The following is a 57,941-nucleotide window of genomic DNA, read 5'->3' on the forward strand; positions in this document are numbered from 1 at the left end:
GTTTCCCATTTACACCAGATCTGTTCTACCAATTTGAAAGGTTATTTACAAATATAACTTTAATATAGTGGGTCCGTACCTTATTCAGTTTTGAGATGTGGTTTCAGTGGTGTATAAAATATGAGATTATGAGCTATTATGATATGAAGGGAGATGTATTTGTTACTGCTTTATGTGGCTTTAAATTGAGTAATAAAAGTAATCTTTGATTACAAAAGTTTATACTCTGGAACTATATTGTGTTTTTTTCATGCATCATCCAGCAAAAGAAGGATCTAACAACAGAATAACCTTGAATCATGGAAATAAAACAGATTAAGAATATATTAATAGTTTCCTTTGGATTTCTTCTACTCTTTACAGCATATGGTGGACTTCAGAATTTGCAGGTATTGTAATATGAATATTTTGATATTATATAATGTTTAAATAGTATATAGGCTAAAGTATAGTATAGTATAAACCTACATTATTCTTAAATATGATTGTTCAGCTATGAATTCATAGATTGTATTGTGACATACAAAATAACATTGTCTTATACCGTAATTTGGAATTTGAAAGTTAGCATCCCAAACTTTCTCTATATTACTATTTTATTATTAATCTTATTGACCATATATGAGTTTTGCATGCCAAAAACCACTGCATGCTTAGCTTTTGCATACAGCTTTTAGTATAATTATTAATTTACCCTATTTCTACATACATAAGGGCAAGGTTAGCTTCAGTTGGACTTTAAAGATTTGGAAAGTATGCGAGGAGTTTCTCCCTAAAAGCACTTTTACATCAGCTTTAACACCCATGGGGTGTCTAGTTTAAAAAAAACATACAGTATGATGGAGTAAATTGAATTGGCCGGGTTAAAAAATGTAGCAAATAGAACATGGGTGCAGATTGACCGGATGTCAAAATGAACGGAAAAAAAAAATGTACATGTCACAAATGTGGCTCTCGAGCCTTAAACAACCAGAGAAACCTATGCAAGGGTAGTATCACTACTCAGGAGATATTGCTGAACACACATTGCGGTGATATTTGGCTATGGCATATACCAGGAGCTGTAAGTTTATACCTAAAGTACAGCTTGTGTGAAAGAAAAACACAAAATAAATTACTACCACAAACTCGCAAATAGGACATGGTAGGAGGATGACCAGATCTGACAAAAATGTTTTTCCAATAGCAAAATAGTATTTACCCTATAACTTGCAAAACATAAACACATTGGGTAGTTCTAAACTCAGGACAAATATTAGAATCTCTTTAGCAGGTTTTTTGATTAGCTTACTAATAGATTTTTAAAAAACAAGCACTGCAAAAATGTCACAAAGGGTACAAAAAGAGAAAAACAGACCGGCCCTTAAGGAATTAAAGTGAATAGATGAAAAAGTGAAGAGACAGATGAATTTTAATCTCAAGGCTGCTTTGGGTCAAACTTAATCCTTAGTGACTAAAGCCATTTGCCTACTCTTCTGAACACATTAGAATGTGCTAGTCAGCACAATGTCTTTGAATAATGCCAGTTTATCCAATTTAATGACAGCTTTTTATTACATTAGACATTTAAGTTTGATTATTATTAATAGCACATATTTCAGTTATTTACATATGATTTATTTATTATTAACTTTAAATGACCTTAATCAGTCTATGTAACAACTCCCTCATCCCTACAGGGAGTCACACCCTTCTGACAACTCTACATTCTTTATAAAGTTGTTTTTCATATTAACATACAATCATTGTGTATTACATTTTGAACAATACCTATATGTGTTGCAAAATCTAATTGCAGGGTTGAAAGTCAATGTTCTGTATTAAGTTACAAATAACACAGATTATATTGTGGGAGCAGACTACAAGGTTCAAGCCAAATATTAGAGAAGATAGACCTCTTTTTAAAGTTGTTAGCTATGTGTTTACAAAATATATATATATATATATATATATTTATTTATATATATATATATATATATATATATATATATATATATATATATAAAACCCAAGTAAAGTTCTCTATTTTTGTTGTTGTTGTGTTTACAGAGTAGCCTGAATCCTGAGAAAGGACTGGGTGTAGCTTCATTAAGCATTGTCTATGGATGTCTTATTGGGTCTTCATTATTTCTCCCACCAATTATTATTAAGAAAATCGGATGCAAGTGGACAATTGTGGCATCAATGTGCTGCTATGTTACATATTCCATAGGGAATTTTAACCCCAACTGGTAATATATTCTTTTTTTTGATTCATTCTCACTTTTCCCCATTCTTCCACCTGAGTTCTATATGAGTGTTATCAGATTTTGCACCCTGTTTAGTTAGAAATATAGGCGAGATACCTAATAAAACATGGCTTCTTGTAGTTCCTACAACCAACCTTTGAATCAAAATGTGTATTATCCCCTCACTAATTCTGCTGTCATTTTGCTGATATTAAATATGAATGTTATTTTATATGTTAATTAAGGAACCCTACTACTCAAATTGTCACAAGTTTTGATGAGATGTGAAACAAGAACAGCATGAACAATTAAGTCACAAATGGGAAAATTGTTGATGTATTCAATTGTTGATGTATTCAATGCAAGGAACACGAATGCCTAGGTAGTAGACATTTTCATATCCTTGGATAGCTAGTATAAGAAGATAATATAATGTTCGGTTTCTGTTGTATTTCTCCTTTGATTCTTCTTTTCTTTATTCATGATAAGGCCTTCAACGAGAATTCTTTAAATTGACATATTTTGCCAAAGACATAAGTGCATATACATGTATATTCAAAACATTATTTAATTCTGTATTAGTTGAAGTAGAATATTGAAAGATCTGCATTTCTCAATAAAATATATATATATTAAAATGACCACTTAATGCAGCATCCCTTCTCTCTGCCTGATGGGCAGAGAAAGTTTCTGATAGCACAGGCACCAGTGGTGTCTGTAGCTTGCTATTGTATGCTCATTGTCAGAAGTAGTGTAGTACATGGGGACATTGTAGCCATTGTCACGGCAGGCTTTGCCCACTGGAGCTAAGAGAAGGCATATTACAGGAAGTGAATACGCTAAGGTAAATTCTCTTGTAGGTATAGCTTAATTTGTAACCCCTGCAATTCTTTTTTCATAGGTATAGTTTGATTATAACCTCTGCAATTCTAGGAATAGGAGGTGGACCACTTTGGGCTGCAAAATGTACCTATCTCACCGCAAGCGGTATCAAATATGCAGTGAAGACAGGGAAGGAAAAAATAGATGTTGTTAATCATTATTTTGGTATATTCTTCCTGATATATCAATCATCTGGAGTTTGGGGAAATCTCATCTCATCTCTGGTTTTGGAAAATCCAGTTAAAGGTAAGTTGGAAAAGGCCAATTAGGGTTGTATCTGCTGGTCTATTTTTAAGACAAAATCTGTTTTTTATTTTTAAAATAACTATTTGCTCCCAGATACTAATGTAGAGGAAGTCTAATTTCTCTAATGTCTCTTTCATGCCGAGTGATGCTTTGGGCCAACTTTCCCACCTGTCAAAGTAGTGATTTTATTTTCCAAAACTTGTAAAAATGCTGACTGACAGTTGAGATTTAAATAAGCAAATGTTTATATAATTGTAATAGGTGACTGAGGGGTTTACTATTTTCAAGGTGACCTGGTAGCGTTTGTCAGGGGTAGGCCAAAAGCTAACAAAGGGTCATCCAACCAGACAAAAAGGTGATAAAATAAATTTATTAGAGAAGTCATGGCATACAAATGCAGGACAACAGGTACAGGCAAACAAGGATAACAGAAATATCCTAGCAGTAATTCCATGTACTCGCTCTGTTCTAGTTGCTTTGGAACAATCTCACCTACCAAGTGGCATGAACTGGGCACATACTTTCACTTGCAAAATTTTCACAGAAACATCATTTCAAGGTCCAAGGTCCCTTTTCCTCATTCAGCCCTGCATTCAGAGGTTAGGTTGACTCAACTGGTTCCTGGGAAGGGTTCCGTATACCCATGCTTCTGGCCCTAGCTACATATGGGTAGCCTCCTCAATTTATCCAGAAATGCTTCACCAGTTCAGCTTTCTGATGACTATAGAGCACTCTGCTGGCAGAATGTCCACTGAACACAGGCTCTGTTTCAAGTCTGGGGCCATCCACAAGCTTGCCCGCACAGCACCAACTCACAAATCCCAGTCCTTGAAATAAATATGCTCCTCTAGGAGAACGCTTGATTCTGTCAAGCACGACACAACACACCAGTCTTGCCTTCTCATGTTACTGGAATTCTCACTCATTACATGTCGGATGGGACACTGGGTGCCCTACGTGCGTGTCCTGCTCCTTACATCATGAACTCTCTCCCACACACACACTACACCCCCTAGCTCAAGCATGCACTACATTTTGCAACAACAACCTCCTCCCCCAGGATGTTGTCACAGCCCCATGTAAAAGAACCTCACATATTGAAAAGGAGGGGAGAACCACAGGGATATTAAACATGGATTAAGGAATTCTGTAAGTAACTGCAAATGGTGTTATCAGTTATAAAGTTTTTCCTCTCCCGGACATGTCGGCATAATTATATTAACTTGTTCTCTGCTAGTCTTTATCCCTACCTTTCCAAATAAATGAAGGTAAACAAAATGGTCAAAGAATTATCATGTTCAGAGTACAGTTCAGATGTGAATAACTTTACCTAGTTTAGTGTCATCTGCAAACACAGAAACCTGACCTTCAATGCCTACTGCCAGGTCATTTATAAATATGTTGAATAAAATTGGTCCCAGAACAGAACCCTGAGGGACACCACTTACCACTTTTGACCAGCTTGAAAATTTACCATTTATAACAACTCTCTGTTCTCTATCTCTAAGCCAATGTTCTACCCAAGAACAAGAATTTGCATCTAGACCAATTTCCTTCAGTTTGAATACTAACCTATTGTGTGGAACCATGTCAAATGCCTTGGCAAAATCCAAGTAGATTACATCCACTGCAACACCCTGATCTACACTTCTATTTACTTCTCCATAGAATGCAATTAAATTAGTTTGACAGGACCTATGTTTCATAAAACCATGCTGATTTTTGCCAATAATACTGTAATATTATCGCTAAACAGCCCTTCAAATACTTTCCCAGCCACGGAAGTTAAGCTCACAGGTCTATAATTTCCGGGCACAGAGTTTGAACCCTTTTTGAATATAGGAACCACATCTGCCTTCCTCCAAACCTCTGGTACAATTCCTGAAAGAAAAGAATCTCGAAAGATTAGAAACAGAGGTTCACTTATTTCCTGACTCAGCTCCTTAAGTACTCGTGGGTGAATACAGTCAGGTCCCGGAGCTTTGTTAACATTAATTTTCTTTAGTTGCTGCAGCACCTTGTCCTGAGCCATCCACTCACAGTTTGACTGAAAATTTTTCTCAGTGGTCCTATGTATATCCATTGCCATAAGTTCCTCCTTAATATATACTGAGGAAAAATAGTCATTTAAAGTTTCTGCTTTTTCCTGGTCCTCCTTAACCAACACTCCTCTCTCTGTTTTTAATGAACCTACGTTTTCATTTTTTGTTTTTTTAGAATTTATGTACTTTTTGGGGGTTAGTTTTGCTCTCTTTGGCAATCACCCTCTCATTTTCCAGTTTAGCCCATCTAATCACCTTTTTGCATGCTTTATTGGCTTCCTTATATCTTATATAGGATGCCTCTGATTCATCTGATTTAAATGCTATAAAAGCCATTTTCTTATTTTTATCATAAAAGATCAAAACAAAAATAACAATGATAGTGTAGAAGTTAACTATTGCACTCACAATATGTATGTTGTTATCAAGTCCTCAAACAAATCTCCTTGGGGTCTGTATGTGGCTCACATATGGAGAAAACACAAAGACAAAGAACGGAAAAAAACATGGGATAGTATCTTCTTCCAAATGACGATTAAATGGGGTAAATGCACCATTAGATGGGCATATTGAGCATGTATGCAACTCAGGTGTATATCCAGGGATGGTCACTGTCTGGTGTATACCTGCAGCTCCACGATCTGGTTTCCTCGGGTCCTGAGGTGACTTCACTGGTGTCTTCCAGAGATTCCATCTTTTTATTAATACCTTTTTATCAAAAAAGTCTGCAAAGAGTCCCAATCTCAACCAGCAGAATCTTAGGGCTTAGAAAAAGATCCATGCTAGAATTTGCATTGCATGACCACCACCAGCAACGGATCCAGAAGTACGCTTATGGGATTAAACTTCAACAAAAATGAGACCAATTATTAAAAATGGTCCTTCAGAGGAAGGAAAGTGATGAAGCGGCAGCAATAGCAGCAGCAGTAAAGCAAAAGAGCAAGTACTGGCAGAAAGACACATCCAGCCATATGGTATGAGATCACATTTCCCAAATTTAGCTGAAAGAGAGCCAAAACTTGTTGTGATGGCACCAAATTGGACAAACGAATGAACGAATGGATAACAAATATTCAGGTATCTCGCTCATTTTCGTTTAGGGTCCCTCCTTGTTTTGCATGAATACCCAAATGAGGCGATATTTGTAAGAAATATGAATCCGAATGCACACGTCTATTGTACATAGTTTATTAGTATGTGTAAATTTACATTAGTCACATGACAACAAATATTAAAAACCAGGTGACTTTCTAGCTGAAATTAGTATGTTTATTGTGGTTTTTTTTCATAGAAGCAGATGTAAATAGGAGCTTATTTCTTTGTGGTGCAAAGAGTTGTCCGTTATCTTCTAAAAGTTTAGATAATTCTACTGGCACAACCCAAAGTGTATCTGACAACCTACGCTACACTCTAATGGGTATTTATACAGGTAGGAATATTTTTTATATAGAAAAGCAATATTACTGTGTTCTTGTGCATTTAACTATATGTTTCATAGGGGGTATAAGGCATATCAGGGGTGCAGAGTGGCAAGCCGTGGGGCAGATATGCGTAACTGGGGGTCAGGTTGGCAAATAAAAGGAAATAAAAACAAAAAATTCTCTATCATAGTTTTCATTAAATAAGAAAAAGTGTTTGAATAGTGTGAATTAATATTTACTAATAAAACTTTTTTCTTATAGGGTAGTCTTATGTTCAGGCTTTTTTTCTAAATTAATATTCAAATTTAAGTGGTTCATCTTATAATCAGGGTTGTTTTGTAATTGAGCAAATAAGGTAATTATTAGTGTACATTGAACACTATAAAAAGTGTTGTACTACTGTATATCTATTCTACAAACTCAAGTTTGACCATTCGCTTTTTACAGGTTGTGGGGTGCTAGCAGTGATTCTTGTTGCAGTATTGCTGGATCAGATTGATTTAAGTGAGGAGGAGAAAAATGAAGAAGAAGAAGTAGAAATATCTATTTGGAAATCGTTGCTGGCTACAATACGTCAGCTCAAGGATGTACGACAGTGCATGCTTATACCATTAACAACATTCAGTGGCTTCCAGCAAGGATTTATTTCCAGTGAATACACAAAGGTATAAACAAATTATATTTAGAGCTTTTATATTAGTGGGTGTAAAAGTTCCTATGCAAGTTTTACAATGCAAAAGAAAATGTCAAGTGATGCCAGTTAACTCTTGACTGACATCTTAACATATTAGTGAATTTACCCTTTTTGGCTCCTGACAGCCTACATTATCCTTCACCAATTGAGGAAAAGTTTGATTTTATATTTAAACACTCTCAGGTAATGTTATCGGGGCTTTGATTTTTCCCAAGAGATGTCATGATAGCATTGTAATACATCCACAGGTTCTAACTAATGTGTGTATATCAAAATACATTGTATATGCTCGTATCATATGCTCATATGTCAGTACATTTAGTTTTGAAGGTAATTTGTACTGGTGGCTTTAAAACCAAAGCTCCTTTAAGCACCAGAAGATTTGTTCTATATCTTCTGAAAAACATGACAAATAATACAGGTTGGGCTTTGAGATGTGTAAATTCGTCGATTTGTACAAAGCTGCAAAAATGTTTCCCTACCTCCTCTGCTGACCACTTCTGCCAACCACTTTACTCACCTATCTTCAATCTTCTAACCTTGGCCATATCTCCATTGACATAACTACCGCCAAAATTAACCGAAAATGCTGCTGTATTGCCCAGAGCTCAAGTTTGAGCAAAATAACTGCTTTAGGTAACGTCCTCTTTCCCGATTGGAGGAACAGGGAGAGGATGTCACAGGATGCACCGCCATATTGCCCTGAGTTCGAGTTAGGGCAAAATGACAGCAGTTTCAGCGACGTCCAAGGATGTCACCGTAACTGAAACCATTTTGTCTGTCCCGCTGGGTTATGTCTGTTGAGATATGGACAAAGATAGAAGATAGAATGGAGAACAGAAAAAAAGATAGAAGATGATGATGAAGAAGAGAGCAAGTGAGTGGGAGTGAATGTGGGCACCGTGCAACAAAAACAAATGGGCCAAAATGAACTGAAGAATTCATTCAAATAGTTTCTGACCCATTTACACATGTGTAATATATATATATATTTATACACCGATCAGCCATAACATGGATGCATCCTGGTGCCATGTGTTCTCCAGGTAAGCGATACACACGCACCCAGCCATCCACGTGATGCAAAAGCAAACGTGGTTCATCAGATCAGACCACCTTCCATTGTTCTGTGGTCCAGTTCTTATTCTCACATGGCCATTGTGAGCATGTTTCAGCAGTGGACAGGGGTCAGCATGGGCATCCTGACTGGTCTATGGCTACGCAGCCTCATACGCAACTGTGATGCACTGTGTGTTCTGACACTTTTCTATCAAGACCAGCATTGGATTTGACCACATGGGCCCCCCACTTGCATCAATGAGCCTTGGCCGCCCATGACCCTTTCGCCGATTCAATGCTTTTCCTTGCTTGGACCACTTTTGATAGGTACCGACCACTGCAGACATGTTCACTTGCTGCCTAATACAGCCCACAGACAGGTGCCATGATAACAAGATTATCAGTGTTATTCACTTCACCTGTCAGTGGTCATAATGTTGTATCTATCTATCTATCTATCTATCTATACACACATATAACCAAAGCATAACCTTCCTTGCCTGTAAAAATAATTGTCTTAAAGGAGGTAAGTTAGACTCTTTTTGTAAATCAAACAATGATTTTCATTAAAATTGGTATTAAGTGTATTTTCTCTTTTTGCAGGCGTATGTTACGTGCACTTTAGGGATACATTTTGTTGGATATGTGATGATTTGCTTTGGAGCTACAAACTCAATATGTTCTTTGCTCTTTGGAAAACTCTCACAATACACTGGACGAATAACTCTTTTTATGCTAGGTAAGAATTGTGGGTTTATGAGTACTTTTATAATCCTTTTTATTTTGGTATCATACATTCATTAGTTACATGTAATTATTCTTATGCAATAGTGTATTCTAATGTATCTTTTTGGGATGTAAATAAAGGTAATGATTGCAATAATGTGTTGTATAAAAAGTGCATGTGCCTCAGCATCATCAGGACAAATGTTAAACTTGTTGCTCTTTTTAAGATTGTGATTACCTTTATTTACATCCCAAAAAGATGAGACCTTGTTAGTTCTTAGTAAGTAGATTCTTATCCACATACTTCATATTCAATCACTCTAGGGTCCTGGGGGATAGTCATTACAGTGTGTGTAAGTTCACACTGTACATTTGGGGGGAGATGCCAGGTGGTACCAGTGTGACCGGAATAGGCATGTCTTCCAGGACACATGTTTGGAACTCTTCTGCTGTGTGAGAGATATACCGGTATAACTTATTATAGTAATTAGTTCCTTTTCAGAAGTATGTACACTCATACCGCATGGCAGCACTTTAGATGTGCAATATGCTGAAATGATATGTGTCCTAGAAAATGGGTGATATCATTCTACAGTCTTGTTTAATAGTAAGTAGGAAAATTAATGTGTAGCCATCAGCACAAACCTCCATATCCGGGCTCCATCTGTGCAGTCAAATAATAGAGAATATGAGATCATCTCCCTGCGCTTTATGCCACAACAACTAAAGACCACAGTGGAATGATCATATGGTGCCCTTTACTGGCTAAGAATGTTCCCCATTGTATTGACAGGCTTCAGTTTTCCTCTTGTGTTGATAAAGCTTGGAATTTAAGAGTGGCAGGCAAAAAATTTACAGATAGGAGAGATGGATGAAGAGATACTAAGAAAAGGAAAGGGGGTCTACAGAGAAAGAAAAGGAAGTCTCAAACTCGGAGAAAGAAGTCTGTGAGGGAGAAATAATACTAGGTGAAGGGAGGGAAAAATGATGATTAGTTGGTGCAAGTGTTGTAAGTGTGGAAAATGGAAAAAAGAGATTTGAGAGAAACATACGTCACCTTGTTTATGTAAGTAAGACCTTCAGATAGAATAGTTTTTTCATGATTACATTTCCAAACAAAACTTCTTTTCAGTATTTACAAAAAAATATTTGGACACAAATTCAGGTGTTTCAATCAGACCCATTGTCATAAATGTATAAAATCAGGCACTTAGTTATACAGTCTTGATTTACAAACATTTGTGAAAAAATGGGTCATTCTGAAGAGCTTGGTGAATTCAAGTGTGATACTGTAATAGGCTGCCACCTTTGCAATAAGTCAGTTTGTGAAATGTCATCCCTGCTAGATATTCCATGGTCAACTGTAAGTGGTATTATTGGAAAGTGGAGGCAGCAAGTCAGCCATGAAGCGGAAGACCAGTCAAAATCAGAGTGGGGTTACCAAGTATGCATGGCGGTGTAAAAGTCGCCAACGCTCTGCTGATGCCATAGCAGATGAGTTCCAAACTTCCACTCGCATTAATATCAGAACAGAAATTGTGTGGCGGCAGCTTCACGTAATTGGTTTCCATGGCCGAGCAGCTATATGGAAGCCTCACATCACCAAGTACAATGCCAAGAGTCAGATCTAGTGGTGTAAGAAACTTCGCCACTGGAATTCTGGAGCAACGGAAACTTGTTTTGTGGAGTTAAAAATGCTTTTCTGTTTGGCAGTCTGGTGGACGAGTCTGGGTTTAGCGGATGCCAGGAAAACATTACCTGTCTGACTGCAATGTGCCAAAGTTTGGTGGAGGCGGGATAAGGGCCCTCAGGGGTTGGGCTAATCCCCTTTAGTCCAGTGAAGGGAAATTTTAATGCTTTAGCATACCAAGACATTTTGGACAGGAACGACTGCACCAGTGCACAAAGCAAGGTCCATAAAGACATGGTTGGATTAGTTTGGTGTGGAAGAACTTGACTGGCCCGCACAGAGCCCTGTACTGAAACCCATCAAACACCTTTGGGATGAATTAGAACATAGATTGCGAGCTTGACCTTCTCATTCAACATCAATGCCTGTCCTCACAAATGATCTACTGCATGAATGGGCAAAAATTACCAAAGAAACACTCCAAATATCTTGTGGATAACCTTCCCAGAAGAGTTGAAGCTGCAAAGTGAGGACAAACTACATATTAATGTTTATGTATTAGCAATTCAATATCATAAAATTCACTGTTGGGGTAATGGTCAGGTGTTCCAATACTTTTGTCCATAGTGTGAAATCTTTTGTAAAAAAAGCAGATCCCTTGAGTTAAAACGTCTTCAGAAAATACCAGTTATTCACTAATACATGATTTTGCTTTTCTAACAACAGCTGCAGTTACAAGTGCATCCTGTATAATAGCACTTTTGCTCTGGAATCCTCACCCAAACCAACTTGCTGTATTTTTCATATTCCCTGCACTGTGGAGTATGTCAGATGCTATTTGTCAAACGCTACTTAATGGTAAGCTCCCTATTTCTAAAAAGCAATAGTAATTTAAGATATGCAGCTACATTATTTCATCACATGCGCTTGACCGCACATTGCAAAAGTACTGGATTGGTTGAGCAGTAAAAAAGGTAAATAGGAGGCACAAGGGGGACTAGAGTGTTGTGCTTCTAAGTGGTGACCTGTGCCTTTCTGTCCCTCTGTTTGTCTATAACAAATGGCCATACTGCGACTCTGGACCAACATTTTTTCATGCCAGCTCACTCAGACCTTAGATATACCTCCTGTGAGTGTGACTGTGCACTCTCACGCTCTAACTCAATGTCTCCCTACTTCTCCGCATGGGTGTCTGGATCGGGGGAAAGAAGGGGCACTCTTTCACTTTGTGATCATAAATCTCCCTATAACCAGCCCCATATAGAGGGAGCATGATGTCTGCTCCCTCCTACTAATGCAGAGCGACGGGGTATGACATCATATTCCGTGAGTGATTTTGAGTGATGGTTTTAAAATAAGAGTGGGTTAACTCTTTAAGTTCCAATGGTTATCTAGTCTTATAACCACATTCAATGGAATATTCTTGTTAAGGTCCAGATTGCTGAGATGGGATATACTGCCATAAGTCCTTAAGTGGCTAAAAAAGAGATGGTGATTTTAGTTACTGGAGTGAATACAATGTTAAACAGATGGATAAGCATATAAGACTGAAGTACTGGTAGAATTTATATTCAGTGCATAAATAAAACTTGAGACTTGTCCTACAATTATGCTGCTCAACTATTATATTACCTTGTACTTGGGGTCATTCTTACTTCTTTTGTTTTATTGTTGTTGGATTAGTCAAAGGTATTATTGTAGGTGTTTGTTATTGATTATGCAAGAATCAACGTTCAACAATAAGACTTTTCTGTTGCATAATAGTTTAAAAGGGCAACTATTATACTGAAGGTATGATACAAAATATTGTTAGATTATGGTTATGTACAATAGGATTCCACCGTCACTGAGGACTTTACTACAACAACTAAAACCACAATGGCAAAGTGATGTATTTTAAAATTGTCACATTCAGAAATACAGTTTTCTGTTTTATAATATTTGATATAAATCTAAAATAGCAAACAAAATACAAGAGTAAGCCATTCATAATAGGACAATCAGATATAATCAATTGTTTTTTCTTTTTTTTTTTCTTTTTTTACAGCTTTTTACGGTGTGTTATTTGCTGACCATAAAGAAGCAGCCTTCGCCAATTACCGCTTATGGGAGTCTCTTGGATATGTCATCACTTTTGCTTATAGTAATTTTTTGTGTGTTAATGTCAAGCTTTACATAGTACTGTCCGTAATGATACTTGGAATGACTCTTTATTTGGTAGTTGAATATACAGAATACAAAAAATCATCCACAATTTACTCAAGAAGATCTACAAAGGAATAATGCCTTCTCAATATCACGAGTATTAAATCTCAAGATACAGAGAATGCCAAAAAAGATGAATTTGTTACAAGTTATAGCCAAATAATTTTATATATATATATATATATATATATATATGCATGTGTGCGTATATGTGTGAGCATGGAAATGTACTTGTGTGTGTGTGCATGATTATGGATGTGGAAAGCAAGGATATATAGACATGCATAGTAATACTCCACCAGTATTTATGGTAAGAAGAACATGTACCTTGAGAGTGGTGCAGGGAAGTGCCGAAACTGGTCGGTTTGTTTCTGAAAAGCCATGTGAACCAGATTCCCCACGATATGGGCAGCGGATTTGGTTTTGTATTATTCTTTTTCTCTTTTTTTTGACCACTTATATGTTTGATATATAATTGTATTGGAGCATATGGGAGCATTTAATTCGCATCGCAGCCACTTTGCACCCTGCTCCATGGAGGATTTGTAGGTGTGTTTAGAGCCAGTTTTTTAGTTTTCGTATACATGCTTAGTGTGTTATGATTCTTCATATTTCTCATTGTGAGATTACCAGCACATGGGCATTATATATATATATATATATATATATATAATATATATTAATATGATTTAAAGCACTGTTTTTTTGCATATAAAACTACACCTTTATACGTCAGGCAGATATATCACACTGGTCATATTTTGTGCAGTACATCCTTTTACTGGCTATATATATATATATATATATATATATATATATATATATATACACATTTTCTTTATATTTATTACTAACTTGTATGAATTGCCTTTAGCAATCCTTAATTAAATGACCCCCAGTACTCATACACTTAAGTATATATATTCAGTGTTTGGTTTTTTTCTATATGAGCATGGATGTGTAATTGTATATGTCTATGTGTAAAGAATTTAAATTATATGCCTCCGGGGCCCGGTCACGACAGGGTTAATTAGTTAAGGATAGTTATATAACTTGTGACTTAGGCATCAACACATACAGATCACTGTGCTGAATAGATAAGGAAACGCCCAAACACATAAAAACAACATGGTGAAGGACCTCTGTTTAAAGTGCCCGGCCAGCACCATAAGATAGAGGTGCCAGCCTGCGTCACAGAACAGAAGCCACCTAGAGATACCACCATGACGTAAAGACACTCGCCCCTGGAAGATTCTGGAAAGTCCCCACAACGGCTTTAAAAACCCACGGCTGCGACCACAAACTTTGAAGCCTCACCTGCAGTGTTTGCGAGACGAGCACGGACAGCCCAGGACAGACCCAGGGATCCTTGCATCCGAAAAAAGTGACTGTTCTGAAGGATTTCCCAGTCCCTGCTGAGTTGCGAGTTAAGCAGCTAGAGGTTTGATAACTACTTGGCTTGGTGATGTATTACTGTATTGACATTTGAGACTACAGCATTGATTGCTTAACCCGTTTTACACACACACATATATACATACATACACATAAGTTTACATACATAGCTATTTTCTATCTGCTGTAGTAAGAGTTCTGTATTAAAGTTTTGCTTGATCAAATTGCTGTGTGTTGTGCTGTCATTCTGTATCCTCAACACATACAAATTCATAGCATACAGAAGGAATACAGTTTTTAAAATGATCATACTAATACTATCATTTGGTTGTTAATCCCAGAATACATATGGTGTGGACATTTTACATTACCCTTCCTTAATGCCTTTTAGGCCCTTATCGATAAGGTTCCTTAAAAAAAAAAAGACAACCTAAAGCAGGGGCGTCCAACATGCGGCCCGCGGGCCAAATGCGGCCCGCGGAACCTCGAGGTGCGGCCCGCGTGAGATCGGCAGCCAGGCTCATAAGAGCCCTGCTGCTTACTTGTGGGAGGGTCTATTCTCTGCTCCAGTCCTGCCTCCTCTGTGGGGAGAACGAGGGAGGCCGCGCCCCCTGCTGAAGTCTGTGAGCGGCATCGAGAGCTGTAGAGCAGGTAAGGGGGTGGGGTAGGTTTTGTGAATGAGTATGCCTGATTGAGGGAATGAATCTGTGATGAATGAATTTGTGTGTGTGATAGCATGGATGTGTAAGTGCTGGAACCTAGGCATGATGGGACTATGATTGCTGTTAGCAATCACACTCCTATCATGCCAAGTCAGCCAGTACATGCTGAAACCTGGCTAGCTGCCCCCCTTGTGTATTGAGGCTGCCAGCAGTATGGGGTCTGCACTCACAGCCACCCTGTACCAGCATGTATTGGCTGACTTGGGATGATAGGAGTGTGATTGCTAACAGCTAACAGCAATCTGCTAACAGCAATCACAGTCTCATCATGCCTAGGTTCCAGCATTCACTGGTTGCCTGGGTATAAAAAGAGTGTGTTTGCTGTTAGCAATCACACTCCTATCATGCCAAGTCATATTGTTGATTTTTTTTGTCCAATTTTGGTGTGTTACTTTTAATAAAAGTGTGGTTACACACTAAAATTGGACAAAAAATACAATGCCCAGCCAACCAGTACATGCCGGAATCTGGGTGTGCCTGAGATTGCTGTTAACAATCATAATATATAATTTTTTTGTACAATTTTGGTGTGTAACTTACTTTTATTAAAAGTATGTGGGGGGGTCATTTTCAGTTTCGGCTAAGTGAACCCTGAATTTTTGGTTTTGGTCCAGAATTTTCATTTTAGTGCATCCCTAAAATAAATAGAACTATTTTATTTTTACTTATCCAGAATCCTGAATTTGTAGGCCCAGAAATCCCAGAAATCAGTGAGAGAAAAGTAAAGGTTTTGTGTCATTTACTTTATTTTAATCTGCATATCTTATTAAAGGCCATATTTTCTCTCAGTGAAAAATGAGTGCGGCCCTCGCACGTATACAATTCTGATGAAGTGGCCCACTGCAGAAAAAACTTGGACACCCCTGACCTAAAGTCTATGAAGTATTCTATAGACAAAGTATATTGCTTATGCAGCTGATACTATGTATATCTAATTATAGATACTGTACATCAATGTCTAGTTGCAGATATTACCTTTATAAGCTGTATTCCTAATAATTACCTCAACTGCCCTGTTACTCTGAATGATAGCAACACTATGTTTTATGTTCTAGGTTCTTGCTTAATTTATTGCAAACCAGTGAATCTAAAGAATCATAAAATGCTATAGTACCCTGAACTTTGTCAACATTTGGACTTTAGGTTTGATTAAAAAATAAGGAACTATATGGTAGAAGTGGAACAATATATAGCGGAAAATGTAGTATTGTTTTCAACATATAATTTTACATGTTTCATTTGCATAATAGAGTGTGTTGCTGTCATTGGAGTTAGGAGATACAGAAACTCTAAAGATTTTCAATTCAACTGTTTTTTCTATTTTTGGTCCAAAGTCAAGCTAGTCCATGCAGTTAGGAAATATAAATAGGTTACACCCTAACAGAAAAGGATAATACTGCATATTGGGACATTCTATATACAAAGCTGTTTTGTCAACAAAATCACCTAATTAGCAGCTGAAATTAAAGGGACTCTTTTTCCATCATATGCACTTTAAATTTCTGTGATGTTCCATTAACAAAGCCATAGGGGATTCTTCAGAATACCCCCATATACATTTGCCCCTTTGCTTGCCCTGAGCTATTTTCCATGCAGGAGATGTGTTTGGACGAATACACTATATGACAAGTATGTGGAAACCTGACATCACAGCTTTGTGAGTTTATTGGACATCCCATTCTAAAACCATGGGCATTAAAATGTAGCGAACACTAGACTTGTGCATTTGTCTTTGGGCGAACGCGAAAACGAAGAGTGTGTTTTCGTGTTCGTTCCGAAGACATGAAGAAGAGAAGATAGTGGCGGTAAAACATAGACGAAGACTAAGACACACAACACTAAGAATCTTTGTGATCGTCTTTGTCTACTATTCTCCCTGGTCCTTTCCCCATCTAGCCTACCTTATCTTAGAGGCATCGCAGGAGTTCATGGAAGCGGAAATCCGTAGGTTCGCCGTCAGGGGTTAAAGGGCAGTGCGAGTGAGCCTATTGGTCGCCTGCAGGGACCTCCTCTGGCATAAACCAATTGGTTGATGCCAGAGGAAGACCCTGCAGGTGACCAATAGGCTCACTCGCACGGCCTTTTTAACTCCTGACAGCGAACCTATGGATTTCCGCTGACTCGCACGGCCCCTTAACTCCCTAAGGTGCAACCTGACCACTGGTCTCCCTGCTGCAACAGTTAAAAGTATGTACGAATGACCAATAAAGTCGCTTGTACGGACATTTAACTGATAGAGCCAGGAGACCAGTGGCCTCTGCCGGTCAAGTTACGGCACCAGGATTTTAAAAGTCTGTACGAGCGACCAATAGAGTCGCTCGTACAGACTTTTAAAATCCTAATGCAGCAACTTGTCCGGCAGAGACCACTGGTCTCCCTGCTCCATTGGTTGATGGCAGACGAGCCCCCTGCTGGCGACCAATAGAGTTGCTCATATGGACATTTAAAGTCCTAGCGCCAGAGCTGCTGCGTAGTCCATACCGCGTTAACCCCGTATTAACCTCTTATACTAAACCGAAAAAAAAGAACATGAAGAATGTCCATGAATATTCGCCCGAAGAGAAGACAGGAACGGGCGAATATTCGAAGATTTTTTTCCTGAAGACGAATACGAAGACCTCCCTGGTGCCCAAGTCTAATGAACACCCCTCCCTTTGCAGTTTAAACAGCTTCAAATCTTCTGGGAATGCATTCCACACGATTTTGGAGTGTGTCTGTGGGAATGTGTGCCTATTAAACTTAAAGAATACTTGTGAGGTCAAACACTGATGTTGGACAAGACCTTGCTTTGTACACAGGGACACAGTCATGCTGGAACAGGAAAGAGCCTTCCCCAAACTGGTGCCACACAGCTGGAATGTCTTTGTATGCTGTAGCATTAACATTACCCTTTACTGGAACAAAAAGGCCTAGCACAAACCCTGAAGAAGAGCCCCAAACCATTATGCCTCCTTTACCCAACATTACGGTAGACACTATGCCAGGGCCGGCCCTACAATGGAGCCGAGTGGGGCAATTGCCCCAGGCGGCACTTTTGAAGGGGCGGCACTTTGCCGCCCCAATCGCTTTTTTTTTTTTAAGCGGAGGAGAGAGAGGGGCGCCGAGTGATTTTCGGTTACCTGCTCGGCGCCTCTCTCTCTCCTCTGCGAGCCCTCTAGCTCGGTCTCGGTGCCGGCTTGTAATGCTGAGCGCCGGAAGTGACGTCAATTTCCGGCGCTCACCATTACAAGCCGGCACCGTGGCAGAGCAGGGAGACTCGCCACAGGACTGTTTAAGGTAAGTACAAAGGGGGAGGGTAGATAATGGCGTCGGCGAAGTTTAAAATGCCGCCCCCCCGCGTCGGTGGGGGGGCGGCATTTTAAACTTCGCCCCAGGCGGCATTAAGTCTTGGACCGGCCCTGCACTATGCATTCTGGTAGGTAGTGTTCTCCTGGGTTCTGTCAAACTCTGATTGGTCCATCAGACTTCCATTTTACAAATTTTAAAATAGCACATTTCAACCACAAGCTAATCAGTTTATGTGTAATAACCACAGCTATACTAAATGTCTACTAAAACCTTTTTTTTTTAAATTTAAACAGTACACACATTATTGGAAAATGCAAATAAAGTTTCGTGGGTGAAGCAATCTTGTTTTTTTGACATAACCAGTATGTTATTATCCAAAATGTTGATTGTTATTTTTATTGTAATCCTAATAAAGAGCATCACTGATATCCATTACAGATGCTGCATAGGCATAGAGATGCCACTTTTAGAATACAAAAGATTCATAAAAAAAATATTCATACAATTACCTATATGTATACGGTATATTTCATGCTTTCAATCAAATACAAAGTAGCAGTGAACGATTTTCAAACTACATTTAAAAGAACTTATGATGGACAAAGAACTATTGGCTGGGCCTAGGATGTGCGATTGTAGGGTAGAAACAGAAGCCATCTCTCTCGTATTATACACTTTGCCTGCAAGGCACACTGCAGCTACACCTACCCAGATCTGTTCACTCCCCAAAACACTCAACCTTTTTAAAAAACGAATTTAACAAGAAATGTATAAAATAGGAATTTAGTTTGTCAATATAAGCTAATAAAGTATGTGTTGTTGACAAGTCAGATTTTAATTATGAGTTACATATTGTTAAGGTGAGAGAAGCATTTTGAGATGAATTGTGCATGGTGGATCATGAGCTCATTTTTTGCCACATGTTTCTCAAAAGTAAGAATGTGTCCCTCTCAAAGCCCTCACTGCATTCCTTACAGCATACACAGACTGTAAAGAATTTGTTTTCTGCATATATGTTTAAACACTCGCTGACTGGCTCTTTTGAAATCTGTGGGTGGAAGCAACAAATATTCAAGTACTTAAAAAACTCCAAGCCAAGTTTCGGAATTGCTTAACCTTAACTGACACTACAATTTTCCCTGGAATCAGTTTTTGTCAAAACTTCCTGGTCTAGCATTTGAACATGTCCAGTCTTGTAAGTGTTTATATTTATTTGATTATATTCTATCTATACCTGGAACTGTTGTTTAAAGGGGTATTTAAAGGGGTTTAAAAAAGAGGGGCGTTTTTTTTTTTTTAAAATAGAGAAATGTTATGATGAGGCAGGGAAGATTTCCCGGAAGGCCGCCTCCACTGGGGCCAATGAAGCTCCAGGAGCAGCTGATGGCTGCGGTCGTGGGCACACATATAAAAGCAAGCAGCCTCGCTTTTACCCTGTAGTCACGTCTACCAGACAGCGCTATATGATATCATATCAGGTGCACACGGTTACCCCACGGAAAAAGCGAGGCTGCTCACACAGTGTGGGCGCTCCAGAAAGAAAGCTGCGGATGAGGTAAGGGAGTGGGTGAGCTACTCAGTGGGAGGGTAATGGAGGGTGTATGTATGTATGTATATAGACATGAGTGTATGTGAGCATGAATGTGTAAATGTGTAGGCGTTTGCATGTATGGGCATGGATTTTGGGTGCCAAGGTGGCACAGGCAGGCTGTTTGGGGGCAAGGGTGGCACAGGCAAGCTGTTAAGCAAAGATGGGACAGGCAGGCTGTTTCGGGGCACTGACACAATATTTGGTGGCAAAGATAGAATAGACAATTTGGGGGCACTGACAAGCTGTTTGGGGCAAAGATGGCACATGCAGGTGGTTTGCAGGCACTAACAAGCTGCTTGGAGCAAAGATGACAGACATATTTGAGGCTATGAGGGCAAAGATGGAACTGACAAACAGTTTGGGGGCAATGATGGCACAGAAAAGCTGTTTGGGGCTAAGCTAGCGCAGACATGCTGTTTGGGGGCTAAGGTCATAGAGACAAGCTGTTTTGGGGCAAAGGTGACACTCAAAACCGTTTGGGGACAAAGGACACTAAATTGTTAATGTCTGGTTTTGTATGTACTGTGAATATTTTTTATTTCATAGTAGATCATTCATTTATTAAGTTCCTGCTTTTGTCTGGTATAAGAACCACATTTTCCTTGAAGAGGAAGTGTGCATTCGTGACAGCATTCTTAATATACTTTAAAATTCAGGGTTTGTCACTATTCTAAACAAAAAATATTGGGGCCAGAACGCAACATATGTAGTGTGCCCAAAAATTTTCAGGGCTAGTTTTAATTTTCAGTCTCCCCTTTACTATAGGGCAGTGTCAGAAACAAAATTGTAAGGAATCTGACATGGTAAAGACTAATACAGTGAAGGAGTAAAATGGCCAGACTAGATGCGTCCAACGATACTCATCTGCCACCAGATAATATGTTTTAATGTTTGGAGTTTTCAGACGGAATTCACTGTGCTGAAATATATTTTCAAGATCTTTTCATGTTAATCAGGACTATTTTACTAAGCTATTTTATTATTTGTTATAATGTTATTATTATTATTATAATGTACAATGGTTGGTAATTTGAATTTTTGGAAGCAAACCCCTATTTGTGAAGCTCCAAACCACAATTGGACAATGAACTGGAGGCAAAAACCCAGGGGGTCAGTGCAGAATGGCATTGGTCAAGGCTGATCATCTGATCTGCCTAACCAGCACATGATCCCCACTGCATGGACAGTGTCATGATTAACTCATATAATGTAGTGGATGCATGGAATGGTAACCCAGCAGAGGTGGTTCGTTTCTTTGTTTAAGCATTCAATGAGTTAATCTGAGGTTAATTTAAATGTGTTTCTTTGTGCATGCCCTCTGTATCTGTTCTGGCTAGAGGTGTCATCTTCCCAAAGGACCCCTGTGCTGATTCATGGCCAAACTGATAAGGACCCTGAGTTATAGGAATTCCATTCCTATCTTAAGTGGAGGGGTTTCCACCACCTTTAGCCCACCATAACTTATTGGCACATCAAAGATGGGAACCAATCATATGGTCAGAGGGGTGTTTTCTTGCAAAAGAGCCTGATTTAGGGACAATGCAGCGACCTCAAAGTAGAACTCCATGATATACTCTGATCGGAACAACATCATAAGAAACCGTCTGGATTTAAGGAGTTGCCACAGGCCTACTTATTGGAGAAACTCGTGAGTGAGGGTCCTGTGTTTAAGTCCCATTGTTTTTAATAACTGATTGCCGTTTTATTTTTCTTTTGTATGTCTTGTTTTTTGTAATTGTGGCACTGTGTAGTCTTTTTGTTATTAAAATATTCATAATCCAAGTCAGTCTTTGGGCTCTAGTATTGATATCCACAAACCCTAAGAGAGGATAACACGTTACCCTATTGTTATTAAGTTCTACAGGATATATATATATATATGTTGTTTGCCCGGGGTGGGTTGATATATATATTGAGATACATGTTCTAATTCGGATTTCTCCCGAATCCTGTATCAAAATCATGAGTGGTGGCAGACTACCTGGGGGGATACAGGCAGGATTTGGGGGTTAATTTGGTATAATTTATGCCTTTTTAAGAAGTTAGTAAATCCAGAGGCCTGGTGCTATTAACCCCTTCATGCCCACGCCCTACACACAGTCACGGGTTGGCAAGTAGTCCTGACCGTGACAGACAGTACCTGAAGGCCAAGATAGATTTTGTTTATGAATATTTGTGTAAATGTTGGGATTGAAATGTGTCCGGGTTAATCGGATTTGTTCAACAAAACTTGATTTTAACAGACGCAGGGGTAAATTAAAGCTAATTTAAGACTATGTACATTAAGTTCACTGGAACCCAATCATATTCATGTTTGGAGGTAATATAAGGAGGGTGCTAGAAAAGAGGACAAGGTTCAAATAACTACACTTTCTGACACATCGTTTCACATTTAGTTTTGCACAGCATTGCCAAAAATTGTATCAGCAATATATGAGTAATGCAATTCACTATCTTACTAAATTAGTGCCAATAAAAGTATAATGATGACTGCACAAAACACATTTATGTTTAAAGGAAATTACAAACAAATATTATTTGAAATCGTATAGATTAAAATCTAGCGCTTAAATTAAAGACCTGGAAATAATTGTGTGCCACTTAGTACACAGAGAAAATCCTGACACCGATAGGGTGGATAGGATGGACTTAACCCCCATGCCAAGGAGGATGAGTACACATGCTGTAAAATACATCTAATGGGGCATAGGTATTCCAGATCACTTTGCCATTTTACCATATCTCTTAGGTTTAGGGTTGCCATTTATGACTATGCATTTGTTCAGCTGTGATTTTCCCCATTTTTCTCATTTTGTGTTCCCTTGCAATCCATGGATTGTTTTTTTTGTCCTAACAAGCAGGACTTCCTTTTCTTTTCATTTTTGATTTATATTTAGTATGAAAACCAAAAAGTGGGGAAAAAAACACATTTGTTTACAGTTTTACTGAAACGGACAAATGTTACTAACTACAACTAAGTAAACCAAACTTAGTTATTACCTAATGTACGCTATTCATATTAACAAATGGAAATTAAATTAATTAAAGTTAAAATTCTCCACTAACTAAACTTACCTGCACAGCTTACTTACTAGCTAAAGTAACCCTACCCCTAGCATTCCCTATTAAGTAACCCTAATACTAACGCAACTTACTAATGTAAAAACAAAATGACCCACTAACTCCAATTAATCTGATTATTTAAATATAATAAAATTATATTAAATGAATAATAACAATCATTAATTCAAATTGTAAATACAAGGTCAATGAAGACATTGAAAAGTTGAATAAGACAACTAAATATCTAGGAAGTCTAAATGCCATTGGAGGCATAGGCCCTGAAAGAACTAATAAATCTATTGGGATCAAACCCATGGAAAAGGAGGAAGCATAGTCATACTCTCATCTTCATCCTCTGTAACAAATGTTTCTGCCAAATAGCAATGGGTATTGAGGTTACTGCAATATATGTATGTGTATTTTTTTTTATCACTTAAGAACTTTGAATCATTCTTTCACATTTTTCTTTAGTGTAGGGCCACCTGCTTCAGTGAAATAGTGTAGGTAGCAACCACTTGTATGTGGTAGTGCCAGCCTGGTACATCTGAGTCAGCACTTACCATAGAAATTCTTACATTTAGTACAATAGCGGGGGACAGAGGAGCTCTGATGCAATTGAGACAGCTCTTGTGTTGTGTTTTCAAACTGGACCTGTGCACCATCATGTTACCCAGCAATCACCTTACAGTGCAACCACAGACCTCAAAATAACCTGGAGCCCCATGGCTGACTTATTTATTTGCTGACTTTCCAAATCAATGCATGTTTAGGCTTCACACCTGTTTAGGCTGGGTTAATGTAAAAGCCAGACACTCAAGTTTAGTTATGTATTTCAATTCAAGTTATACAAATATAGTATAAGCTGATAAAATTCCTAATCATTGAACTTTTGTCCATTATTGCTGTGCAGCAAGTGAATGATTGACAGTTTTGAATATCCCTGATCTGTCCAAGTTTATTAAAGTCCAGTGTAATCTACACCTGGCTAACAAAACACCTTTTTTTTATTACAGAGAGTACGAAGAGCCTAGAGAAGTTTTTATGAAAACATTTAGGATTTAACACAGAGCAACTTAAACACTCCTCCAAAAATGGACCATTATCTAAAAAACATTATTGTTGTGTCATTTGGATTCTTGCTTTTGTTCACAGCTTTTGGAGGACTTCAGAGTTTGCAGGTAAGTGCACATACCTTTTTAACAACTTTAACATGCAAATAAAAATGTATTTCTAATCAGGGTGGCTATAGGTGGGGCTTTACCAAAACATTTTAATTGATGTATATATATATATATATATATATATATATATATATATATATATATATATATACAATGTAGTAATTTATTTTTAAAAAGAGTATTTCATTTAGCCAAGCTAAGTATAATGCATGCAGTTTAAAAACAAAAGATAACGATTTACACGTTATACAAATAACACAAGGAAGATTGCCAGCATCTTAAGGTCATATCTGTATGTAGTAGTCTGGCCATCTTACAGTTGGTTTTAAAAACTCTGGAGCAGTTTAGTCTTCCCATCCTAGAGCTATTCTACCTCTGAGAGTGGCCACTGTTTATCCCTTAATAACCTCTTTTAACCATCTGTGTATTCCCCAATCACATAGAAATTATGTTTGCTCCTGGTTTGCAGTTCCATGTTACCTGGATCTCTCTGCCAAAGCTATAGCTCTATCTCCCAGTACTCATACACTGAAGTATATATATACTAGTGCTTGTTTTCTTCTATATGTTCTTCTTACCATAAATATTGGTGGAATATTATCACACCATACATGTCTAGATATCCTTTTTTCTAAATTCTAGGTTTGCATAACCTGGTGGTCATTTTTTTCCAATTAATGGGGAGACTTCTACCAATTATTGGTGGAAGAACAGATAGATCTCTTTTGGAGCATAGATTGCCTTGCTCCCAGTGGTGCTCAAACTTACAGAAAGTTAAAATGATTAATGTACATTTGTTATAGACGTTTAATTGTTACACACATATACACTCAAACCTAGTACGCTAATAACTTTTCTACTTTAGTTTGGAATTTTCTACCACTCTTCTTTCTACGGCCCCAATTTTTGAGGGACATCTTATTATTTTTTAGGTTAACAGGTGTAGGTTTTTGGGAGGACTTAACTCATGTATGAGAGACAAGCTCCAACCTATACATTAGTGTAAATTACACTGAATATGGCGAGGTGATGCTGTTAAAGCAATTCTGTACATATTCTTACCAAAACAGTTCAGGATGGTAATAATTCAAAGGATACCCGTCCAATCCCTGACAGTGTGTTAAATGGCTCTCCAAGGCAATATCAGGTGGTAGGGTAGTTAAGTACATTGGGCAAGTACTGTATATTATAAGGAATAAAGCTACGTTTGCCACATCTTGTATTAACAAGCATTAGAGATTAATATAGTATGTATATTTGGAATCAGCATAAACAAGATAGTTAAAAACATACCAGATGATTCTATAGATACTATAAGCGATTATAAAACAAAAACAAAATCCAGAGAGCAGAGAATGACGCCCTACTTTTACCTAAGTCCAAACTAAGCCAAAGACCAAGAACTATTCCAGCCCCACCTTCCTTTATTTTGTTTCTGATTATTGCCATCACTGATACTTAATACAATGAGTAGCAGTTCTAGTACACTAATCCTAAATATTTATTCATATATGACATATATAGCAGGAACATCTTCTGTATTTATCATAAATCAATTGTGATTATCAATCTTTTCACAGAGTAGCCTCAATGCTGATGAAGGCTTGGGTGTTGCTTCACTGAGTATAATTTACGGAGCTCTCATTATATCGTCAGTATTCATCCCTTCAATTGTGATCAAGAAAATTGGATGCAAATGGACGATTGTTGCTTCAATGTGCTGCTATATAACTTATTCCATTGGAAACTTCTATGCAAGCTGGTAATACTTGTGCTTCTTATCATTTATATTAAGGAAGTATTTTTATTACCTACCAAAAGCTGTTTTGGTATCCTATTAAATACACACACAAAACACATGCTAACAAATGTTATCCTCATAATTATATACTACTACTAATAATAATAATGATATAGTAACTATATCCAATAGCTACGCTGGAGAAAAAAGGGGCAACTTATTTTACATATATTATATTATATTTTACATATGTACTAAAGTGCCTCTCTTTAGTGCATAATGTTCATAGCATTTCATGGCCAAGATCTCCTATATATAACTACTGCATACTCCTTATACATTTATCCATCAAAAGTTAGTTATACAAATTTACAGCTAAAAACGGCAGACATTAGTAAACTGTGGATTATATTTTTAGGTTTGTCCTGTGTTTTGAATTAGTTGCAACATCACTCAACATAGATTTAAATATGCTATCGGTAGACCTATAATTTTTAACCACATGGTGTCACTATGTTACTGCATTGCAAATGATTGCAAACGGACTGCAAGAGACACAAATGGTACTGTATATATGATAAATGTAAGACTTGTGACAAGGGAAGGTAATATAACTTCTATTTACAAATAAATACAAATCTAGAAAAAAAATAGACTTCCTTCAAATTCATACATATTTTAATTTTAACAAAATTTGCCAATTTTAGTTAATTTGTATTAATGTCTGAAAATGAGCTTTCAAATTTTCAATTGCATTTTGTTTGTTTTTTCCCACTCTCTCACTAACACTCTCTCACGCTGTCTCACTCTTTCAGGCTCACTCACAGGGTCTCCCTGCCTTCTCCACCAACCACTTATGTATTCCCGTCTCCTTTTTTTTACACATTGCTTCTTGTCTTGCCTCTTCTTGGTCTTCTGTATTCTTTATTCTGCCTTCTTGCACGGTCTACTTCTCCCTTCTATCCTATACTGGCAAAGTGGGGCTACTACCCCTGTATCATGTATTTTAGCAAAATGAACCTGTTTAGGGAAAAAAAACAGCAGTGACCATACTTCAAAAAGTTAGCATCTATAAGCATCATTTTCCAATTTTTACCCAAAGGTACTGTCACATTTTTGCAAATAAATCAAAATTGATGGATAGAATGGTCACTGAAAATAGCCACTCACTCAGAGGATATCATATGAAAGTTTAGTAAAACATGATTATTGTTATGACTAAATTATGTTTTTAGAGGGAAGGAATGAACCCAGTTAAATTAAATCCATGTATTTTGAAGCTGACTTTTCATTTTTCAGGTACACACTCATTCCAACATCTATGATTCTGGGATTTGGTGGAGCCCCTTTGTGGGCTGCAAAATGCACATATCTTACAGTTAGTGGAAATCGATATGCAGAGAAGGCAGGCAAGGTTGGAAAAGATATTGTCAATCAATATTTTGGGCTTTTCTTTCTTATATTTCAATCATCTGGTGTATGGGGGAATCTGATATCTTCCTTAATATTTGGACAGACACCAACTTCAGGTAAGAGATACGTCAAGGATTCTGCAAATAATTAAAATATCAGCATAGAAGTTTTCCCCTTTGTTATAATCTAGACAAGACCATCCTATGAGTAGTTTGTAACTCTTTGAGAATACAGTAATAATTGAATATTACTGTATATATATATATATATATATATATATATATATAACTACACTATATGGACCAAACTCACCTAACCATGGCTTTATAGACCTTGCTTTGTGCAATGGGGGACATATCCCTAAATACATGACCTCAACCCCATCGAACACCTTTGGGATGAACTGGAACGGAGATTGAGAGACAGGTTTTCTCATCCAACATCAGTGCCTGACCTCACAAATGCTCGACTGGATGAATGGGCAAAAGTTCCCACAAAAACACTCCAAAATCTTGTGGAAAGCCTTCCCCAAAAGCTGCAAGGGGGGGGACTACATTTTAATATCTGTGTATTTAGAAGGCAATGTCATAAAAGTCCCTGTTGGTGTTATGGTCAAGTGTCCCAATACTTTTGTCCATATAGTGTATTTTCACTTGGTTCTACTTCATACCCATACCTGGGGACTCTCTGGGTGAGTTTCTTTTATCTCTGGGCACACCTTAAGACATTAATACAGAAGAAGAAGGAGAAGAGGGCACTGCAAGTTTATTTTTTATTATTTAATCTATTAGGGATTAAAAGTCTATTTAGGTGAGGATAAATTCACTGTAGCTAGGGTCATATGCAGGAGTCAGTGGCGTGGAGGTCTTAAAGGTTATGAGAACAGTTTTTCTCAGAATGCAGGTTGTGAGTTTTAGGAGGATAGATTGTATATACTTTTCTGAACAGGTGGGTTTGGTTTTTATTGAGTGATTATAGATTAGTAGGAGGGTATGACAAAATGGGGTAGGGAATTCCAGAGAACAGTTACAGCATGGATAAACTCCTAGCCATTGGCACTGGCCACTTCCTGCCTACTATCCACCCACTTCTCCATCCACTCCTCTATATCTGTCTAGCCCTGCCCCTCCAGAAGAGGAAGTTCTATGTGTAGTCCATGCTGGGAAGTTCCGGGGTAGACAATTGTGGAATTATACTAGAAATCTGTATTTCCAACAAGGGTATCATTTCCAAATTTCCCTTTTTTATGCCATCACTCAATCGTTCCCTATATTCCACCCTAAACACACTAGAAATGTTGGTCTATAAAATGAAATAAATGTTAATAATTTAATCATCTAATACATACTTCCTCATAGTGAATGTGAATTTCTGTATTGTTAAATTAATTATTGTTACTTCTATAAATAGGATACAATGCAAGTACTTCAAGCTATGATCACTGTGGGGCAAATGATTGTCCATATTTAAATATCACTAATGAAACCACCACCACAACACAGCCAGCAAAGAGCTTAATATATACCCTTTTGGGAGTATATACAGGTAAGGCATTACTACTAAATTCCCATTAAATGTACCTACTTATTGGAGCCTTTCATTGGTTGTTACAATTATATATTATTATTTATTGTGTTATGTAGTGACATCATATTCTGCAACACTGTACGATGGGTAAACAGGACAAAACATTTAAACTAGCATGGTTCTGAAGTTAAGTCTCTATTGTTTTGCTTACCCAGATTAGCTTTTGAAAGAAAGATGCATTAATGTAATACTCTAAATTATTTCATTACTTGTATAATGATAGTTAATGGCATACAGTGAGAAATAGAGGAACATTGTTACTGTATAAGGGTGTATCTACTACTACTTATATGGCATTACTTCATAAAATCTGCACTACCCTATCTTGTAGAAATAAGGATGAAACCAAAACAAGAATCACATACCTAATGATCATAAGATTTCTTCAATGTAATTGAATTTTATCTTACTGTCTGATACTCCAAATACTTCTGATTAAAATGAATGAACCTTTTACATGATTGACAAAAACCTAGTTACCATCAAGTAAACTAGGCACATGCTTCTTCTGTACATAATTACTTATCCTTCAGTAACTGTGAGATCCAAGCAAGTTATTGCTAACTAATCTCTGTCTTCCCATTGGCAGGCAGTGGACTACTAGCTGTAGCGCTTATCTCTGTTTTTCTGGATAACATTGATTTAAAAAGGGAAAATGAGAAGGATGGCTCTGAGGAAGAGCCTTTTTGGAAAAAAATCTTGGCAACTATAAGGCATCTCCGGGACAAGCGTCAATGTCTTCTCATCCCGCTAACCATGTTCAGTGGATTTGAACAGGGATTTCTTGCTGGAGACTACACAAAGGTTTTAACGATTATAAACAATCAATCAATTTCAATATTGCATATGCTTGTATTATGATATATAACTTTAAGGGGAGCAAAAACTACAATAAAAAATTACCTTATTTAATGGTTTTTGCAAATTGCTTGTGGCTAGTTATCGTTTGGTAAAAAAAATCCTTTTAATGCGACTACCATAGAACGATAAGATGCATCAGTCACATGTATGACATATACTTCTTGGTTCTTCAAGAGAGATATGGCAAGCAGTTTCATTATTGAGCTGGCCATACCTGAGAACAAGTTTTCATAGTCTGAGACTCACCTTTCATTATTCTACTGTAATTTAATTTCCAAATCCAAATTATCCTTACCGCCAAAACATTTTATACCTATGGACAATTTGGTTGCTACTATTAATTAGTCATTGCAATTATTTGTGTGTGATAGGGTGTTAAAGGGTCTTTTTTATAAATTTCCCAGGTGTGTATATTAGTTTATATAAAATAAACAGGTATAATTCTGCCTTGGTGAAGGTATAAAATGATTGCCATTTGTGCATATTAAGATTAAAGATGAAATGTTTCTGCATCTAAATATACAATACGCAAAGCCAGAAGTAAGGTGAGGCCTACTATCAAGCAACTATGTATATACATGAATCCCCAAGTGTGCTGTCTCCAAATCCAAAGTCATGCTCCAATGCTTTTCCTTTAATTTTGGCTAGAAAAGAAAGGCTGCATGACAGATCTAAAGCAATTAAGGGAGACATGTTACCTAGTTTCCCAATGTTTAATCTTTTTTTGAAATTTTTACAAATTTTTATATTAAGATGTGAATAAACATTGAATTATTGTATGTTTCACTGCACTCATCTATCCTTGAAACAGGCCATTATTGATTGATTTATATGGAGCCATGCTTTTTAACATCTGGAAATTATGTGATGTGATTTACACCCATTTATTATGTTTCTATTACTCTACATTAACTTTAATTATTCTCCCTCTGTTTCTTTTGTTATTATATAAAAGAATTTGCCAAACAATTTTACATGTGTTTGTAATATGTGTTATTCTCCATACTTGACTGAGCAGTGTTTTTCCTACTATATCTAGAAGTTTTTTATTTTATAATATTTCTTCTATTTCCCAGTCCTATGTTACCTGCACCCTAGGGATACATTTTGTCGGCTATGTGATGATTTGTTTTGCTGCCACCGATGCCGTTTGTTCGCTGCTGTTTGGAAAACTTTCTCAATACACGGGAAGAGTATTTCTTTTTTATTTTGGTAAGGATATATATGTCATGCTTGCTGGATCTCTGTCACTTCACTATAACATTTAAAACACAACAACATTTAAAACGCAATAATACTGCTTTCCCACACATGCTTCTGTTCCATATCACTCACCAATCACCCCTTCCTTCTAAAAGTGATCTATAGCCATCTCTCTTTTTTGCTACTGCAACTGTTCTGTAGAAATATCTTCCTTGAAGCAAAAGGTAATTTGCAAGCTTCCAGAGGCCCATCTAATATTAACAATCTAAATTCACTAAACTTAACAACTATATTACTAACGCTAAATGTTATCTTACCACCTGACCATCATCTTAAGTCGATTAGTTTCAATTTTGTTTGAACCAGAAGCCATCTTACACTTCCCTTACCTCTCATTTCATCTCTTCTAGACTGTATATTCACACAAATTGACGACTCTACTCATAATTATTATTGTTATATTAAAGTGGGGCTCTGTCTGACTCAGGGCATCTTATATTTAAATGGGGCCCTAGGCCTTACATAGGGCAGCACCTGGAGTCCCACCTGATTTAATCTTTTTCATGCTCATACCTGGGAACTTTTGGGCTCTGGCTACCCAGTCCCACTGACGTCGGTGGGTGGTTCTGCTGACATTGGTGGGTGGTCCCACTGACACCCCCCCATTAAAAGGAAAAATGGGTGGGGAGTGTCAGGACCCAGACGAAACCCAGAGAGTTCCCAAGTATGCCCATACTTTCTCAGTGCTGAGTACCTGTCAATGACATCATATCCCAGCACTCCTCAAAGACACAAGGCTCATGGGAAGAGATACGAGACAGCTTCTAGCAAGGCAGCTCTCTTATCTCCTTGACCCAGTGAGCAGCAGTACATCAGGGAACCAGATCAATTCAATAGAGTGATTTGCCCCTATAATGTTATCCCCTAACTCTGTATAAGTGTTTTCTTATTTGAAAATATATATTGAATTTGTACTAACTGTAGTTTGTCTCATTATGTCTGTAGCTGCTGTTACAAATGTGGCATGCATTATTGCAATGCTTTTGTGGAGACCTCACCCAAATCAACTTGCTGTATTCTTTGTATTACCTGCATTGTGGGGCATGGCAGATGCTGTCTGGCAGACACAAACTAATGGTAAGCATTATGGTATATTTAACTTGGTACTCATAATCAAATTAAGGCACCCAAATCAGAGCCAATACTTTTTTTGGCTTTTTCATACCCACATACTGAACAATAGGCTTGACAATAGGCTTGACCCCTTGAAGCCAAATGTAGCAAGGAAGATATTATTTGAAGACAAATAATTGTGATAACTGGAAGATCAGATACTTTCCTTGTAACCAGCACATTGAGCAGCAGCTTTTTAAATAGTCTGAAAAGGGTGATACCCTGGTAATGCAGCACAGGGGCTAAATGGTCTAATTAACTCCACTCTTCTATGAGTGTGTTAGAGATAGTTATAAAGAGTGACAAAGAGTGAGGCAAAGGGGGTTGAAACCAAAGACAAGAGAGGAGCTAGGTGTTTTGAGCACAGACAAATAATTGTTTTTTGATTAAAAAAATGAGGGTTAATCACAATGTGGTCTTATCACCACGTTAACAAAGCTATGTTCCTGTTGATTGAACCATTACACAGTTTACTATGGTGATAAGACCACTTTTCAAGGTTTCTACGAGCATCACATCTTATATCTAACCTCCATGGTTAAAAAACCAATCAATTAAAAACCAATATTAGTAAGGGGGTTGAATTGGTAAGTGTGGCTGACAATGGACACTGTGAATGTGGTGCTAGTTCACCAGAAGGTTCTTAGATTCCAGAAATTATAAAATTATCAAAACAGAGAGAGCATAGAAAAGTGAAGAAATTAATAAAAAGAAACAGGATCATGACACAGGATTGAGAGAGGAATGGTATCACTTTAAATATTTGGTTGATCAGTATAATTGGATACAGGTGTCTGAATGCTTACAAGATTAAGGAGAAGCCTTGGGACTGAATAAACAAAACACTTTGATCAGTTAACCTAAACCATGGATCAAAAACAAAGAAAAATGCAGCTTGCAATCAAGCCTGGAATAAATCCCAGCAGCTTCTTCCACTTCTGAAGGAATGAACTGGTGCACCTTTGTTACTTTAAACATATTGCAATGAGTCAAATTGTTTAAACAAATTCTAAAAATGAAGACTTGCCCAAGTATTCCTTGATCAATTGTAGCCAAGTGGCAGATCTTTGGTTCTGAAGACAAAGCTAGCATCCATGATGATGATGGATAGTTACCAATGGTTTATGCCTGCTCCAGTCTGTCACTGAGGAGCTTTGAAAAAAGTGTTCATCTTATATTTTCTATTCTTGCGTCTTTCATGCACTCCAGGCGACGATTCTTTGATAGAAACAAAGTGATCATTGAAATGAAATCTTTTCGTTGAATCCCAGTGATGTGGGCCTACTGAGCTCATGTAGGAAGCAAACATTTGCGAAAGCCATGGGGAGTTTGACTTGCGTGGTACCCACCACTCGTGCTTTTAACCTTTTAAGTGGCAACCTTGTATGTGATACCTGATTGGCAAAGTGGACCCAAAGTGGGGCCAACAACATAACTCATACATGGTTGCACTTCATCTTCTCAATTTAAACTGTGCTCTGTGTGCTTCCTTGTAGTGCAGGGCAGCTCAAAAGTATTTTTATGATGCACAGTCACAAAATAGAGTGATTGTGAAGCAGTAACCCTTCCTGTGTCAGATTGCGTCACTACTGCTAAAGGCAGCTTCAGTGACACAATCTAACCTGTTAAAACATTGCCCTACATGAAGGGAAGCACTTCCCTTGTATTGCAAGGCAGTGCTCATGTCTATGTGCTGCACAATCACTCCATAAAATTTAGGCCACTGATTATTGATAGATCTCACTGATCAATGTTAGTGGCCCAACCTTGTCAGTTACACGTGACCTGCATGGCAATTACACATTTTTATTTATTTATTTTAAATTACAATTTCTTTAACCTACTAAATTGTTATCTAATCATTTATTAGTGCCCCTTTAGGTCATTGATCAATCTCACCGATCAATTGCCAGTGATCCTAATACGATCATCATCCCTATCAGTAACATTAACCCAGCCATAACATATAACCAGACTTTTCACTATCCACTAACAGTGCCCCAACTTTACCCCTTACACTATCTCCCAACTGCTATATATATAACCACAGCTATTTTGTTAGTTATTTGTATGCTAGTTGGTTCTAACACATAAAAATGTCCCCCTGACAAGGAACTCGTCATGTGGGCAAGAAAAAATGAGGGACTTGAGTATGCAGCACTCATCCTGATTTGGCACAGAAACTCTCAAAATCATGTGTTCCTGTTAGATTTGTGGTTGCAGTGATCAACTAAGAAAGGTAAGTGGGGTCTCACCCCCTCAGGTTATGTGCTTTCAGGGAATATATGTTTTATGGGGGATTAGGGATAGTCTCCCCCAAAATCACGTGGTGTGCATTCCTGGTTCTGCTGTAAAAAGTTGAAACCACTTTGCACTCCGATGATTTGGTGGTCTCTTGTGACTGTGTGATATTGACATACCACATATATGTGGTACCTATGTGCTCAGAAGTCACAGTTTATTTTTTTTTGCATTTTCCTTTGTGTTCCAGGTAGCCAGTGTACAAAATCCATCCCAAAATGTGCCTGACGTGTAAAAAGGTACAGAAAACCTACAATTCTGTGTTCCTGTTAGATTTGAGGTTGCACTGGGGAATCTACAAAGGTAATTTGGATGTCTTTAAAATCTCCATGGTGTGTACATTTAGGGAATATATAATTTACGGGGTTATTTGGTGCTTAGCAGTAGTTATGCCTACAAAATCAAGAGGTGTGCATTTTTAGTTCACCCCTTTATTTCAGCTTGAAACCACTTTGTGCACTCATGATTTGGGGATCTCTCATGGCCATTATGTGGTATCTATGTGCTTAGGAGATATGGGAGATTAATGTTTTTGTGTCTTTTCCCAGGTAGTCCAGCATGCAGCATCCATCCCCACATATGTCTGGAACATAAAAAAGTTGATCAAAAAAACCTCTGTTCTTGAAAGATTTGTGGTTGCTGTCACATTGAAAAATATAGAGGTGCACAAATTTTGTTTCAACCATTAGACTTTCTTGGCTCAAAAACGATTGCGCAATCATGATTTAGGGGCTTGCTGTAACCATGCAACTATGTAATAGTATGCACATTTGGTATTGTGTTATTCAGGAGACTTTACCGATTCATTTTTTAAATATTTTTTCTTTCATTAAAATAATATTTAAAATATACATAATCTGAAGTTTTTAAGCATGTTTTTTTTTTTCTTGCACAAAGTGTTTTGAATCACTGGATTAATGAGACAAACGATAAACTTGTGATTGTGTTATTGCCCTTGATATTAAAGTTCAGGAAACATATACTTTTGTTATTTCACACCAATTTGACCATGAAATTTATCACTTGTACCATTTTTATTAAAAATCATAAAAGAAGATGTGTTATTACCAATTTTATGAATTGTCATTCCGGATCAAAATGGTGGATTGAATTGTAGGATGTTTCCGTAGGTTTATGTGAAATGAAATTTGATAATGATGAATAAAAACCTGCAAGTTCAGATATGTCTAAACACATTGAAGGTAAATCCCATAGAAAAGGGTAAATGATCTCAACCACTTAAAACTACTGTGACTCAAGAAGGGTCCCTGATATTAAACATGTGTGAATTATTTCCTTTTATGTAAAGAAGCTAATACAGCCCCCACACACATACTTAATTTTCTATGGTATTTTTAATATGTTTGCCTAAGAAAACCTAAATTAACACATAGTAAAGCCTCAAGACTGAACAGTAATAGCTTTAATCTGACTATAAACAAATTGTCTCTGCAAACATATTATTAGGATGCTGTATTGTGAATGCATATTAAAAACAACTTTTTTTATTACAGCCCTCTATGGAGTTTTATTTGATGACCACAAAGAAGCTGCTTTTGCCAACTATCGCCTTTGGGAGTCTTTGGGATTTGTCATTGCCTACGGCTATAGTACATTCTTATGTGTGTCTGTGAAACTCTATATTTTACTTGCCGTGCTGATCGTTTCCATGGTGCTTTATGAATGTGTTGAATTAATCGAACTTAAAAAAACTCCCAAAACTGACATGCAAAGTGATAATAATGGTTCTGTATACAAGCAGACACACGTGTAAAGACCTTTTTGTAATCTTTATCTAGATTAACGAAAATAAAGGCCTGGATTCTAAACATTACAACAGCTTTAAGTAGTTTTGGAAATACTTAAATATTATAATGTTTAATATTTTTTTATGAAATTGCATTTTGCAAGATAGAGTCCAACAATTTTTTTTTTTTTTAAATGAAGGGAATGAGATTACTTAGCAGCTTTTAAAACATTGTAGCCCCACCATATTTGAATGTGCCCTTGAGATACACAAAAATGATACAGAGAATGCCATGATTCAATCAGGATACTCTGATTTATTGCTTATAATGGCACCCATGAGTGTTACAGATGCATCACAATGCAAGTTTCTGCACCTACATATATATAATATATATAATATATATATATATATATATATATATATATATATATATATATATATATATATATAAACATTCCAAATTCATAGTTGACTAGCAAAAACAGCATTACACAGACTGTATGTGTGTTTTTTTGTATTTGCTTTTCTCGAAAGTCCAATAAGAGAAAAAAAAAATATATGAAATTAGGGGCCCAAAATTAAAAGTCTAAATCTAGGCTTTCTGCTATAAGCAGTATGACAAAGAAGTGGATAAAAAGTTATTAGATAATAACAGATGAAAGGGTTAAATTATGTTCTAAGGGGACAATGGTTTGATTGTTATTTTTTTCCTTTTTTTTACTCTCTTCTTTTTAGCATTTTTGGTATCCTATACACATGTAAATTTTACTGGATAAGAAAATTGTTATTAGACCATCTTTATCTTCGTTTTGTAAATCTGAATGCACTCAAATAGAGATATTGTACAAATATACAATATTGACAATAAATGTACTTGTTTTATTAATCTACTTTTGTATTTGACTCAATTCCCACACATACATTAATGTACACATGTATTCCTTACACACACATGCATACTCTACCATGTACTTTTGTTAGTTTTTAAGCTAAAGCAGGACTTGCCACTGTTGCCACAGCATGGTGATCACTACCAATTTACTTCCTTCTCAACAATTCTACCTGCCCATGTAAGCATTTTGCTTCAGAGAGTGTCATTAGCTGACACTGTTTGTACAAATTTTTTCATTTCTGGGATTACCTAGGTCACAGAACAGATTGTCCTTTTATGTAAAGGCGAGATTCTTACACAAAAACCTTAATCCAGACACTAATAAAACCATTTTTGCAGCTTTAGCAAAAGTTAACGAACCAGGGAACCACAAATCTCTGGGATTCCATAATTTCTAGATTAAATTAAAGTGGATATTCAAGCAAATATACATTATATGGACAAAAGTATTACCATTACATCAATAGAGACTTTTATGATATTGCATTCTAAATATATAGACATTAATATGTACTTGTTCCCCCTTTGCAACTATAACAGCTTCCACTCTTTTGTGAAGGATTTTGACAAGATTTTGGAGTGTTTCTGTATGACTTTTTGCCCATTCATCTAGTATAGCATTTGTGAGGTCAGGCACTGATGTTGGATGGGAAGGCTTGGCTCGCATTCTCCGTTCCAGTTCATCCCAAAGGTGTTTGATGGGGTTGAGGTCAGGGCTCTGTGTAGGTCAGTCAATGTCTTTGTGGACCTTGCTTTGTGCACTGGGGCACAGTCATGCTGGTATAGAAAAGGGCCTTCCTCAAACTGTTCCCACAAAGTTGGTAGCATATCATTGTCCAAAATGTCTTGTTATGCTGAACCATTATGACTTGCCTTCCCTGGAAGTAAGAGGCCTAGTCTAACCCCTGAAAAACAGCCCCATACCATTACCCCTCCTCCACCAAACTTTACAGTTGGCAAAATGCAACCATAACCATCACTGTTTTTTTTGTAACTGTTGACTGATATCTGACCTGCTGGACGTGTGCATCAATGGGCAAAGAGCAGTTTTTCCTCATTGTTCCTTTCACTAATTTGAAATAAAAATTTGCAAACGCAAGTTAGTCAAGATCCTCTTAATTCCGGTCAACATTGAGCTGCACACTGCAAGAACAGTGAGGAACTATCAGTGGTGCAATCACTGTCTAGAAGCAGTTACACAGCGTATAATTTCTAATGTACAAAATATTTTCCTTTGACATTCTACGGCCACTGTTAAAATAACTTTGGCTTCTTCAAAGTTATTTCAAAAGTGCAGTAGAAATATGAAAAGTCTCTCCCTATGTATTTCTGCGTACAGTATGCTTATTCATATAGACATGTTCATTAACATTATAAATAATATTTTCTAATGGGTCACCAGCATACTTTTGTGAAGTGTTATTATGTTTTATTATGCACTCAGCTCAGTGCATATTGAGTACTCTGAAATTACAGAGTCAACATAATGATTACAGGGCAGCTGATCCTATAACAACTTGAAATACATTTAAAATCTACTCTCCATGATTTTCTTGACAGTTATACATTTATAGTAGAATGCCACTTTCTCTAACTACCAAAAAAGCTATAGTACACTAAACGTTGCACACTAGTAAAAATTCTTTCAAATATTTTTCTAAACTATAAAACACGTATATACATATAAAACTAACTTAATCCATGCAGTTCACAACATACCTTTCTTAAATATTAACACAGTCCAGGCCCACAAGTCCTTGAATTAGCAGTATATGATATAAATGCTAAGTATGGGTTACAGTGTGCCCTTTGATCTGTATGTTCCATGAAGTTCACTTCATGGGAAATTCTACTGAAATAATTTCTGGGAAGTTATACATGGAAAAAACTAGTTGCACTTTTATAGCAATCTCAACCAGGCATTTTCGAAAATCTTAATAAAATCAATTAAATGTTATTAAATGTAAATTTATATGAAAATTACTCTAATAAAGCAACCCTCATCTTTTGCTACACCCATCAATAACAGGTGTAGCCAGGGGAGGGCTGGCAGCCTAAGGCCTGGGGGACAAGTCTAGTCAAGTGGCCCGTTGCACCACCGAATCAGCCCACCATCCATGCCCATCTTTTCCTGATTTTGTAACGCATATTGATGTTATGTGATGGGATTGGGAGTAATTAGTACATGCCTGAAGCCACAATTTAATGCCAGTAATAGTTTTTAATAAAATATGCAGATTGAAATAGAGTAAATAACACAAAACGTTTACTTTTCCTCTCACTGATTTCTGGGCCTTGAAAGTTTTGTCCTCAGAAGTGACTACAAATTCAGGAGGGCGTTTTATCTCTGGATAAGTAAAAAATAAATGTGTTCAATTTATTCCTACAGAAAGTGCCAGGAAACAGATGACCAAATACACACCAGGACAGGCTCTGCCACACCGACACCCATACACACACACGCACACCAGGACAGGCTCTGCCACACTAACACCCAAACACACACCAAGACAGGCTCTGCCACACTGACACCTAAACACATACCAGGACAGGCTCTGACACCCAAACACACACACCAGGACAGGCTTTGCCACAACGACACACCACACACACCAGTACAGGCTCTGCAACACCGACACACCAAACAGACACCAGGACAGGCTCTGCCATACTGACACCCTAACACACATACCAGGACAAGCTCTGCCACACCTACTGCCAAACACACACCAGGATAGGCTCTGCAACACTGACACACCAAACACACACACCAGGACAGGCTTTGCTACACCGACACCCAAGCACACACACATCAGGACAGGTTCTGCCACACCAACACCCAAACACACACACACAGGACAGGCTCCGCCACACCGACAGCCAAACACACACCAGGACAGGCTCTGCAACACCGGCACCCAAACACACACCAAGACAGGCTCTGCCACATTGACACCCAAACACATACCAGGACAGGCTCTGCCACACCGACAGCCAAACACACACCAGGACAGGCTCTGCAACACTGACACCCATGCACACACCAGGACAGGCTCTGCCACACTGACACCCAAACACACACACCAGGACAGGCTCTGCCACACCGACAGCCAAACACACACACCAGGACAGGATCTGCCTCACCGACACCCAAACACACACACACACCAGGACCCAGGACAGGCTCTGCCATTCCGACACCCAAACAGACACACACACACACCAAGACAGGCTCTGCCACATCGACACCCGCATCAGTACAGGTTAATCTACACAAAGCAAAAAAAAATGTTTTCCACACTGGTTTATTTTTTGTGTGCCCCCCTTGTGTATTGATGCCCCAGCCAGGCCCCCCTTGGTTTTAATGTATTCCCCCCACATCCTTGTATATTGCCCCATGTTGTTAATTTATGCCCCAAGCCAGCCCTCTTTGTGAATTTATGCCCCAAAACCCTTGTGTATTGATTTATGTGATGTCCCCAGCCAGCCCTCCTCCCTTATGTATTGATGCCCCCTTTTGTAATGGTTAATGTACCCTTGTGTATTGATTTATGTGATGCCTCAACCACCGTTATGTACTTATACCCCCAGCCACCCCCTTTTTGTATTTAATTGTTGTCCCAAGGCAGCCCCCTCTTTGAATATGGGTCCCCTTATACCTATCACCAAAACAATTTTTTTAATACTTCCTTTTTTTGCTGTCTTCCTTCCCTGCAGGATGCTCTCCTCCAACGTTTTCTAGCTGTCATGAGGAGCTGTTCCGTGTGAGCCCGCCCCCTTGAGCAGCACGTAGCATCTTCAAAGTGGCGGGACGAAAAGCCTCACTGAGGCACTGAGCGGCATTGTGCAGGCACGCCGGCGTGTCTTATGGACGCTTTAAAACTCGCAGCCACATCAGCTGTAGTGGCATCTCGGTGTGCCGGCCGACGGACTGGCTGGCCCACCGCGGAGGCTGCGGGCTTTTGCCCCGCATTACAGAAGGCCCTGGCACAGCAGAATCGTCCACCTCAGTGGGCGGCCGCACGGCCGTTTAACTTAGATTCATGGCGGCCTGGGGGTTAATTGCCCCTGTGTGTAGCCTCTACTCGGCTACGTCATGCCCAATACCCCCCAAATAAAACATACAAACACTTTATGGGTTATTTACAAGATTATTGCCACGCAACTTATAAACATAAACAATTGTGTCATGAAAAATGACACCAAAACTTAACTATATGTTAAAATTATTGGGACACCTGATCATTACATAAATCAGCTCAGTGTGCTGTCTGAGCAGCAAAAGTAACCCAACATATCACATGTCAACTACCACCTCTGCCCGGAAACTTTCACAATTAGCCACACTCCCTAGCGCTACCAGACCTAGAAGTCAGCCTAGAAGATCCCTGTGCCCCTTCTCCTGCACAGCACTCTCAGGATGGACTTCTTAAAGGATTAAGAAGCTGAGGAAGCACAACCCTGCTGCAGATCCACCTGGACCACCCCAGCCTCCTGCTTCCTTGTGTGCTAAAAGGTGGGGCACCATTCAGACCCACCTTGCCTGCAATCAACTGCCAGTGGAAACCTCTTCTCCTCTCTGCAGACCTCCTAGTGCTCCATGCTTGTACTGTGGACGTAAAGGGGGCCTAGTTGAACTGACAGCCACGCCAATCCTTGCTGCTGCCCTGCCACAAGGATACTTTCCAGGTGCTGCTCCACTTAAGGATCCATGACCCACACATGCAGAGAAGAAAAGAAGGAAAATAGGGATTTTGTTTTATTAAAACAGGGATGACAACATGTAACTGAAAACATGTTTTTGCTGTTGTGTTGTTTTCTTTTTTTAAACCAATTATATTTTTTGCATAATATGTAGTCATTTGTATGTGTCCTAACTTGGTAATCTACTGCTTACCATATTGCGTGTGGTAAAAAAGGGAAAAGAATAGCATTACCTTAAAAAATCAGCTCAGTGTGCTGTCTGAGCAGCAAAAAGTAACCCAACATATCACATGACTGGCAATTACAGCCTCCGTATTTACACATAAAGCAAGTTTTTTTTACAAGAAAATTAGCTAAAAACCAGGGTCTTGTCAACCTACCACGGGATCAGATAACAGATAAAATCGCTTTCCTCACTGTATTCCCGCTGTCCATATCAGAACTGCACTTTGACACGCTTTTGTCCATTTCAGGGGCATATACCCCCCTGGGCCAGCCTGCCCTTTATAACTATATATTATATTATAACACTGTATCACTGTAGCACTGTATCTTAGGCTTAAGGAGGAAAAAAAAGAAACCCATGGGACATCCCCTTTAATATGTCAAATTTTACCTGAAAAAGTCTATATCACTTATGACCACTGTAGTTCTCAGCACACAACTAACTTTACAATCCCAAATCTGATCTGTGCTGTCCCTTCTATAGTTATGAGAAGAAACGTGATGAAAACCAGTATGAAGTGGGTGTATAGAGAAGGAAATTCAATAAAAAATACTTCCCTTATTATATTGTGACCTTCCCGGATACTCAGCTGCAACCCGTACAAAACACTCTCCAAGTGTTTCCAAACAAGAACTAAGAACACTAGGGGGCGCTCGTGTATACCGGTTTCAATGAACAATAAAATACAAAAAAAGAAAGAATATAATTGTGTAATATTAGACCCAGGTGATATCGCTGCAAGTCTGTGCGATGCACTTACAGTGTTTACACGTATACAGGCTTCAAGAGACAATCAAGAGACAATCCAGTCTTCCATCTGGAAGACTGGATTGTCTCTTGAAGCCTGTATACGTGTAAACACTGTAAGTGCATCGCACAGACTTGCAGCGATATCACCTGGGTCTAATATTACACAATTATATTCTTTCTTTTTTTGTATTTTATTGTTCATTGAAACCGGTATACACGAGCGCCCCCTAGTGTTCTTAGTCCTTCTATAGTTATGGCATGTGGGTAGACACTGCTATCCAAGATAAAATCATAACAAAACTCTTAGCACTTTGGGTAAAATATTTTGTACAATAATTGTTTGGAGTACGAGTTGCAAAGTTGTAACTGAAATATCCCTTAGATAGTAAACATCAATTTAAAGTGCAGGGTAATTGCAGTTTTCTATTGTCTAAACAAAGACAGAGAATGAGCTGTATATCTATGGTATATTAAATAGTTAAAAATTTTACAATAGTAAAATAGGTGATACAGTGCAAAGGCATGGATGACTGAACCTAGAGGGAAATAAAAAATGCATTTAATAAAATCCTATTGAACAGCTGGTTGATTTGCAAAATATATGTGGATTCTGCCATGAAATGTCATACTATAAAGTGAATTTTTCCATTATATTCATTTTAATACTTAACACAAAATACTCATGGTATCAAATTCTATTCAACTTTCCAAATATTTTTAAGCCAAATCATAGATAATTTTCATTTAAATTCCATGAATATCTGCCACCTAAGCCAAATAAAACAACATAGTTCAGAGCTGCCACTAACAAAACAAAAAAATAAAAGTTTGAAAAATACAAACTAATAAACCATATGTGTTTTTTTAATCCTGGCCAACAGTGCAGATGTTCACATTGGAGATAGTTAATCACAACCATGTATATACTTTGTTTCCTCTTATTAAAGCATGGACTCTATTAGGGAATTCATCCGGAAACTTTGCAAAACAGGTGTCAAAATTATAGTATGTCTGTAATAATTTATCAATGTCATTGTTCTGGTTTTGAATTTATGGTAAAATGCTTATTCCGCTTACGAATAGCATGAACGAGTCATAAAATATGTGTGATAGCTTTTTTCCAGTGATAAATATTTTATTCAAATTTTTTAAAAAATAAATACATCTCCACCTATCATTAAAACAGGAAAATACTGTTAAAGAATTACACCAACACCAACAGCATTGTACAGTTCAATGGAACTTGAAGATCTGGTCAGTGCAGGCAAAGCTGGTAGAGACATGTAGCTAACTACTCTACTGCAAATTCACATTGGTTAAAGACCAATTCTGGTGCTCAAATGTAAAAGTGGTCTTATAGCAACCAACAGAATGTTCTTGTTGATTGAAAGATCCATTTGGTTGCAATGCACTGGAACTGCACGTTATACGGTAAAACATGTCTCACCTCAGCAGTCTATCCAATAACAACATATTTGGTGAAGAGGTCCAGATCACCTATTTCCTTATCTACAACATACAGTTATATCTTCAAACATTTCTTTAACAACTTTCTAACCCCCCTAAATCTACAAAGCTGTGTCCATACTAATTGGCTAGAAACCCCATACTAGTATACAGGTACGGGCAAAGCCAATCCTTTAAGTGGGCCCCATGGGTTCATGAGACTAAGGGGCACTTTGACAGGAATAGCAATTTGCCGCCTGCATGTTCTTTCTTTCGGGATAGATCCGTGGAGAAAGTGTTTGTGCACATCTCTTGCTCTGCAAATCTTTCTGCACTTATTCTTGCCTCTGGCTTCTGGCTTCTTCTGCTTCTAAGTGAACCTGGCCTTTCCTCGAAAGGGTGGAGCCATGGCGACAGCTTCTCCCCTTGCTGCCACTCTTGGATCACACCCAAAATCACATCCACTTTCAGCACTCAGACATCATTAAGGCATAATGGGGAAACTACACTCTTCAGCCCCCTCTAATTGTGTCTTTTTTTAATTTTAGAAAAAACTGAGGGAGACTTTATCTAGCCGAGTTGTCCCCAGGCAGGGCCGGCCTTAGGGGTGTGCGACCTGTGCGACCGCACAGGGCGCCATGGTTGCAGGGGCGCCTGACCGGGACTTAGATTAAAGCATCGTTTTTTTTTTTGTGTTTTTTTTTTAAACTTTATTTAACATCATTCATGTTAAATAAAGTTTAAAAAAAAAAACGATGCTTAAATCTAAGTCCCGGTCAGGGGCGCCGAGCGGTTGCTCGTGAAGTTCTCGGCAACTGCTCGGTGCCCCTTACTCTCCGTGACTCCGTCGCTGTGCCGGCATCTCATGTTGAGCGCCGGACTATTCCGGCTCTCAACATGAAATGCCGGCACCGCAGCAGAGCGAGAAGACGGATGCCTCCCGCTCTCACCGCAGGACTCCGGCAACAAGGTAAGTGGGGGGGGTGCAGTTTGAAGGGGCAGAGGGGGGGTGTAGTTTGAAGGGGAAGAGGGGGGGTGTAGTTTGAAGGGGCAGAGGGGGGGTGTAGTTTGAAGGGGCAGAGGGGGGGTGTAGTTTGAAGGGACAGGGGGGTGTAGTTTGAAGGGGCATGGGGGGGTAGTTTGAAGGGGCAGAGAGGGCGGGTAGTTTGAAGGGGCAGAGAGGGGGGGTAGTGAGGGGGGGCGCCAGAGGAGTAGTCCGCACAGGGCGCCACAACGCCTAAGGCCGCCTCTGTCCCCAGGACAGCCGGGTCCCTCACATCTGTAATAGTTGTACCCCCTGACTGGTGCCCTGTGTGATAGAGCACAAGAAAGTGAATTTAATTATCATGATATAGCATAATGGATGTGGACGTTGATTTAGTGGGAGCAATCCATGGATCTCTCTGACATAAATTTCGATGACACATTAGAAAGGTTCGTACATAATAAGATATGATCAAATGCATGATGAGTATTTGAGTCTTTTCCTGCCATCTGTTAAAGGTATATACAAACTATTATTTTCTTGTTTGATCAACTTGTGAGAAACCATTGTTATTAGATATTGTAAAAAAAGAAAGATTGTTTCATGGCAAATATGAAACCTGTCAGTGTAAATTATCTTTGGTACGTTTAAATTGCCTCACCTTTGCTTCCTTTTTTATGCATCCCAGATGTTAAATGAGCGATGCGATCCAAAAATGTAACTTCAAAATTAACATAAATAATTAATACTAATGTCACAAAGGTGGACTGTGAAAACAATATTTTTTCGTTTGGAATGCATAAAAAAAGAATGAATTACATGGAAACATTTTTCCAGATGATTCATTTACAACAAAATTCAGCTGTGAAATGGGCGTAATAGTTGATGCAAATAACAAATTATAGAAGATGTTTTACATTTTTATGTTGTGACCCAAATTCTTAGATTATAGTGATTAATATATGCCTAAGGTTTATATTATATGTAATATAAAGAAAATAAAGAAGGCCAAAAAGTAAGGTTTTGCAATAATTAAGTGCATTTATTTATTTTTACAAATTAGTGCCTGTTTTAGAAAAAATTTACCTTTTTTTCTCAGTGAAATAGTAGGAAAGCTAGAATAGCAAATGGTTCCCTGTGCTTCAGTTTTCTGTCTTTTCTACCCCATTCCTACATAGACTACCAGAATCAACTTCCATCAGAAAATTAGTTTGTTGGGGTTTATTCACTAAAAAGGAGAGCTTGCAGTACAAATTGTGGTTTAATTGTGAACGACCAACAATAGCCAGGTTACCCTGGAGGAAGGCTTTACACATATACATACTGAATAGACATCTTTAGTTAAAGTTCATAACTTTTATTAGTCCAACAAAAAATATTTAAAGTTACATAAGCATTCAGTCCACAGAGGTCTCTTAAGATCCAGGAATAAGAAGGGAGTGATTACTCAACTGAAGTGCAGAAATGGTTAAAAGAAATAATCACACAAACCTTAGTTTGGATGGATGTTCCCATGACATAGGTTTATTAAGAATACTGAACATATAGGATTAAGTAAAGTGTGAAGACCTCCTTAATTCAGTACAAATGCATACTGTATATGATTGTAGATTAAATAAAACAGATATATTTAATAATATATATTTTTGAAATAAAAGGAAAGGTAGGAGGAGGCTGTCAATCTAAACATAGAATTTGACAGTAGATTGGAATCATTCACCCCATCTAGTCTGCCTTTTTTTCTTGTACTTTGCAAGTACTTCTGAGACCACTGTGATATTTAAAGAATAGCATATGTGTTTGTGGTGGATTCGTCTAATGCACCCAAACCCCACAAGCCCTAATCCAAATAAATCTACCAGCCATGAACATTTGAAAACTTGGAACTCAGCTACCAAGTAAGAACAAAATACATTTATAAAAAGTATAGCAGACATTGAATTTCGCAACATCAATAAAAGCTAAAGAGGAGCCCTGGAGATGCATAGGAGTAAGGGTAACATGACCTGGCATGGGTCAGGGGAAGAGCTGGCTTCATGAGTGTGGCTAAGGCTTATGATATCAGTGGCTTGAAAAAGTACAGGGTGGGGATAAGATTTTAGAGTATTTAAGCAGGAGTATGAGTGGGTGCACCATCTTTGTTCCTGCACACGCACAGCTATTAACCACTAAAGATGTCTAGATCATGGGAGGGACCTTATTCTTTGATTATTAATTGATATGAAATTTTATATTCATGTAGGTCTAAGCCTGTTGGGAAACATGTGCCCCCTAAAGTTTAAATTTACACCAGTTTTTAAATCTCTTGATGAAAGTAAAGTCCCTTCTTTGGCAAGCAAAGGATATAACCTTGTGGGTTTTAAGTAGTCCCAACCCATTGTGCTTGACGATTTCCAGCCGGTGGCTTTGGCGGACTTGGGGGGCTGACCCTCTCCCCTCTTTTTGTGGTTAATGTTTTATGTCATTTATTTTATGTTATTATGTTAATATATACATTATGTTGCAGTGTTTAATTAAAGTGCTGCTCACAGTTCTTAATACAACTTGATTCCTTTTCAGAAAGAATGTGATGAGATGGAACCATTGCAAAGGTCAAGAAAAAAACACGACTTGTGGCGTCCCTGTAAGAAGAACTAATACACTTTGTTTTTACTCTGTCATGATGGAAAGGCTCAAAATCTATGAAGTACTTGCCAAACAATCATTAAATTAACCCCTTCGTGACAAAGGCTGATTTTACTTTTTGTACCCTTCGTGACAATGGCCGTTTTAACATTACTGCGCTGTTCGTGTTTAGCTGTAATTTTCTTCTTTCCCGTTTACTGAACCCACACACATTAGATATTGTTTTTTTCAGGACAAGAAGGGCTTTCTTTAGATGACATTGTTTTGATTGTATCATATTATTTACTATTAAAAAAAGTATAAAATATGGTGAAAAATTTTGAAAAAATGACTGTTTCTAACTTTTAGTTGAAAAATCTTTTACTCATCTATAAAAGGTAATGAAAAAACCTGCTAAATAGATTCTACTATTTGTCCTGAGTTTAGAAATACCCAATGTTTTTGTTTTTTTGCTTTTTTCTACACATTATGGGGCAATATGTACAGGTAGCGTTTTGCTATTTCAAAGCCATTTTTTCCAAATCTGGTAATTCTTCCCCCCATGTGCCATTTCGGGTATCTTTGAAGCCAGCCAATGCAATTTACCCCATCAAGTCATATATTTTTGAAAACTAGACACACCAGGGTATTTTAAATGCTGGTATTTTAACTCTTTGCATGCACACATTTTACCTCCAGAATTTTTTCAAAGTTTGCAGTAGTATTCTTTTGTGTGTATTTTTCCCCCACACACCTATGTTATGTATTAATTTACAGCTCCTGGTATATGCCGCTGTCACACAACACCCCAATATGTGTTCAGCAACATCTCCTGAGTACAGTGATACCCCATATGCATGGGTTTTTCATTTTTGGGGGGAACTAAAAGGCCACATTTGGTACGTGTGCATTGTTCTAATTGGAAATTAGATGTGTGGCCATCCTTCCCCCCGTGTTAATTGGGACATTGTTGAACCCGGCCAATTCAATTTACCCCATCAAATCATATATTTTTTAAAAGTAGACACCCCATGGGCATTTAATATGCCAGTATTTTAACTCTTTCCATGCGAGAATTGTTTTAAGCTAATGTGCTAATTTTAGGACTTGCTCACAAAAATATATTTTTTTTATATATATTTTATTTTTTTGCCTTTTTAAAAAAAAAATGTAAAATTTTTTTTTCAATTTGAAGGTTCCCCTGACATCAGTGGGAAATTATTTTTACGTTTTACTGTTTTTTTTACTATTTTTTTCTAATTATTATTAATTTAATTTTATTTTTTAATTTATTTTTACTAATCACACTGTGATTAGAAAGCTGGGCTCCATTGACTTGTACCTGTATTCAACCTGTAAGTGGAGCCAGAGTTCTCTAGAGGGTCTGTAGACTATCTAGCGAGCTTTTTCATCTTTATTATTTTTTTTCCTGGGCCGCCGCCATCTTGCTGATGGTGAAGATCACCAGCAGCAGCGGCTGTGACCGCTCTCCGGAGCGGTCACAGTCCATCCAGACGTAAGTGTTTGGTGTCGCTGGATGCCTCCTCATCGAGGCATTCCAGCGACACCATTTAAGCTTAGGAGGTGATCGTTGATCGCCTCCTAAACGCTTTTAAAAGGGGCGTCCGCCGCCATACAATGTATGGCGGTTGTTGACGCCCCGGAGAGGGGCCAGACATGGCCCCTGGTGCCGATCGTGGCGTTGCTGAATGCCTCGAGGTCGAGGCATTATAGCAACGCCGTTTGAAGACGTGCCGGTTCTGGCACGTCATTTGTCATAATCGACTTGTTTTTCCGTGCCGTGCCAGAACCGGCAATTGTCATTAAGGGGTTAAATCTGTTGAATTGTGAAGGATTCACAGAATTTAACCCTTAGATGGCTATGGTTAAAAGATGACATGTTTTTTGCTGTTTAACATTCTAAATATTGACGCAGCAGGGTGATGTTAAATGTATGATGTATACTGTGTGACTGTGAACCCCAGGGAGTTGATTGGCATGGTATCTGGGTACAGCTGCTATGCAGATTACACATATGGGTCCCTGGGGTGGAGCAATTGGGAGAGCAGGGTGGGACAATGCTCCATTCCCCCATTCTGTGGAAAATCCATGGTGGCTTTTCCAGGAGGCTAGAGGTCTGCAGGATCCGGTCCGAGATTTCTTTGGGGCCGGCATCAGGCACAGGTGCTGGGCATTTAAAAACCCCTGGAGCTTGATACTCAAAGACTGGTTTGAGATGATAGAAAGGCAACAGTAACTCAGATAACCACTTGTTACAACCAAGGTATGCAGAATACCATCTCTGAACGCACAACATGTCAGACCTTGAAGCAGATGGGCTACAGCAGCAGAAGACCACACTGGGTATCACTCCTGTCAGCTAACAACAGAAAACTGAGGCTACAATTCACACAGGCTCACCAAAAATGATTAATGGAAGACCAGAAGAACGTTGCCTGGTCTGAGAAGTCTCAATTCCAGCTGCGAAATTCAGATGGCAGGGTCAGACTTTGGCGTAAACAACATGAATGCATGGATTCACCCTGCCTTTTATTAACGCTGTAGGTTAGTGGTGGTGGTGAATGGTGTGGGGGATATTTTCTTGGCACACTTTGTGCCCCCTAGTACCAACTGAGCATTGTTTAAACGCGACAGCCTACCTGAGTATTGTTGCTGACCATGTCCATCCCTTTATGACCACAGTGTACCCATATTCTGATGGCTACTTCCAACAGGCTTATGCACCATGTCACAAAGCTCACATAATCTCAAATTGGTTTCTTGAACATGTCAATGAGTTCATTGTACTCCAATGGCCTCCAGAGTCCACAGGGAATTTTGCATCATGGATGTGCGGCCAAGAAATCAGCAACTGCATGATGCCATCATGACCATATGGACCAAAATCTCTGAGAAATGTTTCCAGCACCCTGTAGAAAGCATGCCATGAAGAATGAAGGTAGTTCTCAAGGCAAAAGGTGTACCTAATAAAGTGGCCAGTGAGTGTAGTTGTCCAAGTGTTTGCTAAACTATAGAATTGACTACTTCTATTTTGACATATTGTCCCTAAATATTTACTAAAAGATTCAATATATGAAACATAGCTTATTTTTAATGTACTTATCTTCAGAAATGCTGCAAATCTAATTTTCATACGTGAAAGGCAGGAGGCAGCTTAGAGTCATATAGAGAATTAATACTAGGAAGAATAATAAATAAAACACTTGTATGAAGAATGGTATTGGTAGATCACTGACCTGAGTTGCATTAGATTTGTTCTTGGAAAACCAAGCATTTATTGGCGTAATCCTATTCTTTTTTGCCCATTTTTTTTATATTTTTAAAAGATAAACACCTTGAAATTCAAATATGATAACTTGAGAATACCAATGTTAATACTATTGTTATGTCTAGCTAATGCATGGATTACTGGAATATTAAGGATTTTCAAACAATATCTGCTAGAACAAGTATCTTAATTTCTGATTGAATAGGCGTTATTACAGAAATACCGGTTAGTACTTTATAATTCACATTAAGTGAAGACTACCAGAAGAATAAATAAGCTTCAAACTAAATAAAAGTGGTGGTAAAATGCTATGATATTATTAATGACAGGGAAAAGAAAAAATGTCGGTGCGCTAAGCTAGTCTCAGGCTCAAATAATACAAATGTATAATATGAGGCCTACCAAACAGTGTGAGCATGCTGCAAATACAGTGTGTTGGCTGTACAATGTATACAAAAAACAAAATACTGTCTGCGCTTCTCACCCTAATAAAGTTGGCAACAAATATATAAACATAATATAAATGAGAGGTTTTGGTTATATGAATTGGCCAAAGCATAATTAAGCTCACCCGCCACGTCAAGGCACACTCTCAATAGGGTGAGAACCTACTCTCACCTCCTACATAGTGGGCACACAAAGCAGTTTATACTGCTACCAAAACCAGATTAATGTATTGGGTATAACCAAAACGTAATGTATTGGGTATAACCAAAACCTCTCATTTATATTATGTTTATATATTTGTTGCCAACTTTATTAGGGTGAGAAGCGCAGACAGTATTTTGTTTTTTGTATACATTGTACAGCCAACACACTGTATTTGCAGCATGCTCACACTGTTTGGTAGGCCTCATATTATACATTTGTATTATTTGAGCCTGAGACTAGCTTAGCGCACCGACATTTTTTCTTTTCCCTGTTTGCACATATTTGAGGTTGTTGGCTCCTCATCAGTCTGGTTGCAGCTTGCTGTCCAGGGGTTAAATGGGAGGAGGTTTAATTGCACCTCCCCCAATACATTAATCTGGTTTTGGTAGCAGTATAAACTGCTTTGTGTGCCCACTATGTAGGAGGTGAGAGTAGGTTCTCACCCTATTGAGAGTGTGCCTTGACGTGGCGGGTGAGCTTAATTATGCTTTGGCCAATTCATATAACCAAAACCTCTCATTTATATTATGTTTATATATTTGTTGCCAACTTTATTAGGGTGAGAAGCGCAGACAGTATTTTGTTTTTTGTATACATTGTACAGCCAACACACTGTATTTGCAGCATGCTCACACTGTTTGGTAGGCCTCATATTATACATTTGTATTATTTGAGCCTGAGACTAGCTTAGCGCACCGACATTTTTTTCTTTTCCCTGTTTGCACATATTTGAGGTTGTTGGCTCCTCATCAGTCTGGTTGCAGCTTGCTGTCCAGGGGTTAAATGGGAGGAGGTTTAATTGCACCTCCCCCAATACATTAATCTGGTTTTGGTAGCAGTATAAACTGCTTTGTGTGCCCACTATGTAGGAGGTGAGAGTAGGTTCTCACCCTATTGAGAGTGTGCCTTGACGTGGCGGGTGAGCTTAATTATGCTTTGGCCAATTCATATAACCAAAACCTCTCATTTATATTATGTTTATATATTTGTTGCCAACTTTATTAGGGTGAGAAGCGCAGACAGTATTTTGTTTTTTGTATTATTAATGACAAGTGATTTTTTTTAATCTAAATATATAAATATTTTTGGAATGGGCACAATTGTAAAACATTAATATTGTATAAGAAAGAAATTGTAGATTTTGGAAGAACAATAAGATATTTTACAAAGGAAAAAAGAGGAGATAGTTATGAGTTATAACATTACATTAAATTAATTTATCGATTGCCAACAGATTCTGTAGTGCTATTACCATAGGGGCACCATGGTAATTATTAAAATTATTAAAATCGACAATATACAATTTGATAATAAGATAAACACTTGCTAAGACATACTAATACAGAATGAGCAGAGGCCCATGCAAGCTTGCAATCCATTATATTCTATTAATATAACAACAGGTCATTGAAAGAATGATGATGTGATTTTAAACATAGAAACATACTGTAGGAAAATAGAATTCAACAGAAGATAAGAACCATTCGGCACATTCTGGTCTGGATATCTAGTTACACTGTGTTCAGGTTATTCAAATCAAGATCACTGTTTGGAGACCGAATCAATTATTTTGAGATATTTTATTTCTCCATACCATCATTCTTTCCAATGTTCTCCGCATTTCAACTTTCTTTTGATCCTCACAACCAGGTAATAGTGTTTCCCTAGCCCTTTAGTGTTTTAAGATTTTGATATAAACTTTCTCATCAGGCCATGATGTTTATACAGTATTCTCCCATATCCCACCGATAACCCATCAATATGATTAAATTGTATGTACAGTGGCATCACTAGGGTTGGTGTCACCCGGTGCGATGATACATGGTGTCAACCCCCTCTTAGTAATGTGTTTTTTTAGTAATTTTACTCGTAAAATCATAACTCCCGTAAAACACCAAATGCAATGGCAATTGTTATATAAATTATGTTTATTTGAACGTTAAAATTTTACTGAAATAATGCAAATATGAAAATACCATAACAATAAACATAGAGAAGCCTAACGCAGAATCCTGGTGTCCACATATCCATGTACACTGCCCTTACACACACATATACACGTACACTGCCCTTACACATACATATACACAGACACTGCCCTTACACACACACACACATATACATGTACACTGCCCTTTGATTTTGGAATCAAAACATTTGCTACTGCAAACATTTTTAAATGGAAAAGTTCCATTTTATTCAATGGAACAAAACAGTGATCACATTATTCTTCATGATATTCTTGTAAGAAACTTTTATTTCTTTATTAATTCATGTAAACTATTTTTTCATATTTAATAAAAGCTATGATTGAGAAATTTGATTTGCCAACCTGCCCCCCCAGTTATGCACATCTGCCCCCAGGCTTTCCACTCTGCCCCCAGAAATGCCTTATACCACCCTATATGCCACTCTGCTCCAGAGTGGCATATAGGGGGTTAAAGGGCATATCATGGGGCAGAGAGTGGGTATAAGGCATTACTGGTGGCTAACATCAATCACACTCCAATCATGCACAGGTTCAGATTATGCCTGTGCATAATAGGAGTGTGATTGATGTTAACAATCATATATATATATATATATATATATATATATATATATATATACATATTGTTATTGCATTTTTCTGTCCAATTTTGGTGTGTTACCTTCTTTTAATAAAAATGTAGTTAACACACCAAAATTGGACCAAAAAATCAATAACAATATTTTATATATATATATATATATATATATATATATATACATAATAACCTAGCTGATACCCCTAACTAAGACACAACACCAAAAATGGGATAGTCAGATAGTACTCCAGACCAATATCACCGACATCCCAAGTAATTTACTGCAGACTTTCATCCACATTTAATCGCGGAGTGCTGGCCAAAAATATCTTTGTTAGAGAAGGGGAAGCAGCCTTGTGTTCAATCTGCTGATGTCTAAAAAGTGTGTGTTATCCTTTCTCTATTCCTTATGATCTTATCTTTAACAATGTTGCAGCATACAGGAGTGTATGAGCAATAGCTTTCATGTTGTTTAAACAATTTAGTAAATGCAAACTTTCCTATGCGGTTAAAAGGTTAAAAAGAAAAGTAATTCTTCAATACAAGTGAAAAAAGAAATACTAATCTTACGAGAAAAAAAAATTATGCCCTTTTTTATCTGGCCTACAAATCTGATGACTTAATCAGGACCTTTTTTATTTTAATTTTTGGTGCATTTTATTCCCATCATAGAACATTGTCATTGCCCTAAATGCTAACCAAGACACCGTGTGTTCCTCAGCATGAGAAAATAAACATCTATTTAAAAGACAGCTCACACCTACATCATATAACAGTTTAGCAGAATATATGCAAAAAGCACCTTGTGGATGAGGTGGAAAAGTCATTTTAGTAATCACAAATTCATGCTCACCATGACATTTTGATATATGCAAAGGGTTTACGGTAAAATCAGTGTTTAGTGTTGCACTTCATTATTCATACTAACTAGATTTTCATACAGATGTTTTGGAAAGAAATATTTGCTGACAGTTCTTTTACACTGTTTTTAAATATGATTTAAGAAAACCAGAAATAAATTATGGGAACATATTTTCATGATTCCTTGGGGTCTTCAGTGTCTGTAGTGTGTTATGAAAGTTGGAAAAAGCTCTGTCTTCCTAATAAAAAAGGGAAAGAAAATAAAAAGTCAATTCTAAATATTCAGCAATGTGATATTTAATGGAATAGAGTCATTGACCCACAATGTTTATGGTTCTTAGTTTAAGGGAAAATCAGAACATTATTGTATGTTGTATTTCATCAAGTCTATATACTGTGTCTACACGTGCATAATTCTACTTGAATTAAAATATGATTACTGTAATGTTATATAATAATAAATGATGCCTTCACATGAGTGCAAGCTTTCATTTTGTACAATTGTATGTCAATACAGGTATGGATTGTTCTTGTTGGTTGGATTATTCTTTTCATATTTTGCACAATATTAATGTTTCCTTTTTATACGATGCATTATTATTATAATTATATTATTATTATACTATGATTTGTATATGCAGAGGGTAGAGCAAGAGGGGGCATCTGTTCAGCCTGGAATTTTGCCCCAATTATTCTGTTACCATCTTCACTGAAACATATATTGCTCATGTTTCTATTGGCACCAAGTGCTTGCACTGGTGTTTGTAACTTGAATATAACACTGTCCTGTATTTAAGCCTTTTGATTTCATCTTTATTACACATGGAAATAAATATAAAGTGATAGAAGGTGCTTCTTTAGGCAGTGTTGTATATTGCCCAAGAGCTGCAGGTCTGGGAGTGTGGGCAACAGCCACAATTTGGAATGGATCCTCATATTGGCTTTCCAGTTTGAAATTGTTTCAAACCTGAACTGGATTTGCCCTTTTCTTCATTTTACCCATTTGAAGGATTTCTAACGATCTCAATATGTATAGCGTGGAGGAGAGAAAAGAGAGAGAGGGGATATGATAGAAACATTGAAAAACTTAAAGGGATTTAACAAAAGGAATGTGTATTCAAAGATGAGAAATGTAAGAACCACGGAAAATCTGCTTCTAGATTAGAGGGTCAGAGTATTAGATGTAATATATTAAAGTTTTACTTTACAGAGAGAGTAGTAAATATGTAGAATAGCCTCCCAGCAGAAATGGTAAATGTTAATATTGTAAGGGGATATAAACATACATGGAATAGGTATATGACTATCCTGAATCTAAGACTAGATGGGCTGAATGTGCTGCCATCAAATTGAATATTTCTATGCACTAGTTGTGTTTATCAAATGAAAGTACATACAGTTATTCTACTAATTGAGGAACACAAAAAGGCAAGTTGAGGTACTTTCCTCCTAATTCCGACTAAATTCCAAAGGTAGACAAGCCAGCACCAATGCCTGATTAAGGCTGTCCATGGCCTGTAGGCAGAAGCGTATCTAGGGTATGGCACCTATGGCTCGTGCCATAGGCGCCATTTGAAGGGGGCGCCAGTGAGCGACTTTCAAACGCCGTCTTTTTTTTTTTTGATGCGGAGGAGAGAGAGGGGCGCCTAGCAACCGCTCGGCGCCCCTCATTCTTCTCCACGAGGCCTCTACCTCCGTCCCGGTCCCGGCATTTCATGCTGAGCGCCGTAATATGACATCATATTTCGGCGCCCAGCAGTGAAGCAGCGGGCACCAGCGAGCGGCTTTTAAACGCTGTCTTTTTTTTTGATGCGGAGGAGAGAGAGGGGCGCCTAGCAACTGCTCGACGCCCCTCGTTCTCCCCCGCATCAAAAAAAAAGAAGACAGCGTTTAAAAGCCGCTCCCTGGTGCCCGCTGCTTCACTGCTGGGCGCCTAAATATGACGTCATATTACGGCGCTCAGCAGTGAAGCAGCGGGCACCAGCGAGCGGTGCAGGACGACAGCAGCATCGTGCTCCCGTAGCTGGACTTCAAGGTGAGAGAACTACGGGGGGGAGGGTATATAGTGGGTTGGGGGGAGAGTATATATAGTGGGTAGGGGGGGAGAGGGTATATAGTGGGTAGGGGGGGAGAGGGTATATAGTGGGTTGGGGGGAGAGTATATATAGTGGGTAGGGGGGGAGAGGGTATATAGTGGGTAGGGGGGGAGAGGGTATATAGTGGGTGGGGGGAGAGGATATATAGTGGGTAGGGGGGAGGGTATATAGTGGGTAGGGGGGAGAGGGTATATAGTGGGTAGGGGGGAGAGGATATATAGTGGGTAGGGGGGGAGAGGATATATAGTGGGTAGGGGGGGAGAGGGTATATAGTGGGTAGGGGAGGGAGAATATATAGTGGGTAGGGGGAGAGGATATATAGTGGTGGGGGAGGGTATATAGTGGGTAGGGGGAGAGGATATATAGTGGGTAGGGGGGAGGGTTGTAGTGGGTAGGGGGGGAGGGTATATAGTGGGTAGGGGGGAGAGGATATATAGTGGGTAGGGGGGGAGAGGATATATAGTGGGT

The 57,941-nt window shown here is 38.1% G+C and overlaps 2 protein-coding genes across 2 annotated transcripts; both read left to right on the forward strand.

Annotated features, from left to right (window-relative positions):
* The first annotated feature begins 299 nt into the window (after window positions 1-299).
* On the forward strand, window positions 300-13,211 carry LOC149288022 (N-acetylglucosamine transporter UNC93A-like). Its single transcript, XM_089492159.1, has 8 exons — window positions 300-389; window positions 2,050-2,231; window positions 3,130-3,356; window positions 6,690-6,827; window positions 7,267-7,484; window positions 9,176-9,311; window positions 11,655-11,786; window positions 12,976-13,211. The coding sequence occupies exons 1-8, from the start codon at window positions 300-302 to the stop codon at window positions 13,209-13,211; spliced, it is 1,359 nt and encodes a 452-aa protein (XP_089348285.1).
* An 11,072-nt stretch (window positions 13,212-24,283) lies between these two features.
* LOC149288023 (N-acetylglucosamine transporter UNC93A-like) lies at window positions 24,284-36,426 on the forward strand. The gene is made up of 8 exons (XM_089492160.1): window positions 24,284-24,370; window positions 25,954-26,135; window positions 27,414-27,643; window positions 28,938-29,072; window positions 29,704-29,918; window positions 31,052-31,187; window positions 32,184-32,315; window positions 36,167-36,426. The coding sequence occupies exons 1-8, from the start codon at window positions 24,284-24,286 to the stop codon at window positions 36,424-36,426; spliced, it is 1,377 nt and encodes a 458-aa protein (XP_089348286.1).
* Window positions 36,427-57,941: the final 21,515 nt, after the last annotated feature.

This window comes from Sceloporus occidentalis, unplaced genomic scaffold, assembly GCF_023333645.1.
Source record: "Sceloporus occidentalis isolate IW3139 unplaced genomic scaffold, rSceOcc1.0.p SCAF_54, whole genome shotgun sequence".
Taxonomy (NCBI): Eukaryota; Metazoa; Chordata; class Lepidosauria; order Squamata; family Phrynosomatidae; genus Sceloporus; species Sceloporus occidentalis.

Bases quoted from the DNA above. Each gene is read 5' to 3' on its own strand.
- LOC149288022 (XM_089492159.1), top strand. From the start codon at position 300: ATGGAAATAAAACAGATTAAGAATATATTAATAGTTTCCTTTGGATTT. The intron at 390-2,049 runs GTATTGTAATAT...TTGTGTTTACAG, and splicing joins GTGGACTTCAGAATTTGCAG to AGTAGCCTGAATCCTGAGAA. The intron at 7,485-9,175 runs GTATAAACAAAT...CTCTTTTTGCAG, and splicing joins TTTCCAGTGAATACACAAAG to GCGTATGTTACGTGCACTTT.
- LOC149288023 (XM_089492160.1), top strand. From the start codon at position 24,284: ATGGACCATTATCTAAAAAACATTATTGTTGTGTCATTTGGATTCTTG. The intron at 29,919-31,051 runs GTTTTAACGATT...TCTATTTCCCAG, and splicing joins TTGCTGGAGACTACACAAAG to TCCTATGTTACCTGCACCCT. The intron at 32,316-36,166 runs GTAAGCATTATG...TTTTTATTACAG, and splicing joins CTGGCAGACACAAACTAATG to CCCTCTATGGAGTTTTATTT.